The sequence below is a fragment of the Coturnix japonica genome, chromosome 2 (genome assembly GCF_001577835.2).
Source record: "Coturnix japonica isolate 7356 chromosome 2, Coturnix japonica 2.1, whole genome shotgun sequence".
NCBI lineage: Eukaryota > Metazoa > Chordata > Aves > Galliformes > Phasianidae > Coturnix > Coturnix japonica.
Window position 1 is genome coordinate 94,248,134 of NC_029517.1, and position 59,169 is coordinate 94,307,302.

Here is a 59,169-nt window from a genome sequence, read left to right on the forward strand (position 1 = left end):
GAAGTCTTTAGACCAAAGCATTTCTACTGACTTTTTCACTCTTTCAGTTTCAAACCCTGCTAATCAGTTTGGCCCTGAGTCATTCACATGGAGCCATTCAATGTCTTCACACAAGAGATGATACGCTGAAACTGCCTCATCACGCTGTAAAACCTCTCTTGCATCAAGATGCCAAGTGGCCCACACTAGTACAGGGGCAAGAACTATGGAAAAAAAATCTTACTTCATTGCAGTGTGCACACAGATTTCTTCAGAGGCTGAAGACTTCAAACAAATCTTTGAAGCCTTGTACTTGAGCCACTAAATGCAGCAGTCGCGTCACCATTACGTGAGCATACTACCGTCTCTTTGAAGTACTACGATGACAGGACAGATGTTGCCATATGTTGTTAAATGGTGGAAAGATCCAGCCCATTCAATTCAGCTCCTGGAGGTCACTGTGCGCAAAAGGAAGAATGTGCCCAGTTTTCTTGTCAAAACTTACAGCCTATTGCCACTCTCTGCCTGTTACCTGTCTTGCTAGTAGAAGATGTACTCTAGAAGGAAGTAGAGCAGAGTGGCATGGACAACGGGCTGGTTGAGCAGCATTAAGGGGCAGACCTCCAAACAGGAAGACCACCCCAGCCCTTCTCAGTATCACGAGAAACGTATTTGATTCAGATCACCCAAACCTAAAACCCACAGAGAGACATCATGACAACCTCTACTTCTGCTAGATCTTACTGAAAATTACCCATCTTAGAAAAGGGGTAATGAAAAGTAAAAGATAATAGTAAGCCAGATACCAATATATAAGAGATATCAAAAGTAAGTGTAACACTCTCAAGGATCTTTAGTGCATATCCTGATTTCTCAGCCTGCAAGCCTTTGCAATATATTATTCCATTAGCAGATCCCAAGCTTCGTGCGCTTTACTGGAGCTACTCGCAGCTAATCAAATATCAAATTCTCTGAAGTAGCTCAGAGCCTTAAATTTTTTTGATGATGCTAAATGATAGCCCTTATCCTGATCTGAACTTTCTACTGCACAAGCTGCCTGCAAAAAGCACAGAGCCAGAGGTAAGACCTGCGTGTTGAAGACCTCAGAGCACAAACACATTTAAATAGCGAGTACTAAAGATAGACACGCTAGCACCTAATGAAGATGAAATCGCTACTCCCAATACTAGGAATGTCTGAAAAACATAGTGTTCCTAACCTGAAATCTTAAGATGGCAGTATGAAGTAGTAGGTCTGTAGGTTGAAGCACCTTCAATCTTTTGCACTTTGGTACAAAACGAGATTTCTTTCACAGTCAGGAGCCAAAGCTTCTGCCCGACAAACCCAACATCAGATTTAGCGCAATAGAGAACTCGCTTCTTCTGCTGGCAAATCGAAGAACCAGTGTCAGACATTGCGAGAAACCAAAAACCTAGCAACAGATGGAGGTCGCATAGTGGACCGACGTGCCTCACAGGGGAGGTTCAGGTTGGATTTGAAAAATTTCTTCTCAGAAGTGTGGTAAGGTACTGAAGATGTTGCCTGGAAGATGGGTGTCAAGAACAGTGGATGTGGCACTAAGGACATGGTTAGTGGTATGGTGGGGATGGGTTGATGGTTGGACTAGATGATCTCAGCTGATCTTTTCGCAACCTTAATGTATTCTATTCGGTTCTATTGATTCTGTATTCCTTATGAAATGCTCCTGTCTCAGACAAGTTATGTCTTTTTCCATGCCTTTCACCTCTTTAGCCCAGTATTAGGTGTTTCCTCACTCCTTTTACAGCCCGTTGTTTTCTTAAATTTGGTCCAGAACAGATGAAAGGGCTTGTGGAGAGCAGATTCATATCAAAGACTATCTCTCCACGTCTGCATGCGCCATGTGTGTGTGTATACGTGGCAGGCAGAGCAGGAAAAGGCAGCGAGAGAGGGGGGCAAGGAGGGCCTATTAACACGTGGAGGGCCAGACCTTTCAGCGTTGCCCAGTGGTGCAGGTGCGTGAAGCCGGGGGGGTGTTGTGCATAGCAGAGACCCTCGGGTGCGGCACACGGGGACATGGGACCAGGGAGCAGGTTCCTGCCCCTGTACAAAATGAAAACACATGATGTCCGAGGGAATCTGTAGGGGAAAAAGAAGAAAAGAAAAAAGAATGAAAGACCTCTGTGGCGAAATGGAAAAGCGGGGGTACAGCCCATAGCGCGACTGCTCTAGGCGTAGAAAGGGGCATATTCTGGGGGGGGAGAAGATGACATAAGATATGAGAGGGAGCGTAGGAGTTAGTATGATAAAAAGGATAAAGCGGGAAGAGGAGCCACTGTCGTGAAGAGGTGTCAAACCACTGACACGTGGATAGTAGGCTCCCAGAAGTGGACAGCGGGTAGTGTAGAAAAGTGAGGCAAAGCTACAAGGTGTAATAGTGTACAATGAAGAAGGACAATGTGGCCCCCTTAATCTGGTGACAATGTGACCATGGTGGAAGACGGAATGGTGTGCATAACTCAGGGGGAGTGTGTAACTGCCAAGTGTCATGAGTTAAGGTCTGTGCCATCGTGGTGCACCATCTAGATAGAGTAAAAGTGCCGTGCGCATTACACAGAAGATGATCGTCATGGGGGGGGGTTGGAATGGTAGGGACAGAGAGGGAAAAAGGAACCGAGGAAGGGGCCTGGGAACAGCAAGATCGGATAACAGGTGCAAAACAAAGTGGTGGTCAGCAGCAGGGGAATTGGAGTGTGTGGAAAGAGACAGGGCAAAGAAGTACTCGTATGCCTGGCGTGGAGCCTGAAGGAAAAAGCAGAAGGAAAGGCAGGGTGAGGGGAAGAGAAGAGAATGTCATGGCCCGGAGCGTGCGGGTGGAGGGGCACGGGGAAAGGGAGAGGAGGGAAGAAAGGACACTGAACACCAGGTAGGTAAAGCAGGGACCGTTGAAGGACGACGGGGCCGGCTGCAACCCGGGGATCGGCCCCAAGAGTATGTCAGCAACGTCCCAAGAAAAGACGAAGGTGGAGTCAAAACCAGGGTAGCGCCGCCCACCCCAGGTAGACGAGGCATAATCCGAAATGTGACACCCAGTCAACACACACAATCGGTGCTGCGCTCTAGAGAGCCTGGCCGTCATTCCCAGGAATCCGGAAGTAAGGAAGGGACTACACGTAAAAGAGGAAATCGAGATGGAAAAAAGCCCTGGAAGAGAGGGCGACAGTAGTGACACACACAGAGTGTGCTATCCCATACAAAGTAACCAGACAAGCCTGACTAGGTTATTCACTAAGTTAAACGGGAACTTGATAGGGACATAGCCCTAAAAACATGCGGCAGTAAACTATGCGACGGCACTGTGTGAGAACAGAGATCATGTACTTCGCGGCTCGACTCTTCTCTTGCCATGGGAATGGTAAGGAGCAAGGAACATTCATACGTCAATATAAATTCTCAGGGTGCGGAGTGAGACATGGATGGATTGGCTGTGGAGGGACGAAAGGAAAGTGAGTGAAATTTTGAACTTATGTAGGGAGTGACGAAGCTACGCAAGTGGAGTGGGTGGAGGGGAGTAGAGGGAAACCTGAAGAGTTTGAGTGTGAAAACCTTAAGGAGCTAGTATACCAAGAGACAGCTGTAATGTTGGAGCGAAAAGCACAGTGACCGCTGGCATCCCGAAGACGAAGGCCGGGAAAGACGCAAAGCGACCACTGAGTCAATACCGGCTGCGGTGCCTCACAGCCGAGAAGCACCCTCGAATGTGTCCCATGCGGGCTAAGAAGGCACCTGGAACTACGATGCCCGACAAAAGAGTGTCCCCAACCGAGAACGGCCATATCGAGTGCCACCCGTCTGCATGATTCAATGATTGCCGTGCATTGATCTCGTAATGTTTGAATGAATCTCCTTCTGACCTATGATTCCGCAGTCTTGCGTAACCCGTGACCCCTACAGTCTGGATTATAAGTCTAGATCGAGCCGCCGATGCCGTGGAAGTAAATCGTCTTGACCAGGCTGACAACCCATTGGGACCCTGCTACGTCACTTACAACTTGTCGATTGTCAACTTGCGCCGGATGCGCACCCTATGCCAAGCAGTGCAATCAGGCGCGATATCCTGTGTGGTGATGTGATGGTGTTTGCGTGCCTCTACCCTGACCAAACTGGGGCGTTGCAGAGGGCCCAGGTTACGTATATGGAGCAAGTCAGGGACGCAGTGGATGGCGATACTACCTGCGGTTGCCCAGAGTGGCAAGGAAACTTGAAGTTTGGCTCAGAACGGTGGGGCCTATAAGAACTACTTATGTCAGAAGGTTAGACGAATAGGAGTGAGTGCGTACAATAGCTGTAAGTGAGAGCGGTCCCTCCTATGTCATTCGTATGAGTGAAAGAGATTTGGGTAATTGACCCAACCAAGCGTGTGTGTTGGTGCTGATACCAGAGGAAGAAAGCTCATAACAACGTTGTGGTGAATGTGCCATGATGTAGACCAAGAAATCATTCTGGGGGGGAATTCCAGTGTGGGCTAATAATGGATGTTGTGAGGTGTATGGCAACGCATGTAGAGTGTGACGTGCACTTGGCTGATCCGTGTGTGCATCTCCAACCAAACCCGCCCCCACCGGCAGAAAAAGGCGCCAGGAGATGAGGCACAACGAAGGTGCCAGCTGGGGAACAAGGTCATAAGGAATGGCCACAGACTGTGGGTGGTACGTGATTATAACGTGCTATAGACATAAGTGGAAACCAAGTTCAAGGGTTGTAACGATCAGAAAGACATAGCGGTGGGAGTAATAAGCCGCGAGCAATACAAACAGATAGGATATGCTGAAAAGGCTTGATAAGTACATGTGTGAATGTGCTCACAGTTGACGAGTGTTTGTTTCTGGAAAGCTGTTGACGAAAGTGTGGAAAAGTGAATATTATTTGTTAAGAGTGAACCAGTAAACTAGCCGGTGAAATGTTGCTTTTTGTTTATGATTAAATCGATCTTACTGACAGGCTTTGGTGAATTATATATGTAGAGTGCCGCGAGTGCAATTTAACATAGGTTAGCTTTTATTTTATTTATCATTATGATTTTGAGGTGCTGAAAGTTCCTAATGGAACAATACAATACTGAAAACTTTTGAAGTAAGAAAAAATAATAAAAAAAGGTGCTCAGTGTGCGTAGTTTTCTTTTTCTTTTTCTTTCTTTTTCCTTTCCTTTTCCTTTTCCTTTTTCTTTTTCTTTTCTTTTTCTTTCTTTCTTTTTCTTTTTCTTTTTCTTTTTCTTTTTCTTTTCTTTTTTCTTTTTTTTCTTTTTTCTTTTTCTTTTCCTTTTCCTTTTCCTTTTCCTTTTCCTTTTCCTTTTCCTTTTCCTTTTCCTTTTCCTTTTCCTTTTCCTTTTCCTTTTCCTTTTTCTTTTTCTTTTTCTTTTTCTTTTCCTTTTCCTTTTTCTTTTTCTTTTTCTTTTTCTTTTTCTTTTTTTGTTTTAAAATTAAGTGATTTAATCTATGATAGCAATTTCTACGTCCTTTAGAAATATGCAGTGTCCAGGAATTCAGATAACAAAGTCTCTTTGTTCTAGTCTGCAATATACCATTGTACTGGGTAGATTCTTTTATTGTAAAATATTAGTTCTTCAAAAATTGTAGAATAATTGTGCTAATACTGAACAGGAACATCTCACCACTGTTGAAGTTTCTAGAACACTTCTGAAGTTTCCTCTAAAGTAATGACATAAGGAATATGTTCCTTTTTAATCAGCTTTCCAAAGGCTTTGGAAGCTGCCAAAATAGACTACTGCTTCTTGTCATCAGGGTACCCAGTACAACTCAGAGTACTCCATTCTCTTATGCAACACTTTTGGTCTGTATCCCCATTTCCCTCAATTTCTTGTTTCAGTAACATCCTTCCTTCATGTTGCAGTCAAAAAAATAGGGTGCCAGGCCTGTTTGATTTCTGTTAAGTAAAATTGTCGTGATGCCACCTATATATTAGGAAGCTGTCATATCAAGATAGCAGCATTGCCCAGGGCCCATTTGTGTTTAAAAGGTAGACAGGATAAGCCAGTGAGGATAGAACACAAGAGTCCTGATAATTCTTAGCTTTCTAAACAATCCTCAGATCTATAGGTGCATAGACCCCTTTCAAAAATTCAAGCAGATATGATATGTCCTAAAAGGAGAGTGTTGGAAGGTAAAGACCTTTTCAATGTACCTTCCTTTGACAAAGGTTTCTTCATATTTCTAAGAGGCTGTGTCTTGCTACCCAGACATTTCACCATTATGGTTATAGATATCTATAGATTTGCTGTAGTCCTTATTGAGATGGTTCTGCCAAAACAGGGTTTCACTTTCTCTTAAAATTCAGTTCATATGGGAATTACTTATACCGCTGATTTCAACAGGATTGGAATTTTTTTCTTGGATCACAATTTGATCCACATAACAGAGAAGAATATTACAAAATAAGATAATTAGCCAAATTTCCTCAATTCGCAAAGGCCATAACTGAGGATCCAAAGAAATTAGTCCTAAGCTGTTATACACCAGCTATACTTTGGCTTACATTAAGTCAACCAACACTTTGGAGGTGAAGATACTTCTATCAGTCATTCATAGCATCATAATGGCAGTAATTTAACTCCTATGGGGCTTCTGTAAGAACTCTGCAAAAAGCAAGTGGAAGAAAATCAATGGCTGTTGCCTTAGGCCTTCTGTGGGTGTTAAATATGTGTAGGTAAATAGCTGACAAACCAAATATTCATCCTAGCCGAAAAATAGCAAATGCATATTCATCCATTTTACTCATGTTTACGTAGGACTGGTTTTAATTCAGTTTAAAAAAATGGTTCTCCCTTCTTCCCCTTGTTCACTGTCACTACTTATGCAAGCTCTACTTGGTGGACCTGGCCAAAAGAATGATGAGAAAGAGAGGGACAATACACATATCTACTCTTCATATGTGAATCATGTAGGATCAGTTCCCCACCATGCCTCTTCTGCAAGTGGTGCTTTTTAACACAGGAAAGAATTCGGTTGACATCAACTCCTCTACAGCATTTCTTTACTCCCACATTCATTCTTTTATTTAGTTCCAGAACAAGAGTCTGGAAAGGCAAAGGTCTCTCCTTTGTCCCCAGATGTCAGTAACAATGTCAAATGAACTTCAGAACTACTAGAGTGCATGTCTCAAGCTCACATGCTGAAGAGTCCTGTCACAATAGACATCACATGAAGGTGAAAGTTGATTTTGTCCTATTAGAGATATAAGAATGGAACTCTGGTTCTTACTCTTCCTTCACATGCTTCAGGAAGATTTTCTTTTTCTGGATGTTTTGGCACTCATGGTATCTTGTTTCTCTCCCTCCTTCTCAGCAGGGCGCCCTGCTCATGCTTGTACTAGCTGTGACCAGCTCTTTGATGAGCTATGCTACTTTGCTTCCTGCTGCAGTGGGAGACCAGCTCTGGCCTTTGCCAGATTTAACCCAGTCTGGGATTGGTTCTTACCTCTCTGCTGCTGCTGTTTGGCTGCTCCCTCCTTTTTAGTCCCATTGAGACTTCAGCAAGTACGTTTATTCTACCCCCTTCTACATTTCTCTGCTCTGAGCTGTTGTGGTTTAACCCAGCAAGCAGCTGAACACCATGCAGCCTTTCATTCTCCCTGCTCCTAATGAGATAAGGAATAGAACTGGAAGGAAAAAAAAAAGGAGAACTTGTAAATTGAGGTAAAACTATTTGCTAAAACAGAAACAAAAGTGAGAAGTAACAGCGATAACTTTGATGAGGAGGATGATAATAATAATGTAATAATAATAAATATATGTATGTATATAAACAAAATAAGTTATACAAAAAACAGTTTCTCACCACCCACTGACAGATGCTCAACCAGTCCCTGAGCAGCTGTGGATCCCCCTCTGAAAACTCTCCTCAGATTTATAGTTTTTTTCACATGATGTCATACAGTATGGAATATCCCCTTGGCCAGTTGAGGTGAGCTGTTCTGGTTCTGTTCTCTGTGCTGAGTACAGGGGGATGATTACCTCCCTGCTCCTGCTGGCCATACTATTTCTAATGCAGGCCAGGATGCCATTGGCCTTCTTGGCCATCTGGGCACACTGTCAGCTCATGTTCAGTCAATACCCCCAGGTCCCTTTCCTCTTCACAGTCATCCAGCCACTCAGCCCCAAGCCCATAGCGCTGCATGGGGTTATTGTGGCCAAAGTGCAGGACCCAGTGATGGTGACATACAGTGATGGTGAAGTCTGTACAAATTTCGGCCCCATGGATCATATGCACTTAATGCTATTTGGATCTTGGGATAATTGATCATTGTTCAGGTCAACAATATACACTGGCTCTAGCTCAATTACTTCCCTCAGATACTAGATACCATTTTATGTGGTGTTCCATAAGCCTGGCTGACATGTAATATTATCCCTGAAGGGCTATCCTCCCTTCACAGCCATTTTCTACGTCTAGAGCCATTCTTTCTTTTTCTTTTCTTTTCTTTTTCTTTTCTTTTCTTTTCTTTTCTTTTCTTTTCTTCTTTTTTTTTCTTTTCGTTTCTTTCTCCTATTACTTTTCTTTTCTTTCTTCTTTCCCTTTCTATTTATTTCTCTTCTTTTCTTCCTTCTTTTCTTTTTTCCTATTCTTCTTTCTTCTTTCCTCTTCCTTTCCTTTCACTTCCTTTCCTTTCCTTTCTCTTCCTTTTCCTTCCTTTCCTCTTCCTTCCTTTCTCTCTCCTTGCCCTGTTCGCTTTCCTTTCCTTTCCTTCCTTTCCTTTTCCTTTCGCTTCTTTCTCCTTTCCTTTTGCTTTCCTTTCCTTTCCTACCTTTCCTTTCTTTTCTATTCCCTTCCTTTCCCTTCCTTTATACTTACCTTTGCTTCCTTTCTTTCCTTTCCTATCCTTCCTTCCTTTCTCTCCTTTCCTTCTTTCCTTTCCTTTGCCTTTCCTTCCTTCCTTTCCTTTCCTGTTCTTCTCTTCTGTTGTCCAATTGCTGATCTTTACTTCCCCTCTATACCATCTTTAATTCTTAAATATAGCTACATAATCTACCAATTAAATCTCGTCAATTTGCGGTTCGGTCGTTCTTTGCGTCTCATGCTTGGCTTTGGTCCTTTTTGGTCTCTCTCTGTGTCCCCATGTGGTCTTCTCTCTCTGTCTTGTCTTCAATCTTCTCTTGGCTCTTGCCTCTCTCTGTCTACGCTTCATCTTATGCTCTATCTTGAACTGTACTCGCATAATCTCTTTCTCTTCTCTTCTCTTCTCTTCTCTTCTCTTCTCTTCTCTTCTCTTCTCTTCTCTTCTCCTCTTCTTTCATCTTCTTCTTTATTTTTTAATTGCTTTGTCAATGCCCACTTCCCTTAGAGAGAGTCCAACTGTCTGGTTTCTGTGCCCACTGAATCCAGGTTATCAGTCCCATTATCCCAACATCAGAGCAGCCAGGTGGCAATGTGTTTGCATGGACAATGGCTGAAATCTCTGCATATCTCACAGACCACCTAGGGATAGGCATTGGGTGGTTACTGATTCAGTTATAACCTCTGTCTCTTCCTCTTATTCTTGTGGTAGCACAGGTATGCAGTAGCCTGACTCATCCTCTTCTTCCTTTTGTATTAAGTGAGTTTTTCTGATAAATTTCCTGAAGTCTGAGAATGTTGGCACTGTTGAGTACAAGTACCAAGTTAAATCCATTAAAACATGAACATTTAACCTCTGTTTTTTCTTCTTGTGGATAGAGTTGATGGACGGTGGTGCAGGTTGGTTCTCTGGTTCAGCTGCAGGTCTTGTGACAGGGATTGGGTAAGCTACAGGGCCTGTCACAGGAGTTGGGTCAGATCCAGAGGCATTTTCTTCCTTTTGAGGGTGCTGAATACTGTTGGATAGTGTTTGGTAGTTGAAGGCCAGACCCCAGAGCAATGCAGCAAGCTGTAACTCTTTGACATTGCCAGGATCAGGACATGCTTCTTTTAGAGCATTCTGTTAGCATTTTAGGATTCCACACTCATTCAGGGGTGAGTTCCCATCGGAAGTGATAATCATGGCTGATACCTGCCCATATCCTCCCACACACCTTGCCACCCACAGCCATCCTGCCTCAGGGTAGATCTCTGGGTGGTATTTTTAAATAGTTTCTTAACCATAAATAAAACCAGAAACACATGCAGAAGACATAGCAATAAGATCATACTAGTTTGAGTAGCCCAGGCATATTCAAAGTTTTCAACAATTATTTTAGCTTGCCTGGAGTAGAGAGAGTATTTGAGAAGAGTTTTCGTGGTAAATATCCGGAAGTCTGAGAATGATGGCACTGTTGAGTACAAGTACCAAGTTAAATCCATTAAAACACGAGCATTTACTATATACAAGCTAGCAAAAAGAAGACTGGGACAGCCCTTAGAGGTGATAAACAAAACAGATGGGGTTAAGAAAATCAACCTTGAAAGCATTTTATTCACATTGTGAATGAAAAGATCAGCATTGTGACCAGCAGCTATTAAGCTACTATGCTGCTCATAACAATTTTATTCTAACATATTCTGGCCAGATTTGTCATTATTCCAACCCTTTGAGCCCCATGTTGTGTTCAACAAGGACTGTAGTGGCTTTACCTGGCAGGTAGCTCAGCACCACCATGCAGCCTTTTGCTCACTAACCCCTCCCAGTGGGATGTGGGAGACAATCAGAAGGAAAAGAAAAACAGTAGAATCTGTAGGTTGAGATAAAAACTATTTACTAGGACAGAAAAGGAAGAGAGAAATAACTTATGATATTTATTAAATATATATATATATATATGCATATTCAAATATAAACACACATATATATACATGAAATGTGATGCACAAAGCAACTGCTCACCACCAGCCACACCCTGAGCAGCCACAGCCACTCCTGGCCAACTCCCCTCAGTTTTATAGTTTTTTCACATGATGTCATATGGTATGGAATATCCCTTTGGCCAGTTTCAGTCAGCTGTCCTAATTCTGTTCCTTTCCAGATCCTTGTGCCCCCTCAGTCCCTCAATGCCAGGACAAGATGAAAAGCTGAAAACTGAAATGTCCTTGGCTCTGTACAGCGCTGCTTAGGAATAGCTAAAACATCAGTGTGTTATCAACATTGTTTTTCTCCTAAAGCCAAAACACAGCATCATATCAGACACGATAAAAAAAATCAGCTCTGTTCTAGCTGAAACCAGAACACGGGCCTTTCCTTTTCCCAGTCTCTCCTTCCTCTCCTGCACTTCAGCTCTTAAGTACAGTTAGCAATATGCATGCAGAAAGAGAGACAGTACTTCCTTTGATCTGTCTTTCAATTGATGAAATCTTTTGAAAGAATCCTAGAATCACAGACTATCCTGCATTGCAAAGGACCCACAAGACGGCTATTGAGTATCATGTATCATGCATGCTGTAACATCTGACCCACAGATCACATCTAACGTTAGGAGTCCTCAAAATAAGGTGAGGCCTATAGCTACTTGTTTAGTATAAACATACATCTAATAATCATTGAGTGTTTTTGACACTGAAATCATTTCATCAACGTTTTTCCCCATCTCTTTCATTTGTATAAATATGTACACATATACAGAGAGAGCGGCTAGGTGAATTCCAGGTGCAGAATCTTTGCTGATTAGAAAATCAACACTGTCACTGGTCAAAGCTTATTCTTGCCTTCTGTGGATGTTATTTCAAGTCATTGGGTTAATCATTGCCAACTTTCTAACACTTTCCAGTCCTGATTCCTTAATTGAATCTCTCCCCTGTCATTATACTCTGTGAAATTTGCAGTTGTTTTTCTCCAAGTGGTTGTGCTGTTGTATCCCTGCCCACTGCTCCAATCAGGACTGTTCAGCAGAGGTCCTCTCAGATCTGAAGAATGTGCACAGCGGTCAAGGTCTGCTGCATACAGACTGCCTTGTACTGGCACCCAACCAGAACCTGTGGTGCTCACAGCTGCTGCACCTTTTTTGCCTGCAGCGTATTCTGAATTAGCATGTACTGAAAATATTCATTTCACAGATGTTCAGCTTCAAATTCCACTGTTTGGAAGACAGACTCTATTAGAAAAAAAGCAGATTTTAAGAAAGGACTCTTCCCATAGACGAGTGTACCTTTTGACTGAAGGTCTCACTTCACATTCTCTATGGAGCAAAGTCTATGAGACACCAAAAAACAGTGTCTGGAGAAGTTTATCTCGTCCACATTAAATGTTGCTATGTCTGTCTCAGTTATATATACGCTTGTCCTCAGTAGGGCCTCAGCAGGGCCACCATCTATATTACAGGGTATACATTAGAATTTTGATTGCTTTGGTGGGATTCTTAGTGATACCTGTATACTGTATTGTCAGTTTCTGAATGTCCTGCTGGTATACAATCCTAAACTAAATGGATATAAGGGATTTTAGCAATGGATTCAGTGGAATCAGGATTTCACTTCTAGTTTTTCTTTTTGTGTTTATTTTTTGGTTTTTCTTTGCATTTGGTGTAAGGCTACAAAATCTCAAAGCAGTCTGAAGATGTCTTTTACTTTCTGTTGTACAGATAAATTTTACTCTTGCCTTCATCACCAGGACAGACATGACCAGGAGCTATGCTTTGGACAGAAGGAACATGAAAAGAACTGCAAAATTCTCGCTTGATGAATGATTGTGAGGAATGTTTTCAAATGTGTTTTTCCTCAAGGTTGCTGCTTCTGTGTGCAATTTAATTCAGACAGCACCTGTCTCTGATCATTATTTTTTAGAGTTCCAGTAATCTATAAACTTAATCTAGAAAAGAAAATGTCCTATTTCCAAAATACTCTGGTGGAATTGCACTCCTGTTTTGATTGCTCATTACTAAGGGGCAGACACTGGACCATTTTCTTCATCAGTCAGATATAGTCTCTTCTGTGCCTTGTTGTGATCTCCTTTCTTGCTTTTCCTAGTTTTGCAGATATATTTTTTTCTTTTACTACATCAGATTTTTTTTTCTGTTTTCCAGAGAAAAGTCCTCTAATATGAACAGCCAAGGGGAGCTGCTCAGGAGTCTAAGCAGGAATTTTACAGCTTCTTCTTGGTGTGGGCTACACAAAAAATCATGAAAACCATGGCTAACTTGGTACCCTTTTCAAAGAATCATTGATTCACCCAATACTAAGACTCATTTAGCTGTGACTTGTGATGGCCAAGGAATGGGCCTGCTCTGCGTTTTGCCACACCTCATATAAAGTGGTGTAATTTAATACAGAAAGTGTGGTGGGTTGCTTACGTAGGGTACTGCAGCTAACTAACAGAATCATAGAATAGCCTGGGTTGAAAAGGACCACAATGATCATTCAGTTTCAACCTCTCTGCTATGTGCAGTGTCACCATCCACCAGACCAGGCTCTCCAGAGCCACATCCAGCCTGGCCTTGAATGCCTTGAGGGATGGGGAATTCTATAAACTAAATTCAAGATCTAATAAATACATAAATAAATAAATAAATCTAAACCGTTCAAGATCAAACACTGACACCCTTTAAGTACTAAATTCCACAAACTTCTAAGAAAAGGAAAGCCTCATATAGCTTCTTAGGCACACAGACAAGCAGTACTTACTGAGCTCAATATAATTTTCCTTTCAATGCTCCTGCAATCTTGGCATTTCTAGTGTTCCTTCCGGTATTAAAGTTGTGGTTAAAGGACATCTGTGCATATTTAAAATATTAATCCCTGATTACTTTATAAAATCAGCACTTGGGTAATATTAGAGAAGAAAGAACTAATGAAGTAGTTTGGTTTTTGTGTTTCTAGTCAAGATGTAAGCATGTAAAATGCAAGTTTCTCCTCTTAAGGATGGTTATTCTTTCTCAATGTGCAGGTAAAAATAAATCAATAATTTAAGTATGTGATAACTTTATAGATCTTCTCTCTACTCTCTAATTTACATGTAGCTTAAATTCAGCATTTGCATTAGGTGAAATGATGGGTAATACACTATAATCAACAAAGTCCTTGAAAAGCAAAATGACCCACCATCTTCCTCATTTAATATTGTAACATTCTGACAAATCTTTCAAGTATTTTAAATGTCACTCCTCTAGCAGAATTGTAACAGAAGTTACCTCTATAGGAGACACATCACTGAATCCTGGAAAATGCTAATTGCACTTCATTTCGTTATACTGAAACTGATTCCTGACAGCTTTCAAACTCTGCAAATACAGAGCATTAACTTGCATCATGAAAGAGACTGAAACCTCTTCTCTTGCAGTCACCCAAGTATGTAATGACAATGTTGTGGTATTAGCATTTCTACATCAGACTCACTTTTGGCCTCTACATGAAGCTGTAGGCACCAGCACCTTCACAGAACATTTCCCATTATGGGGACTCCCCAATATGGGAAAAGTGGGAAAGACAGAATTTCCTGATATTAGTTTCTTTGATCTACCAAAAACACAATGAAGTTTCTTCTTCAGTCAGTACTGTGTAATAAATCATGACCTCCTGAGAATACTCTTTTCCCCCTTCCCATATCCATTACTTTCCATGTGATATCCCATTCTTTTCTCTCCGGAGGCCCAGAAACAAGCATGTAACAATACTTTTAATTTCCTTTGGCCTTGCTCCACTGCTTTGAGTCCTTTTGCAGATTTTATTGCCAAGCTCTCTCTTGGCTAATATTTCTCCATTATCATTTTTCCTGTATGAAATGTGTGCTTGTAGGAGCGGTTGGCAGGCACTGGGTGCCTAGATAGATATGGTTTGATATTAGAGGTAGTGGCTATTGAACATATTTAATCTCTCTTTCTCCATTAGCCTTTTTCATTTTCCCATCTGCTTGCACTGGTGTTGTATTTGTGTAACTCAGTTACAAAGCTCCTGCAATGTCTCTCTGTGATCTGGTGTCATGATGAGATGCTTTCAGTGAGGGCTATTTGGTCAACCAGGAGAACAGAGTGGGCAGCTCCTGTACCTGATCAGATAGTCTCCCTGCAGCTGTAATGATCATGGGTGTTGACAAAGGTAGAGCATTGTTACAGCAATTTTTGCCCTAATCAGGTTTCCCTAGCAACAGGAGTCTTAAGTCCAGAGTGACATCTTATTTCTACTAATGTTTTATTTTGTTTTCAATGGGTAATTGCAGGCAAATCCACCAACAGCTGTTGCGAAGCAGGATGAAGTGGTCAATACATTCCATTCCGATGCCTGCAAAGAAAAATATATTAGGGAACAGCGTCAACCAATTAAGACTTTTATCTCAGCTACTTAATCTGCATATTAGTTATTATTATCTGAATAGGTAGGTGCTCTTTCTTTGTAAAATTATGACATGCATTACCAATTAAGTATTATTCTTCTCAAATACATGATTAAATAGAAGTACAGATTACATTATTGAAACTGAGGTATATCATTTACACAGGAGACCTGAAAATCTGGTTCTTATCATGTGTCTCCATAGCATTGTGGACTTTGTCGTCACTCCGGTGGTTTCATCCCTGTAACTATCAGGAGAAAGAACAAAAGAAAACAGGCTCCTTTCTTCTCTTTCTTGCCAGCATAGCCAATCAGCAGCCTTAGCTTCTGAGTGCTGTACAAAATTTGGAAAAAGCAGCTAACATTTGATGAGAGTCTTAAAGAATACTTGCAATCATCTAGCAATAATTGCATGAACGAGTTGTTATAATGCAAAACACAGCGCTGCTCAGTTCACACTGGATCAGCTCTCTGTCATGCAGATGCTTTACAAAGGGAATACTGCAATACCTACACAGACTCCAAACGTTTTTTGGGGGGATGTGTCAGGTATAGAAAGAAAAAATGTCTTGCACTCTGAGTGACAGAAAGTAGGTATGATTAGCAGCTATACTAGGGATAAAAGTCATGACAGACACGTTAAAATTGGGTAGGACACTGCTTATGAGTTGTACTTTGCTTTGGAAGTCATGTTTCTTGCTCGGACCAACAAAGCCTGACTTTGTCTTTGGGTTTGACTTTTGTAAGGCACAGACAACTTGACGAGGAGATGACTTAAAAGACAAAGGATGATGTGGTGTACGTGACTGTTCCTTTTCAGAGCAGTGAATAAGTATGTCTTTTCTTATGAGAGATTTGATTTTGAAAGGTCCAGTGAATCTAACAGGTTTGATGTTCCATTTCTTATTATGAAATTTGGTGGATTTTATAAGGAATAGAAATTTTGGTGATTTAACACCTAAAGACAAGAGACAGAAAACTGGGTAAAAAGTTAGTATTCATTTTAATTCTAACTAATTTAGTCTGTAAGACAAAAGATCAGTTCCATGTAATCTGTTGCCAGTCTGAAATTGAAGATAAGTTTTGGGCTTCCTGAGAACTATTCAAGAGTTTGGAGATGGAACATGAGAAAGAGAATAAAGAGCAAGGAGGAAAGGACTCAAAGCTTGTATTTCTGATTTCTATGGTCTTCCAGGAACTAAAATAGCACATTTGAAGCTGCTTGCTGGTTGCCTTCTGTAGTGGGAGTCCCCTCTGGCATTTATGTCTCAAACACTCCCTTTGGCTTCTCAGCCTGAGACTTAATAAGCAAGGACACAAGCTACTAACAAAACAAGAAATGTTTCACTTATTATTCAATCTTAGAGCAACACTTAAAGCACTTTCTTTGTTTATTTAACTCAGGTAAGTGTAGTGCAGTCAAACCCAAGATAGCAAGATACATCCATCCCAACCACCGAATGTTTTTTCTTATAGCTTTCAGGCATACACACAGATCCTTAACCTAATCAGTGAGCACCTCCCTGCAGTATTCCCTGCTAAGAATACTGTCTGTTTAGTTTGTTTGAAGCTGCTCAGATTTCCACTACTTCTCTTTTTTTCTAAGCATTTGGATTCCCTCCACATATCTGCTTACTGACCAACATAAGTGTCTAGAAAAAAAAGGAAACCCAACCCAAGATTTAGTACCAGAGTATAGAACAGAGAAGCATCGTCCTGAGAAAGACCTCAAAAAGTCATCTACTCCTTTTGCCTTTCAAAGACAGGATCAACCACCAGATCTGATAAATCTTTCCCCACCTCGTTCCCCTCCAGGAATATGTATGTGGAAAACTCTCCAATGGAAAACCCTCCAAACAATACCTTCCCCACTTCATCACTTACAAATGTTCCCAGTATTTTATATGGATGTTCTTATAGCAATTTAAATCTACTATATTTCAGACCTTAAATTGCAGAGGGCATTGTTTATATGTGTCAAACTACCTCCTTCCAAGCTTTTCTTCTGTAGATGAAGAATTATTTAGGTTGATCAGGTTAGTCTTCCCAGCATCAAGTTTTCTAGACACCTGAGTATTCTTGTTGCTCTGCCTGTGGACTGTCTCCAGCTGGCCTATCTCCTTCTAAAAGTACAGTGCCCAAGTCTTAGAATATTCTGAGTAGAACAGAAAAGTACATCTCTACCTGAGCTTTATTGTTTGAGGCTATCATGAAGAACCTTGCTCCTGGTTGACCTCTTCTTAGGGGGTGCTCCAACTGCAGTCCAGTGGGAAGCAGCTCACAGGGTCATCTTACTCCCCCACTGTGGTCTGTGGGGGACCTCTGGAGAAACTAACAGACCCTGTAGGATTTAGACTGGCAAACATTTCCTGATGTAGGCAATGAAATTTGTAGTCTGTTACATACACCAGTGCTGATGCCAGGCTATACTTATTTTACAGTGACCTGCTTAATTGTGTTAGCTAGGGAGCTGTCATAGAGCAGAGCAACTGCCTGTGATGGGCACAGTGTGGAGGAAAAGGAGGGAGAAAATCAAGCTTATTCCTTGTTTCTGAGTGCTCCCAGGGGCAGAGCTGTGCGTAGGAAAGACTTTTCCTCAGGGCAGCTGGTCTTGCTTACAGCCATGTGAAATTCAGGGACAAAATAACTGGTCTGTCAAGAAATTTAGCCAGTGGAAGCACAGGGAAGCAGCTACCAAAGGATCTTTGTACTCTCCCAGGTCATCAGTAGAGTCAGACTTTTCTCACAAAATTGTTTGTACATCCATGTCTCATTTGGGAAGAAAAGGGAAACATTCCAGTCTGAAGGAACAAAGGCTTCATTTGATTTGCTGGTTGCTGTCTTGAAAGGCTCTTGTCAGGCTGACTTTTGCCTACGGGGAGAGAATTGCCATGGTGTAAGGCTTGCAGGCAGATGGCTGGGAGCGCGCGCCGGGCGCAGCGCCTCCATCAACCCAGCTGTAGCTCCCAGATTGGAAGGATCTCACGCTCTTTGCCTCTAGGTAGAAAACGTGAATGATAAGAGCCTGCCAGAAATGTCAGCTCCCAGCTGCGTGACAATTCCTCCCCAACACAAATTTAGAATAAGAGTCAGGTAAAATTGGAAATTTTCAAAGAAATATTATCTGATGGACAGTTATTAAAAGGGCATTTTCCGCAGCAAAGAATGACATCCTTTCCATTCTGACAGGAAACTGTCAACCATTTCTACTTGCCGGTGCCTCAGAACCTTTCAGATGCTCTTTTCTGATCAGTGACTGCTGGCTCTGATTTCATCCTGTGACCCCTCTCACATATTTTCCTATGAGCCTTATCCTGCTCATTCCATCTTCCCTGTTCCCCTTTTCACTCTCACTGCACATCTGCTTTTCAAGAAAGAAGAATAAAGCAAATGGAAGAAATTCGGCAATCAGAGATCCTCTGATACTAACACTGCCAGCTCAGTAATCCCGGTCTTAATATTTTTTCCCTAGTTCTTTTGCTCCAGTGTTAAAATATTAAATCACTTTTATATTTATACAATGTCTTGTGTTTTGATATTGCAACTTACATGGGAGCCACTAAAGGCAGAGGAAAATGGAATGGGAAGGAAACAAGAAGAGGGAACTGTAAGCTTCCCAGACCTCTATGGATCCTGAAAAACTGCCCCTCTGGAGACATCAGGGATCCTCAATGACTAGTGGGTACTTGCTTGATCACAAGCAAGTACATGCTTGGGTACTTATCTGAGTACTGGCTTGGCCACGGTTTATTCACCAAACCATGGACAGCCTGCTGCCTACTGACTGCATGTCACTGCTAACATCCACTGTCTGCCATTTGTCCTTCCAGTACTTGAAGGGACCTTAGGAGAAGGATTGGGACTGACTTTTTATATGATCTAATAGTGGTAGGAAAAAGGGAAATGCCTTTAAACTAAAAGAGAGAAAATTAAGGTTGGGTGTTAGGAAGAAACTCAGAGGGCAGTGAGGCACTGGCATGGACTGCCCAGGGAATCAAAATCACAGTGATTAAAAATAGCTCTAAGATCATCCAGTTCAACCATCCACCTACCACCAATATTTCCACACTAAATCATATATCTAAGTACCGCACTCACGTCATCCTTGAACTCCCCCAGGGACAGTGATTCCACCACCTTCCTGGGCAGCCTTTGCCAATTGCTCACCACTCCTTCTGAAAAGAATTTTATCTGAATATCCAACTTGAACCTGCTGTGACACAACTTGAGGCCATTCCCTCTCACCCTATCACCAGTTACATGGGAGAAGAAGCCAACCTCCATCTCACCACAACTTCCATTAGGGAGTTGTAGAGAGTAGTAAGGTCTCCCCTGAGCCTCTTCCTCTCCAGACTGAACAATCCCAGCTCCCTCAGCCACTTCCCACAAGCCTTGTACTCCAGACCCCTCACAGCTTTGTTGCCCTTCTTTGGATACACTCCAGGGCCTTGATGTCTTTCTTGTAGTGAGGAGCCCAAAACTGAACACAGTAATCCAGGTATGGCCTCACCAGAAGTGTAGGTACAAAGTACACAGGGATGATCACCTCTGCTCCAGAGAAGCTGTGGTGCCCCATCACTGGATGCTCTCAAGGCCAGGTTGGATGGGTCCCTGGGCATCTGAGCTGGGGGGTGGCAGCCCTGCCCATGGCACAGGGTGGTACTGGGAGGGATTCAGCATCTCTTCCAACCCAAGCCATTCTATGGTTTTGTGATTGGTCAGCACTCAGGGAAATGCTGAGCTCTGGTGGTGGTCAGGCAGCTCAGCAGAAACTCCGTGGGCAGCCAGAGACCCTGCAGCACTAATTGCTTGCCTAACTGTATCTACATGCTTTTTGCAGTGTTTCCCAGCACTAACAATCCTGGGCTGGAACCCCTCCTTAATAAGGTGAGAAATTAAAACTAAACTGCTGTAATTAGCCTTTTGTGATTCTAGGCAGAGCAGGCACTTCAACTCCAGATACCTCTTGTCCAGATTACCTCTAAGTCTAAATCAGCTTCTCTGCACCCCTACTGGCATCTTCAGTAGGAATTTTTAATGTGTACACTGCAGGCCTCACCTTCTGGATTCCTAAATCTGTGTGTGTGTTTATGTGAAGCCCAGTAATGTGGCACTCAGCTTGGGGGAAGTGCAAACACTGCATGCTGGCCGGCTCTCACCCAGGGTCGAGGGGTACATAAAGCTCATATACAAGCATTGCTTCATTTCCCCATGCATCCAGCATCTGCCAAACAATCGACTGCAGAAGTCACCACTTTCTGCCAGCTAGCAATACACTGTTAGCAGTAATTGCAAAAGCCATTAATAAAAGAGGGGAGGGGGTGAAGCAAGACACAAAAGGGAATAAATACTGTACATAGCCAGAAGGCCTTTCCCTCCCACACATATGATTCACTGTTGTTCCTTGCCTCACATGGGAAAATGTTGTCCTGCTGAATATGTACCTTAAAGGCAACTCTGCCTCAGAGACATCACATATGCATATTGATAACATGCACTTTGTAGTGCCTAGAGATGTTTTTAACGAGGCTTGCTGAAATGTACCAACAACTTTCTTCTCCTTCTGTGCGACACAGATGATTTTTAAATGTGTTTCCTGGTGGTCTTTATTCCCTGTGAGAAAGTGAAAGGATGACACATGGGACCCTGGCTCCCTTGAAATCTCCAAACAAGCTTTTGGAGTTGTCCACACAGAGACCAGAGCACAGCTTAATCTTGTTTTAGGAAGAAAGCCAGGAGTGGTGGCTCTGCACAGGTCACCCCATGGGGCTCACACTTCATTAACCTCATCCATGACTGGCAAAATCAGGTGAAGGTGCCTTGTGAGTTTGAGGTGCGGGAAGAGCAGTGACAAGTGTACTGAATCCTCCCAAGCCTAAGTTTCCAGGTTCTTGTGTAACACTTTTAAATTTGTATTATTTATTTTCAACATCAGCTTCATTGCTCCACTAGCAACTAAAATGGAGATTCAGAGCCATTAGAAGCATGACTGAAAACTAGCACACTATTCTGTCCTCCATGGAAAGATACAGGAGCAAGCTCTAAATAACAAGTGGGATGCTGTGGTGTCCCCATAGTCATTTATTTACCAAAGAAAATCTTTCTCACACATTCTCTTAGCCTATTTCAGCTTTTACTGCTGAGCCAATTGAATTAGGCTGCTCTAAACATCTTAGAAACAGCTTCTGTGATGGCTCGTACATCACAGTATCATTTCTGGTTGGTGGTAGATATAAGGATACGCTCTTATCTGTAATTTTCCCTACTTTAATTAATAAAGCCAATTCCTACAAGTTTCTCAGCTTTGCACTGCAGAGCATAATCAGATTTATCTGTCTGTCATAGCAGGGTATTTTCCTTTTTTTTTTTTTTTTTTTTTTTTTCCTGAGAAATCTTCATGTTCAATCAATTTAGAAACAGAAAATGTCAAAATACAGTTTAAAATTTTTCTGGAAGATCCCTCCCTTATTTCCTCCCTTCCTGCCTTCCTTCCTTCCCTTTCTCCTGCCCTCCCTCCATCCTTCCCTCTTCCCCTCCCTCCATTCTTCCTCCCTCCCTCCCATCCCTGCTTCCTTCCTTCCTTCCTTCCCTCCGTTCTTCCCTCTTCCTTCCCTCCTGCCTTCCTTTACTGAAATAATGAAACAATCCTTCGCATTTCCATTCTATTGACATGTGACTGCAGATGAAGTTACGATTTCTAGGTGTACCCAAATCCATAGACTTCATTACTAAAAGAGAGGAAACTTGTAGGTTGCCTTGGATAAATTATCTGTCAGCATTGTAAATATACACAAATTCACTATAGTAGAATTTTCACAGCAAAATGTCTTTGGGGGAGATAAGGTCCTTGCTTGAAACAAGCATGCACTAGTGGAACATACACACAGAGACATGCACCAGCCCTTGTTATTTGTTTTGAAAACACAGAGGCTACTTCCACCAAAAACAAAATAAAAGGAAGATAATGATTAATCTGCAAAATTTGGTGGTTTATGAGATGCCATTACATCTAAAAGGTTTGATTACGTGAGTAATCATCTCTGGGCCAGGACTCTTAATATCGGTATTTCAATAGAGAGAAGGATGCTCTGGGAATACTCACAAAAACAAGGCACACCCTGTGAACTTGTCAGTGTGTAAAGGCTGAAGAAATGGAGAAAAAGCAGTACTCCTGCACAACTGCAGTGTCCAAATATCCTCACAGAGTACTGCCTACCTGGGTATAATTTCAATATTCCTTAGTTTTCATACTTTAAATAACTTTAGTTTTCATACATTCAATAACTTTAGTTTTCTCCTACTTTATTCTGCTTAATTTGGGGATAATCACAGAATCATAGGGGTTGGCAGGGACCTTGAGATCATTAAGTTTAACCTCCTGCTAAAGCAGGTTCCCTACAGGAAAGCATTCAGGCATGTTTTGAATGTCTCCAGAGAAGGAGACTCCACAACCTGATCCATGCAGTTCACCTCTCCACCCAACTCTTCAACCTGTCCAGGTCTTGCTGAATGACAACACACAGATTTCTGGCATGTCAGCCAATCCTCCCAGCTTTATATAATCACCAAACCTGCTGAGAGTGCATTCTATCCCTTCATTCATGTCACTAAAGAAGATGTTCAACAAGACTAGACTTATTACCAACCCCTGGGGAGCACCACCAGCTGCAGGTTTCCAACCAGACTCTGTACCAGTGATCACAGCCCTCTGAACTTTGCCAATCAGCCCATCTCACTGTTCTTCTGTTCTTTTATCTGTCCCACACTTCCTAGGCTTATCTATAAGGTTGTTATGGGAGACAGTGTCAAAAACCTTGCTGAAGTCAAGGTACACAACATCCACTATTCTCTCCCCATCTACTCAGTCAGTCCATGACACCATAGAGTACTACCAGGTTGATCAAGCATGATTTTCCCTTGGAAAACTCATGTTGGCTATTCCTGATAACCTTCTCTTCTTCCTCTTGCTTGGAGCTTACATCTAGAATAAGCTGTTCCATCACATTCCCAGGCACAGAGATGAGGCTGTCTGGCCTGTAGTTTCCTGGGTCCTCCTTCTTACAGTTTTTGAAGACTGGAGTGATACTGGCTTCCCTTCAGTCTTCAGGCATCTCTCCCCATTCTCTGTGACCTTTCAAGGATGATACATGTTTTTTATCCATGTTATTGCTAAGAAGAGATTGGTGCTCATTTTCAATATTAGACATAGTCTTTTGGCAGAATGCATATGCATATTCTACAAAATATACTTCCATTTTCATAGAACATATGCACTTGAGTGCTATCCAGTATCAGCTCATTTCTGTCCCTGCAGATATATGGAAAGTTTCCCAGCCTTGAAAGCAAAAATCAAGAGACAAGTATTGGCACTCATTTTGGGAAGAGTTTTTCCTGTTTCTTGCACAGGTCTATATTGTTTTTCTCCTTTTAGGATTGAAAGAAGAACTCACAAATCCTTCTTTTATTTTCAGGACTGCTGGAGGGGAAGCTAAGGAAGAAAACCAGTAGCCTTAAGGTAGTGTCTGAATTAAGAGTGTGCACAACTTTGCTAGCTACATGTCTTGAAACTAAAAGGGAAGAATGAGGAGAGGCAGCCACAGCCCTGCTGGGGAAGCCAGTGAATGCTCACAAGAAACTGCTGGGGACAGAGGTGGGCAGAGAGGTCCAGCGTCCTGGTGAGACACAGGCCCTCCATGCTGCTGGGATCACACCAATGAACAGTAAGCACAAGCTAAATGTGTATAAATTTAGGCTGGAGACTGAGAAGTTTTTCAGCTTTCTGATCTGCAAGCTCTGGAGCAACCTTCTATTAGAGCAGTTTCAGACAAGCTGCTAATTCTAACAGTAGGAGAGGCTGATGCACTGGGTTACAAGTATTGCTTTATGGTTACAGGGGATGGTCAAAGACTGAGCCCTGCACCCCACAAGGTTCTTCCCTGTTCTGTGTTCCTAATTAAAGGAAGTATTTGCTCACTACCTATCATACTAGTGTATGGAAATAAACACCTCAGGTGCACAGAAACCTCTCTGTTTCTTCTAGAGCTTCCCACCAGTATTCTCTTCCACAGTACAATCCTTACTGTGAATAATAAAACAAATGCAAGGACTGTATAGTAAGTAAATGTGTGCCAGGGGGGTGGTGCTAAACAGTCACACTCTTGACTGCTCCCATGCAGGTCAATAGAAAAGGCCAGATTCTGACATCCTTGCTCTCTCTCAACTACAAAATGCAGTTCCTATGGTATAGAAAACTGCGACAAGGTGATATGAACTGACTTAATTACAATTTTTTTGTCCAGTTATCAAAGAAGAAGTACAAAAGGAACATCGAAGGTCATTGAGCTATGCTCCCAAAGACTGGGTGGAAGTGACGTAACTCTAGACAGCTTTACCTTGCTTTCTAAGGCAAGTAGTGGCAAGATAGCTGTGACATTTCAGATAGCTTTATCATAGGATTTTAGCTCCATTTCAATGGGCTTTGGTTCAACTGAAATCCAAAGTGAGCCTGCAGGTTGGTTTCTAGTTTCTAAAAAACCTTTGCCTTTTTGTAGTAAATATCATCTGTCTTATCAATAATCAGAGGTGTTGGAACTGCCTGATTATTGTACTTTTATAATGAAGTATGTATTTTAGGAAAATGAACTGCAGCAGAAGATATCTGATCTACAGGAAAAGTGTTTAGATTGCTTTCTTTTTTATTCTTTTGTTTGTTTGTTTGTTTTATGTTAAGGTGAATGGGCATGCTGAAGTAAATATAAAAGGCAATGAGCCAGAGGGAAACACAAACACACTGCAACCAGAAATACCAGGGTGTTCGTGCATGGCTGCTGGTCACCATTATGAACCTATACCCCAGGACAACAGGTCATCCTAGGAATAGTTCTTGCTTGGAGCATGTGGTGTCATCTGCCTACCATCCTGCGGCTCCAGGATTTATTCTGATGGAGAAACCAAGAGTTGAACAGTGAGATGTATTTGTTTTCCTGTGATACTAGGTCAGCTTAGGAACTGGAAACTCTAATTGGTCAGAATATACTGGGTCTCTGGTGTCCAAGAAACTGGTCATTTCTTTTAAATACTTAGCTAGCAGAAGGATAATATCAAATAGGCAAGACTGGTGTGACTGTCCTGATAAAATAGAAACGAAAGTAGAAGTTGAATCCCAGGGTGTTCCAGCTGTGATTCTGTGGGTTGGAAAATGTTGTGAGAGTAGGACCATCCTCAGCAGGCAGGGAGAGATTCAGGGGCATTGGGGGAAGGCTGTGCTGGAGCCATGGGGTGTTCCAAGGAGGTGTTTGGGGGCAGGCTTGAGAAATGACATGGGAAAACATCAGGTAAATCAATATACCAGATGCAAATGGAGAAGGAGGCACAGAAACACACTCCTCAGAACAGGACTGATGATTGAACACTGATAAAGCAATATTCCCAGGAAATGCTGCAACGATACAGGCAAATATGTTAAGACCAGAGTTTGTGATGGATCCAGTACAGAAACAGCCAACTAACTTGATGTTATCTGCTAGAGGTAATGCCTTTAATCAACAACCCTGTTGCAGTTTATACTCTTCTTGGCACGAAAGCTGTTACATGTCATCAGAAAATGTTAAACTTGATGACATTTAGCTTCTCTTTAAGTTTTGTTCACCATTTCATCTACTTTGGCACAGGGACTGCTGCTTGGTGTTTCTGACATGAAGTAGCAAGCCTGTTTTCTAAACATGTCACAGCACACAGGGTTAGTGCTTCCTTTCCACATCTCTTTCTCTATGGAAGAAAAGAAGAAAAATAAAAAAAAAAAATTAAAAAATTTAAAAAAAAAGAAAAAAAAAAAAAAAAAAAAAAAGAAAGAAGATGACAAAACAGAAGAAAAATGCTCGTGAAGAAGCCACCTCAACACCACAATGCAAAACTGATCTGGAAAGCAACTGGTGTGGCCATAAGAGGGCACACTGCTGCTGCAGCTCCAGCGCAGCCCAGCAATACCTCCTGGGATGAGTGGTGCCAGTTGCATCCCTGCCGAGAGAGTCTGTGCAGTGTCTGCCTTCTGCAGGACGTGCAGGAGGTTTGCTAGTACATTCCCCAAATGTTTGCTTATCTGCTGGCTTCCCATTCCCCACCCTGCCTCTCAATCTTACAGTCTTTTTCCAGGTTGACGTTAAGTGAGAGTTTCAAAGCTTGCAGTACTGATGTACTTAAAGACGATAGTTTTTCTGGTCACAGCTTTAATGAATCTGGAATTTCTTGGGGTTAGTGTATTTCAGCCTGTTTTTTGCAGCAGTAAGTGATTATATGAAAAGGTGTATATGCAAAGAGATTCTCTCTTGGAGTGATCCAATGTAGATCTCTCAGTGTTTATCATCACAGCAGAATTTTTGCAAGTCCTAGGGATTATTTTGCTAAAAGGATTCTAACAGTATCAGAAATGCAGACAGTGATTATTAAATGATCAATGGGCTGAAGGCATTGGATTGTAAATCTAGAGCACAAGTTGTTTGCTGGTTATAAAATAAACAAAAATCAATATTTGAAGTTGGTAAACATAGTAGACACAGAGAAACTATGTAGCTCAATAGAAACAAGATACATCAAAAGAGGGCAGATGAGACTACCTCAGATTTACTCCCAGCTATGAGAGCAAGAACAGCAAAGTACATTTGCAGGTAGGATGGCCCTACTTACTGCCTATGACGATTATCCATGTAAGTATCCAGGAGTTCTTCACATTAACAAAGAAATACTTTTACACCCAAATGGCACTTGGCATTATGACAGAGAATAACTTTTTTGAACCAGAAATTCCATACATACTATCTGTCACTACATTATCTATCTATCTATCTATCTATCTACCTATCTATCTATCTATCTATCTATCTATCTATCTATCTATCTATCTATCTATCTATCTATATCTATCTATCATCTATCTATCTATCTATCTATCTATCTATCTATCTATCTATCTATCTATCTATCTATCTATCTATCTATCTATCTATCTATCATCTATCTATCTATCATTTATTTAAATTTGAAGTCAGGAAGTGTATCAAATTCTAATGTCTGTTTGAAGCACGCATTAAAAATACTTTTATATGTCTAATACATACAGTTTATACTCACTTGTGTAAGTTCAATCTATTGGAAGATTTCCTGTATCACTGAGGAGTGTCAGAAACTTGAAGAGAAACTCCTGCAGCTTGCACCTGGTTTGATGTGATCCTCATTCCCTGTCTGCCTCTGAGCTGTTTCATGTTCCCTCTGCTCCCTAGGGCTGTTTGTTTTATCCCCTCTCCAGCCAACAGCTCTCTAGTTTGAGTGCCAGACTTCTGGGATGGAGGTAATTTGTTTGTTATACTTGCATTATTTCTAGTACAGTGAAGCACTGACCCCCAGGTTATCACACTACAGCTAGCTCCTAATAATGGAAATCTGACCTGCTGGTACAAAATACTGTGCAATAAAAAGTGATGAATGTCTGTGTCAAGGAACAAAATTCAAAGCTTTCCCAAATAATTTGACAAGACTATTTCCACACCTCTGATTGCTAGATGTGCCACAGCTCCTGTTGTCAGCCTGTTTGTTGTCAGGATGATGAAACTACTTTCAAACTCTATGGCCCTAGTATTTTGTATCAGGAGTCCCCTGAAAATTATCAGGCAACACTGCTTGCAGGAGTCACATATTCTTAGTACTCATACGTGTTGGTTTTCTGTCCAGCTGAATATAGGAATGATCAGAATTCCTCTTGCAGAAGAGTCTAAGAGTTATGGACATCACTTTCATGTTATCTCTTGGCTGCCTCCTGAGCCAATCCCCTATGATCTTCAAAGGTATTGGAGCAAACTCTGTCAGTTTGGTTTAAATAATTCTCATATTCTGTTTAACCAAGGTTGCTTTCCAGTGAGGAAAGCAACTTTTTCTGTTGTTCTGTTTCAGGTTCTCCAACAAATGGGTGATCTGGATCAAAATATAGGAATAACCCACTCCCACTAGATCTGTGCAAATCCAATTAGATAATGACATTCCTTAGTGGAAGCTGCCACTAAGTACATTGCTACTCTTTTAGTCTTACAGCAAGCATTGTCAACGGTAGCCTTGACAAGGCGAAATGGTTTTAAACCAGTAGCTAGAAACCCATGCAGGTCAGCACAGACTGTGTAGAAGCTTGTGGGAAAGTGAGAATTTGAAAACACACATGCTGACAGTTTCTTCTCAGGGTCTCATTGCTTGGCCTGCACTGATGATGGAGGGGAAGGACATGCAGACTTCTGGAAGTCCGGCACAAGTTTGCATCTTCCAAGGAGGCTGACTTCTTTATGGAATATACTTCAACTGGCTCACCTTAATTCTGGTGAGGAGGACTCTAGAACATACAAATTTGTCATTCGAATAATTTGTTTTTGATTTCACTGGACAGGGTACTGACTCACCCTCACTGTAGCATTTGTTTCTATACATCAATTTAACTGAGTAGGTGACATCCAGCATAAAAAAAAAAAAACCCAACAAGATCTCATTTCTTAACAGAGATTAAAGCAACTTACTACTGCCTCTGGGACTGTGAGCTCATCTTTTAGTTGGCCTTACTAATTAGCAGCATAAACTTCTGCCTCCCTTATGAGATTGGCTTGCAAGTGGATTTTGACAGAAGCTCTGAGAGTCATGTAAGAAATGTTCTAAGGGACTACTCAGGCTGATAATATGAATAATGAAATGAAAAATACTAAAATACAGTGCAATTCCTAATATGAAACAATCTGAGATAACGGCTTCCTGGGAAATACCTTCTGAAGTTCCTGCTTTCATGATTCCTATTTTACCGTCTATTTTGAAAACAAATTTTATTCTTATTTTAAACATTTTATTCCAATATTTTCTTTGAATTCACACACACTGTGTGGGGAGCAGCAAAACCCAGTTTGAACTTCCCTTCCCTTCCCTTCCCTTCCCTTCCCTTCCCTTCCCTTCCTATCCTTCCCTTCCTTCCCTTCCCTTCCCTTCCCTTCCCTTCCTTCCCTTCCTTCCCCTTCCCTTCCCTTCCCTTTCCCTTCCCTTCCCTTCCCTTCCCTTCCCTTCCCTTCCCTTTTTCCCACTTCTAGACTGCTTAAACATTTGTAATACATGCATGTATACTATATAGTAATCCACAATAATAGTATACACATATACACACATTAATATAATACATAGATGGAAATATTAAAATTAAAAATGCGCGTCTATGATTGCAATTCTAAAAAGGTGTTAGACATTTCCTAGGACTGTAAGACTTTTTGTTTGAAAAGAATTTTAGCTATGAAGTTCTACAGGATTTCCTTCTGGGCACTGGAAAGCTGATTGTTATTTAGGTCCTTCTACCACATCCTTTCCTGGAGGTGGAGGCGAAAGCCTTACTTGACTGGCTCTACAGCAGCTGTTATGGGAGCAGCCCAGAGGAACACAAATCATTACCTTACTTGCCAAGTGCTTGTCCCCTTCTCTGCCTGTCCCCAGCTTGCATCTCAATGACCCTATCCCTGCACAGCCCCATGTCTATCTTTCTGCTGCCGTGTTAAATTCACAGATGAGTTCAGATACATGAAGTCCTAGCCCCTCTGAAACTTCTGCCCATGGAGACACTCTGCTCTTAATGATAGCAAAGGAACCTTCTAATTATCAGGTATGTTCTGAGCTGACTCAGATCCATTTTGTACAAGACGATTTTTAAGACATGGCAAATCACTTGGGAACCCTTCCTAGGCTGAGGGGTGTGGTTTGGCTATTTCATCCTCTGACTGCATAACTGGAACTCAGTTCCCAGGCTTTCACCATGTGGTTGGATTATACACTTTCCAGTCATCCACGAAACTTCTAAATGGTGTTTGACTGTCAAGTGAAGTTTCTATTTGCTGGGATGTAAAATGATAGCTTTTCAGGTTTCTTCCAGTATTGAGGATTCTGGTTTTGCAATCTTTAACTGCCAGAATGTGAGTTTTCTTCTAAATAATTAGCAAAATATTGAGAAAAAAAGGGTAAGAAAGGACAACACATCGGGAAAAGCGTAGTTTTAGCATGAAGTTTATGGAAATTCTGAGTATTTTATTATGGAAAACACTATGTGAACAACAACAGCAGAGATGAAGAATATGAACAGGGAATGCATATGCTTCAGGCTCCACTGTTCTACTTACAACTCCAGAAAAGATAAAATAAAGCGTGGAAAGGAACTCCCACACCAATACAAAAAAATGAGTGATTTGTTCTGACTGGGGAGAGAACAAAATCATTTCAGTTAGATCTTCTGCTATACATAAACTTTTGATGTTCTTCAGCCACACTCAGTGAAAGGATTTCTATTCTAACTCAGAAAGGCCAGTGGTGAACGGAGTTGGGGTATGTTTATTTACACAGCGGTAAATTAACATAAGGATAACCACTCTAAGTATAGAATGATGAGGACACTGAGGGATCCAGACGAACTTTTTGACCTCTGTGGTATTTGTTGGGTTTTTTCAAGCTAAGGGGTTGGAGAACACAAAGCTTTATTCTCACATTTTAGTCTTCAGGCCACAGAGTCTTCTGCATTTATGCCCTAGCGATGTTTGCCTCCAGTAAATCGGAACTGCACTGGGCAGCTGTGGAAGAAAGGCACAAAACAAAAAAGCCTGTGTCTGAAACATTTGTGTTTGTGTGCATCCTCGCCTGTACAGCTGGTCTGACTCAGCTCTGAAGATGCCATGCAGCTGTTCCTCTGGAGCTATACCTGTAGGCAAGCAGCAGCAGAGTCCAGCATCTATGTACATCTTCCTGATCTCCAGAGTTCATTTTGTCCCTACCCTGTCATGTTTAATTATGAAACATTAAGCTTTTTCTTACTGGATATTCATGTGCATATGTTCAGAACTTACAGGGCTGATCTACAATTGTTCCAGTTTTCCTATTGATGTTTTTTCTTTCTAATCAGAGCCCAGGGACTTGCTACAAGCTCCAGTCTTTCAAAATGTATTACCTCCTTTCTGGGTCCCTATTTACTCTACTGCGATTCTCTAAGGCTTAGTTCAACTGGTGCAAGCTGACTTTGTCTTTTCTGTGAAGGGAAGACGGGATTTATCCTGAGTACTGTGCAGCTCTGGCAAGTCAAGGAAAATGAGTAGTACCCTTTAGGACATCTCTTCTACTGCCTGGAGAGAGTGGCCATAAGGGCAAAGTGGCAAGGAGTGGCAGCATCCTCTTGAAGAAGTTCGTGGAAGTATGCTTGGGAAACTAAAATGTCTCACTACATCTCCAATGAGCCCATCTTGCTGGGAAGGCAGGGAACCAAACCAAGCCAAGCCAAGCTAAATCAAGCCATTATCAAAGGAAATTCTGAGAAAAACAAACTCATCTCCAATGCTGTTGGATCTGCAGTACCAAAGTGAAGCAACAATCTCCACAGAAGAAATGAAGCTAACCTAAGGTACAAGTGGATAGTGACAAAATATTTCTAATGCTTGAAGGTTCCAAAATGTGTAAGGCAAGCAACATTTGAATGGTTCATGTGTGGAAAGAAAAAACCTCATGGCAGATGATCCTTGTGAGGAAGAGCAGCAGAACCCATCTGAGTTTCATGTCAGTAGGGGATGGTCCTAACACCACTCCAGGCTGAAATCCAAATGGCTCAGACATAAGTGGAAATAAATGAAATATGAGGATCCCGGTGGGGCATGCAGCAATCTGAAGTGGCAGCCAATCTCCCAGTTTCCCAAAGATTTACCTACCAATCTTGTCCCTCTCGAGGAGTAAATCCAATGCTCATTTTTTGTGCAGCTCACTTTCAAATACACATGCATTCAGCACAGAGTACACTAATACGGACATTTATACATACCATGAATTTTGTTTTATGAAGATTCCTATCCAAAAGGAAGTAGAGATCAGAGGAAAACCATTGCTGTGGTGAGTGGCTGGGAACTCTTTGCTAGGCTTGACAAACAGCATAAGTTCCCTTTGCCTTTCAAAAGAACCTTGAGATATCTCTTTTAGATAGATTATTCCACAGTCTTTGTATTTGTGAGGATTGCTTTTCTAATGAGGTAAGAAAGGTCAAAGGAAATTAATAGCCAAGATAAGAGCTATCAATCTGATATAAATAAAGTTATAAAGCTTATAATATACCACAATCTGCGACAGATAAAGGAGTGAAAACCCAAGGGAGGGTTCAAAAGGAAGCTGATATTGGGAGTATCTACATCCTCAGTTATCTTTTTAAGAAGACAATCGAGCCACAGTTTGCAGTTGCTGCAGCTGAAGTGTGTGCCACTACTGGAGCTTAGGGTGAGGACATCACTTGCTTGATGCAGTGCAGTTCCTCCTGTTCTGTGTCTCTGCTGTGTTTCCACAAGCCTACGTGCATGTCCTTGTATGACCATGTCCTTATCACGTAAGTGACACCACAGTGCCAGTAAGAACTAACTATAGAGCTCTCCCTTGCCACACTGCTGCTTTCCTGCTCCTCCCAGCACCCTCCTGTGTATTAACCCTGGACACAGCTACATCCCCACTTGTCTGATTGCCGTGCATGTTTTAGGAGCTAAGCTTTGAATTCCAAGTAAGGAGTCAGGCACCAAAAAATATTACTGCTACCAGACCCAATCTTGTTGCTGAAGTTTTCCATGGAATCTGGGTTTCACAACTCAGCATTAGCAAAAGAACTCTGAAATGCCTGCATTGATTCTATCACTTTAGATAAAAAAGATATCATAAAACTTTAGCTCCCCACTATTATATATGCATTTTAAACCCATTCAGCAAAGTCCGGGTTGAGTGCACCAGCATAACTTTTGCTCTACTTGTTTTAGCTTGTGTCCATAAAGATATTTCGTCTTTTGCAATCACACCTCTTTACTAACATACAACTTCTGTAATACATCTAAGTAAGCACACTTCCAAACTCCTCAGATGTGCTATTTTTCAGATTGTTTATTTTCTATATATTTTGGGCATGAGCCTTGGGACAGTTGAATGTGTTCAGTGAATAAATGATGCCTTTTCTTTTTTGGAACAGACAATTTATTTGCAACAGAAGTGTGAGATACAGTAGAATACATGTGGGAATCAGAAAATGATATATTATTTTATAGTGCATTCCTCAGTAGATTATTCCAAATGTAACACATGGAAAGTTTAAGTCCTATAACATTAGTTCTGATATGATGGTGACTAAACATTTCCACAATAAGTAAAATTGTGGAAAAATCCTCATACATAGTTTGCTCTACCTCATTTGTCCTAAATTACAAAGACTGCATCAGTATGATTTAAATCATATAAGTAAACACGTAACAAATAATTCAGTCTGTGCTTGCATCATGTCTATTTGTAAGTCCTTGAGAAACTCAGATACACAAAGGCTGATTTGAGAGTCAGAATGTGCAGCGTTCTCATCTCTCACCTTGGACAGAAAGGCTCACAATGTAAATTCTCACATATTTTATTTAGATTTCAAATAGTGGATGGTGCATAACATCCTGCATGTGTTACACAGACTTAATCTAAAATGTTGTAGGTTTCAGACATAATTGCTGTTAACAAGCATTAGAAAGGTGAAAGTCCTATCTGAAGGCTATTTATCTTTTTAGACATCTACCATGACCAATAATTAATAATTAAAAATAAAACACATTTTGAAAAACTCATGTGTAAAAACATGTGAGAAGCCTAAATGCTGTGTGTGAGATGAGTCTTGCTCCTGCTTTCACTGAATGAAAAATCTCCCATATACTTCAACATAAGAAGAGTTATGACATCTCAAATGCTGCAGGAATCTTTTTTCTTTCTTTCTTTCTTTCTTTCTTTCTTTCTTTCTTTCTTTCTTTCTTTCTTTCTTTCTTTCTTTCTTTCTTTCTTTCTTTCTTTCTTTCATTTTCCCCATGAGAATAGTTAAGATTTAGCTGATAAACTCCCCAGGAGCTATTAGGCAACCTGAAAGGTGTGCCTCAATGTAACCACCTTCAGCTTTCATCCTTTCTCTTCTGAAGGCCTAGGATTAAATATTCTGAATATGCTCATTAATGATGCAGTGCTGGAAACATCTGGGCCATCATGGACTGGTTTGAGACTTATTCACAGTTGTTTTTAGGACTCCAGTATAATGATGAAATGCCTGTCAAGCTTACTGTGATATATATACACAAACATTAACAAAAGCAACAGTTCTCACTTTCCTAATAATGGCCAATGCATGACAGCATCCTTTATTGGCTAGTGGTCTCTTTACTTTAGCTTCACTTATTTCTCTTCATCTTTTCAGGAGACTCAGCATTTTATCTCCAATATTCCTGTCGAGTAAGGAGTTCTCCTAGGACTGGTTCTAGGTGTTTGTCATAACTCATTAGTAAACTGTGTTTAGAGGGAAAAAACAATCTAATTGAGTTGGCCAGTGCCATGCTCATGCTATGCTCACCTCTGCAGCAGAATCAGTCTGTGTGAAGAAAACAAATATTACACAATTTGTGTAAAGGACCCTTAAGCATAAAGCAAATCACAGCTTCTTATTTAAATAATACAGCACCATGCAAAATCTGCATATTATAAGGAGTGCCTTTAAACACAAAAATGCAAAAATTTTAACAGTCCACCAGTGCTATGAATATAACACTCTTCACTTTACCTGCATGAGCCATGAAAAAGGTTTAATAAAAATGTCCCTTTAACAAACACAGTGTTTGAAGAAAAAAAATAAAGCCAGAATAAATGCCTAGAGGAGAAAAAAAAAACAACTAACAAAACAGAACAAACAAAGAAACAAACAAAAACACCCACTACTTCTACTCTTTCTTATTGAATCTATTTAGTGCGATACTCACCCATCTGAAAAAAGGCATACAGGAATTTTAAACGTCACACCTATGTTGCCCATCCCCAGGACACTCAGTTCCTGCTGTGGCTTAACTCTTATCTGTGATCCTTGACTCTTGCTTAGCTCTTATCTCTGATTTGATACAGCACGTCAAATACCAGCAGGCCTCTTGCCATGCTCCTGCCCTTGAACCACAATGCTGTCCTGAGGAGTACAGCTAGGGACAACCATCAGCTGTTTTACCACACTCCATAGGTAAGTAATAGGAGTGCATCTGGCCAGGAGCAGGGCTGTCACTGGGTCACCTGAGGAATCCATGACTTGTGTCCACTTGTGCCATGTGCTGTGCCTGTACAGCAGAGGCAGAAGCAGGGACCAGCCACAAATAGTAGAGGAATCACAGCTCTAGCGCTCGATGCAGGGAGCTTGTGCCACTCTCTAACAAGGTTTTTAAGGCAAGAAAAGTGTGAAACTAGGAAAATGAGTACAGCAGGACATGCTGGAGCTATACAGTACTGTGAGTTGGAATAGCAGAATTGCCCTTGGATCACAGTGCACAGATTTGAGTTTAGCAGTGGTTTATTATCTCACCAGAAGCATCTAATTCCCTGCAATAAAGATTGCATGTAGAGCACGACAAAGAGGAGACAAGTCTATTACAGCCCACAGCCAGGACTAATGCTTTTTGCCCTCTTATTCTTAAGTAGGCAGGAATAGTTTTTCAATTTCAAAATAAAAACTATACAATTACAGTAATAGCATAGTGCTCCTGACTGCTCCGGCAGCTGCATGTTGTAAAACTCAAAGCCACCGATCAGAAGCAAAAGCAGTAAGTAACAGCTTTATAGAAATGTTCCAGTGAGATGATTATGTCTATCAAAATACTTCTATGGGGGAAAGCCTGATTACTGATTTCATGTCCCCTTCCCCCAGAAAACCCTGCAAGTGCTTGCATCTTTTTCTAACAACAAATAAAGCAGCCTTTACTGGAGATGTAATTAAGACTAGATGAGCTGTGGAATAAGAGCGGATCCTGTTCAACTAGTTAGGCATCAGTTACAACAAAAAGGCAGAAGCAGTCATGTTTTTATCCTCTGTTATAAAAATACTTCTCAATCAATATTTCAATACAGTTAAAATTTTAAAACTTTCTATATTACTAATAAATTAAAAACCCCATACCTCCAACCATCTTGTAAGAAAGTAGTTAAGTAATTTAAACTTTTAGTTTACATAAATTCTCACAGAAATTTGTATCTGAACAAGTGCACTGAAAACAGATATGCCTTCTTTTCTTTTGATAGGTCTTATTTGAGTTATTAAGTAACAGGAAAGCCTTTATATTCTTCTTGTGACCTTGAGAGTCTGCTAACATGAAATGGTCAATAGTCAAACCCCAGGAGAATGTTTCACCAGATAGACAATGTCGGAAGTGAGCATGAAGTACTGTTAAATGCTATGCAGCCTTATTATCATAGACTTCAATATTCAATTTCAGCGTATTTACTCCTGGGAAGAGATGAAGGCAATACATTTATATAGAAAATCATATGAGTGAAATTTGATGGGTTGATCAATTTTTTTTCTGGAGCCTATTAAAATAATTTATTGCAGAGGTAGTTTGCAAAGTAGTAGTGACATACATGAGTGGAAACAATACTCTTTCGCTTGACTTTGGATAAAACTCTTGAAAACTGTTGGTGCTGTCCCTGAACCTCACAGAGAATGCTTAATGGGTAAGATGTTCTAATCAAAGCTGACAACAGTCAATTAAGTGTCAGAAGAACAATCTGATAAGTAGGTCTTGATGTCTATAGGCATTTCCTGATATGTCTTATCTGTCAATCTGAATGTTAAACATCTCTATCTTCATCTCATTATTGACTGATTTATTAAAGAAGAATACTTTCATCTCTTTTTGACTTTGGGGTTGTTCCAGAAAGAAAGGAAAATAGTAGGAACAACTCCTAATTTGGAACAATTCATGGGGAATCCTAATAAGAACAAAATCCTAATGTTCCAGCTGAGCAGATGTATGGTTTCGTCATGCTACTACCACACAGCTGCCTCCACCACACCTTTTAAGAAATGGTAGGTGCTCAGTTTAGAGGAGATCTGTTTCTTTTATAGGAAGGATATCTGTAGACTCATTGGCAGGCTGCTCTCTGCTTTCAGTGCTCCTTGCTAGTCATACAGAAGACAGAACCTCGCTTGATGGATCTCTTCCCTTCTTGTCCTCACTCCTGTCAATATCAATCACATGAACAATGCCAGGTTTCAGGATCAGGTCGTCGGTCTCTACATGGCTTCTGGTGTCATCCACTTCTATGTATTTCCCTTTGGACGGCTGGGATGTTTTACTGAAGACATCTTTAAAACGGCGCTTGAGCTCCACATCCGGGCAATAGACATACTCATAAAGAGCACCAGCAAGGACTGCTCCTATTATTGGTCCCACCCAATAAACCTGCAAAAAGAGATGGAAGAAAAACATAGGCATTAGGTTCCAGAGCAATAAAGAAGCCAGAATCTCAGAGAAAAGTGTGTCACTGCAGACTTCATTCAGAAAACTTTCTGCAAAATGTCCTGGCCCCATCATTTACACCAACTTTGTTTTCCAGAAAACCTTGGTCACACAGTTTACTGGATTTCATGAACTGGGATAAAATCTGACAGTTTACAAGGCAGAGAAATCTAACTACCCAGCATTTCACAGAAGGTGATGTGGAGCTCAGCAGTGAAGTGAATTCTTTAAATTGAGGAATGAAATTGGTCAAAAGGCAGTCTCTTAGGCAGTTAATGGCATTAGTTCCATGCACTTTTCTTACCTCTCTGCTTCCTCTCAGTCTCTCATCTTTCACATGCATTTTGTCTGCTTCAGAAATACTCTCTCTATTCATCTTGAATGTAGTCATCTAAACCATTTCACACCTTGTGGGTGCAGATTTTCCCTAAATATTCCTCTCATGCCAGCACTGAAAGAATCACCATAGAGTGTACCATATGAAGCAGAGGAAAAGAGGGAACTATGATAATGAATCAGTAAGCAGGGATGCTGTTTCCTTGATGCCTGAGAAAGATTTCATTCTACATATCTGGTTAGCAACCTCCTGGGGTGGACAGATTGAACATTCTTCAACATCTTTAGTTGGATCAATCATAAAAACAGCATTTCTTGAAAAAAAAAAAAAAAAAAAAGGCCACAGATCTTTGTGGAACTGGCTATGACATGAAATAGTACTCTGTAGTCATGTACAACACACAATTGCTCTGGAACAGTTTTTTTCTAGACTACCAAAAGTAAGGTGGTAGAGAAGCAGCCCCCTATCCTTGAAGCAAAATGGGTTTGCCAACTTCTAATCTCTTTCCAAGAAGCCTTCTCTAAATTTTCATTGTTTATTTGCCATCTGTAGATAACATACTTGTGCTGTTTGCAAGATGCCACACAAAATGAACACCAATGTAGGCAACTGATCTTTCTGCATTTTTACTCCAGAAAGATTACAAAATTGTAAGGAAACAAAGCCTATCCTAGTGCATACATACAAGCAGTTCTACTTCAGTATTTCAGACTCACATTTCCAGAGTCCAAATTTGACTTCTGATCCAGCAGATTGCAACAGGCAGGCAGCTATCTTATTATCTAATTTGATAAACAAATACGACTGACACACACAACTTTGGAGGGTACCTATCTATTTTAGTCTGACATGCAGCAGTTCTGTAATCTTAGTAGGTGCAAAGGCCCACTGACTTCTCATGCTAATGTCACTGCTTTGAAGGAGGAGAAAAAGGCCCTGTTTCTAAGTGACCAGCAACTTTCTACATAGTAAATTTGTTTATTGTTTACAGCTTTAGTAACAAATTACAGACTCCCCCAGAGTATGGATAATTAATCTTGTGGAAAACTACAGCAGATTTTTCATAGGAACAAGCCATTCACTGATAACTGGGTAAATCTGCCTCAATAGGATAACTCTTGGGAACGAAGTTACACATGGTATCATGTTTGCAGAATTGAAGCCTCAGGGCCTGAAAACAAGGCTATTTCTGTTATTAGCTTCAGTGGGAGCAGTGTGGGCTCCATACTTTAAAAATCAAGAAAATCCTTATATGCTCTGAAATACTCAGCTTCCACAGTCAGTACTGAAATCATCCCTGGAAGTGCTTTCCTTATGTTTAATTAGGTGAGGCTGAGCTGTGATCCATCTCTCCTTATAAAATGTTGATAAGTTTAGTAGTGGGATGCTAAAGAAACTGCAACATGCACAGTCTGTTTATTAAACCGTTGCCTGCGCGAACGCTCCTAGTCAAGCCAATGCTTTCTAATCAAAGCAGATAACATCTGGTCCAGCTCATAAAGACCAGGTTGCAACCCTCTCATCTCTTTCTGTGGGCATTTGCCATGACAGGTTCTCCCTCTGGAACCAGATCACAGGGAGTCCCTGCTCTCATTTTATGTCTGCCTCAATTTGCCATAGAACCAGGTGAAATGCGAAGCCAACAGAATTACTTCCATAACTTCTCACCAGCATGACGTGAGGGATTGCAGTCTGCCTTGGAGGACTTTTTCTGTCTTACAGTTCATTTCTTCCCATCACTGGGTTGTTTTGTTTTTGGTGGTTTTTGTTTGTTTGTTTGTTTGTTTGTTTTGCTCTTTTGGTATGATTTTCTTCTACCCAAGTTACTCCCTCCATAAAATAAACCCTAGGTAGCTACGTGCTATCTTAGAATGTTGTCTACCACATTGCAGTTTTAGAAATGGTCCAGGATTGTACTACTGTGTGTGGCAGGTCAGCACCTGTCCTCCCAGTAATGGTCTTGATGGGATGCGTAAAAAATCGAGTGCTTTATGAAGAAATGTGATGGATGTTTGCTGCTATGAAGAAGGAAGAACGAAAAAAGAGTTACCCATTGGTTTTCCCATTTTCCCATGATGACAGCAGGTCCAAATGAGCGAGCAGGGTTCATACTGGCACCAGTGTAGTTGATCTAAAGTAAAGAAAAAATATTCCATGTTTCTAGAACCTCAGAGACAGCCATTCAGTGTCTTTCCTTTTACCCATAGTAGAAGGACTGGTATTGCATGGTGTCCAATCCTGACAATGAGTACTGTTTGAGTCTTATTACAAAATTAACAAAACTGTCAAACAAACAGGAAGACAATCTCAGACCCAGAACCCAAACCAAGAAGATTCTGCTGCTTTCAAACTGTTTTTGACATGGATCTGTACCATGATCCATTATCCATGAATAACATATTTTGGGCCCCTCGCTGCAAGAAAGACATTGAAGTTCTGGAGTGTGCTTGGAGAAAGGCAACAAATCTGTGAGGAGTCTGGAACACAAATCTTATGGGGAACAGCTGAGGGAACTGGGATTGTTCAGTCTGGAGAACTGGAGGCTCAAGGGAGACCTTACTGCTCCCTACAACAGTATGAAAGGAAGATGCAGTGCAGATGGAGTTGAGCTCTTCTCACAGGTAACAGTGATGGGATAAGGGGAAATAGCCTCAAGGTGCATCAGGGAAGGTTCAAGTTGAATATTAGGAAACATTCCTTCTCTGAAAGAGTGGTGAGGGATTGGAACAGACTGCCCAGGCAGGTGGTAGAACCACTGTCCACTGAGGTGTTCAAGAAGAGTTTAGATGATGTTGTACTAAGGAACATGGTTTAGTGAGAAATACTAGTGATAGTGGATAGTTAAACTGGATGATCTTGGAGGTCTTTTTCAACCTTGGTGATTCTAGGATTTTATGATTCTATAATACAGCAGCTATATAGCTATAGCAGCTATAAAGTCTACAGAAGTTTCCATTTGCTTCTGAAGTAAGCATAAAGGGACAAAAGCTCTATTTTTCAAAATGAAGGCATTAACTTACAGCAAATAAATGTCCAATCGCAACAGAAAATCCAATTGCTAATGCTACTGAACCAGTGACATCACTTCGTTTTGAATCACAGCTGGCAAAAATAGTAAAAACCAGCTGGAATGTAATTATCAGCTCCACCAGGAGTCCATGGCCAGCGGAAAGATCCCCGTGTACCTGGAAGAAGGGAAAGAAACACAGGAGATGAAGCAAAGGTGATTCTGTAAATTGGAAAGACACCACCTACATTAATTACACTTCAGAGAATGATGTTTTTAAGTGGTATGCAGTGAAAGACAACAGTGAACATTTAGACGCACACATTCCCAACCCTCTCTTCCCCTTCCATTTCTTTCCTTGCTGGTCTAGTTTGGGAGCCATGGAAAATTACTGCTGGACTGACAACAGACGGCTTGCCAGTAACACCCAATGGGAACTTCAAAGTTAGATTGCAGAAGTATCCTTTATTTTTACATGGGGATTTGCAAAGGCTGCACTTCCCCTTCACCATTTTTTGTTTTTTTTTTCTTCTTGGGAGTGCTGTAATTTACTATTCAATTATAAATTCATTAATTAGCCCTGACTTAATTAATTTAAATTTCAATTAAAATTTAAGCAGTGTGCAGCTCAAGTGCATTTTTAATAAGTCCTGCAACAGGGCTAACTGATGGCATTTCTTATTAGTTTAGAACAAAGCTGAAATCTAAGCCACAATCTATTTCGAAAGTATGTCATTTTAAATTGATGTTTTTTCAATCCCCATCATAACGGCAGAGAATTAATTTCCCCTCCCCAGTCCATAAGAAAATGGCATTTCATGCATATATTATTTAAATTCTGCATGTAAATTAACATTACCTGCTGTCATCAGATTTAGGGAAGTTCTAGAAAAGCCTACTTCTATAAAAAGAACAGCTACAGATATAGCGTTGCATAAAGCCATCCTGGGGAGAGCTTTAAACCCTTTCTGGGTGTTGTAAATAAACCAGCAAGCTCTTAAAATCTCTACTCAAGCTCTCTTTATTCTGTGTGATGCTGATTCTGTGTTCTTAGGCTCTGAGTTACTCTACTGCATGCGCCAGAGCAGAAGTGATTACCGCAGTGACTCCCAGGCCTCCCACCACACTCGGTGGTGTGATGAGGTAGAGGATGCCAGCTCCCACAATGGCTCCCAGGCACTGGGCTAGAATGTAGAAGACCGACTTGGCGAGGCTGATCTTTCTTGTGCAGACCATGGCCACAGTCACAGCAGGGTTGATGTGGCCACCACTGATGTGTCCAAAGCACTGCACCATGGTTGCAATGCTGAGTCCAAAGCAGAGAGAGATAAGGACCATGTCTACAGGCAGTGGCTTCTCTGATCCACCCCAGTTGATTGTAGAGCCGAGGCTGAGGAGGACAAAAATCAACATGGCCAAAAATTCTGCTGAAACAGCCTTCCAGAAGGGCTGAGTCCAGACTCCTTTGAATGCTACCATGATGTTTTCACACTTGCACAGTCGTCCACACTTACTGGAAAGGAAAACAAATCTTCATCAGAAGTCACCAAATAAACCTAATTCTCTCCTGTAAGAGGTTTGTTATTTGGAAAGCTTGGAGGGAAGGCTCAAGGCAGAGTACTCTTGGAAGGGGATAGTCTTGGACAGATGTGCTGTCAGAGCTGACTGCCGTTAAAACATTGCTGAAGTTCAAAGCTGGTCTTCAGGACATGGGGTAATTAATCATTCCCTAAGATAAGTCTGTCCCTATAGCTGTGGTTCATGCAAAACACACCCTTTATTTTTTCTTAAGGAAGTATGAAAATAAATGCATTCCCCTATCCTAGCTGGCCTCTGTCTAACTAGGAGCCTGCAGAGCTCTATCACTTTCAATGGCCTGTTAACCATCAAGCTCAATGGGTATACTCTTTCTCTAATCAAATCCTTACTTTTCACAAGGAAGGTGCAATAGTTCAGTAAAAAGCAATATTACAGAATCACAGAATGTCTTGGGTTGGAAGAGAACGTGAAACACACTCAGTCCCACCCTGTGCCATGGGCAGGGCTGCACCCCAGCAGCTCAGCTGCCCAGGGTCCCATCCAACCTGGCCTTGAGCACCTCCAGGGATGGGGCACCACAGCTTCTATGGGCAGCTGTGCCAGCGCCTCACCACCCTCTGAGTAACGAGATTTTTCCTGATATCTAACCTAAATCTTCTGTCATTGAGTTTAAAGCAATTCCCGTTTCCTATCACTAGACTGCAAGGAAGTCTCCACAGAGCCTTTTCTTCTCCAAGCTAAACAAGCCCAAGTAATAGTCAAACAAGCCTAAGCCCATACCACAGTCAAATCCTAATCATTGTTGCAATAGTGTAGTGATGGGACGTTGCCTTGGGATCTCTTAGAGAGAGTTTACTTTTCTGAACACTCACACAAACAAATAAAAAAATATAAATTTGTATTTATACAAAGTGCAGTTTCTCCTTTCAGGACATAGGGTTAAAAACGAATCCAATCAGGAAAATGAATGCAGTTCTAAACTCTGACCTTTACATCAACCATGCAGTTAATAAAGACTTTTCTCTTAGGCTAAGTGTGCAGAACAAGTAGTAGAAGAGAACAACATTTTCTTCACATTTGGTGTGTACAGCTGTGTGTGACAAAGAAAGAAACGGCTTGGATTTTCCACTGTCTGGAAGTGCTATTTATTAGTCTGCACAACCTTCCTGATGAGTTCCAGCCTTGCTAGATGCTCAGATACCTATGAAAGTGGGTCACCAAATAAAAGTTATTTGTGGTATTAATAAATTAGGAGAATGAGCCAAAAGGGAAGCATTTTAATGAGTTTCTAAGGAATGCTAACAAGATTCTCCTTTAAAAACAAAAGCAAATAAAACCTCCAATCCTTCCAAAAAAAACCCCACCAAAAACAGCAACAACAACAACAAAACACAAGCAAACAAAGAAAACCACAACAGAAAGCAAAAGAAAGAACACTCCTCTTCTGCTTTGGGAACAGAATTTCAAGTGGAAGATGGATGAATTTATTTTCAGTTATCTAAGGTAACTGAACCACGATGCATATTTAATACAACTTACATCAGAAAGAAGCACAAAATGCATGTCTAGTCATTTCAAGTTACTGCAAGAGGAATGGGCCATGAATTTCTTAACAGTTGTGGAGAGTTAGGGAATAGCAATTTAACTCTGTGTCTGGAGCAAGTAATATATGTTTCCCTGTCTCATTTCTTACGCTAATTTACTGTGTATTTCGGATAGGCCATTTGCACTCTATCTCAGTTCTCTGGAGTCTCAGATGAGAACAAGAATTATATTACCTCTTGCAAATGGTTATTGTAAAACATTTGTGATCTGGCAGACTCAAAAATTTGAGCAGGACTTGTTTCACTAAGGGAGAATAGAAACCAGAACCTCAAAAGTGAAAAAAGTCAATCCCCAAATCTGATTTTGTGTTAAACTCAAGACAAACTGAAATAGTTTTTGTAAGATCTTGTATTAACTGTCAGTTAATGACCAGCTACCAAGATCCAACTGTTTGTCCAAAATGACTCCAAATTTACCACCTCCCTTGGCAATAAAGCCACAGCTATCCTTATCCTCCTTGCTACCTCCTCTCCAACAATTCAGGTTCAGTGACCCGAGTAGGACACAGGAGCAATATCTGTACTGAGAAGAGCTCAGTGTCCCAGAACATGTCCCAAGTGAACAGTTCATGTAGGGATGAGTCATATCCTGAATCCCATGAAAATAAACCTGGATGCTCACACAACAGAAGCAGCACTCGTACAAGTGGGAGGTACAAAACACAGGCCCTGATGTTATATTCCAGACTTGGTGTATGGATTAGATGATCTCAGTGGTCTTTTCCAACTTAAGTGATTCTATAATTCTATATAATTCTATATTCTATTAAATTTTGCAAAATTTACTACTGCTGAGGACACAAGGAGGGCACCAGATGTATTTGCAGCATGGGAGGGAGGGATATGGGGATTCGTGACTTTACCCCAGTGTGCCTGACCACCACTTTCTGTACATAGAGGAGTGCAGGTGTGCCCGGCCAGGCACACATCATGAAGAGCAGACCTCATACTGCTACACCAGCTGAGATCACCTGCTGTCCAGTCAACCAATGTCATTTACAACCTTCAAAATGCAAAAACACTACATGCAAGCCAAAAGTGTAACTCAAGCACAAAAGCTTGTTCATCAACATATATGAAGTTTCTATTTATGCTGAATAGCATACTGCATGGGAAAAAAAAAACACCCAAAACCCAACTGGTTGAACTCTTTGTACTTTGATAGTTAATGACCTAAACACCCATTTTAATGCTGTGGGTTTTTTCCTCTTTGAAGCAGCCTACTTTTCTCTGATATTAACACCCAATGAAACACCCAGCTGTCATAGCAAAAGGTTTCTTTCAAGCTGCACACAACTTTATTCCCCACAGCAAAAATGAAAGAAAATTTAGCTCCCTCCCAACCACTCACATAAGAAAGGTTAATACAAGCTTAATATCACTTCTTTCTTTTTCTTTCTTTCTTTTTATCTTGGAGTTCAGGTTCTCACTTAAATCCAAAGGCTCTCGGCAACTTAGACATCAATATTGTCTCCATCACCCACTATCCCATCTGCACACAGTTAACTTCAAGGCTTTAGATGGGACAGAGAGATGACTGCCAGGTCTGAAGCTGATAAGAGACTTCCCAGCATCTAAGATTTGCCACCGAAGTTGCAATGCAATGTTTGGATTAGTTGCCACTTGCAGCCACCTTCCACAGATACAAAATACAACAGAAAAACAGAACTCATGTTACAGTCACACATTCATTTCACGTGGCCACGCTTGGAGCTCTCTGCTCTAGGATCACACAGCAGACGGTGTGTGATGGGACACGGGGTGGGTGCCACAGCTCAAGTTGCCGTCACGGTCTAAAGACTCTGGGGTATGGGACAGCCTTATTCTGGGCTCACGCGTTGGGGCTGCAGTGACAGCGGCTCTGAAGCCGTAACAATGTAAATAATAACAAAGGCTTCCCAACGAATCCCAAACGGCACTTTTAGCGTTCTTTCTTCCCGGCTGATGCCTTTCTGCGGAACCGGCGCTCCGCACACGCACCTCTCTCCACGCTCAGACCGCAAGCTGAGAATCAAACTTTTCGGACGTGGAACGGAGACGCTCCGCATCCCTCCGTCCCCACTTAGCACACCTACTGGCGACCGAAATGTATCTCCCTCGGGCTGCCGAGGTAGCCCTGCGAGCCACCGCACCCCGAACCTCCCGCTCCCAGGGGGTCACCCTCTCCCCTAAGCTCTGCCACCCCTCCCTCCTTCTCTCCCACCCTCCTCGGAGCGCACTCACCCGCGGCGCGGTGCGGCCGCCCGGTCGCTCATGCCTGCCCGGCAGCGCGGAGCCGCGGCAGAGCGGGTGCGGAGCAGCCGGTGCTCCCCGGGTGGGAGCGGGGTGGGCGCGGGGCTCGGGGTGGGGGGCGCGGCTCCCGAGCGGGCGGCTGCCGAGCGGCGGGCCCCTACCTGCTGCTGCGGGCGGGCGGAGGGAGCTTGAGACGCTGCAGCCGGAGCCGCGGGTCATTTGCGATCATGTGAATATGCAGATTGGTGAGGGGGGTTCGCGGCTGCTGGAGAAAAGAGGGAGTCGGGGCAGAAGGGTGCAGCCCGTCGATATCCCGCGGTGGGGGCTGAGCGGCATGGGGAAAAGCTCAAAGTGTTCGCTGCTTCTTCCAGCTGCACGCTGGGCTCATGGAAATGAAGTGTAAGGCACTCGGCTGGCGGGGAGCTTTCACAGAATCACAGAATCACAGAATTATCAAGGTTGGAAAAGACCTAGAAGATCATCTAGTCCAACATTGCCAGTACTTCCCGGCTAAGTCCGTCTCTCTCGTACCTACGGGTGCCTCACCAGGTAACCCCACCAGCAAGACTATATGTTACATAACGAAGTGTTCAGCTTTCTTCCCTTTTCAACATTCAGCAAAGTTACTAACAGAGGCCACTGTAAAGAACAGCTAAAATTATGCTGTGATGCTGCCCAGCTGGGTTCTGTGGATTTATTATTTTTCCTATAGAATCATTTGAATTGGAAGGGACCATTAAAGGTCATCTTGTCCAACTCCCCTGCAATGAACAGGGACACCTACAGCTACATCAGGTTGTTCAGAGCCCCATCCAGCCTGACCTTGATTGTCTCCAAGGACAGGGCTTCCACCATCTCTGGGCAACCTGTTCCAGTGCCTCACCACCCTCACTATAAAAAACTTCTTCTTTATATCCAATCTAAATCTCCCTTCTTCTAGTTTGAAACCGTTTCCCATGGTCCTACCACAACAGACCCTGTTAAAGCTTGTCCTCTTCCCTCCTATATAGCCTCCCTTTAGATACTGAAAGGCCACTCCAGGTCTCCCTGGAGCCTTCTCTTGTCCAGGCTGAACAGCCCCAGCTCTCTCAGCCTGTCCTCACAGGAGAGGTGTTCCAACCCTTGCATCATTTTTGTGGCCCTCCTCTGGGCTCACTCCAACAGGTTTGTGTTTCTCTTTTACTGAGGACGCCACATCTGGATGCAGTCTCACCAGCACAGAGCAGAGGGATAGGATCACCTCCCTCACCCTGTTATCCATGCTTCTTTTGAGGCAGCCCAGGATAGTGTTGCCTTTCTGGGATGCGAGAGCACGCTGCTGGTTCATGTCCAGCTTACCCATGCATCAGTTTCCCCAAGCCCTTATCGGCAGGGCTGTGCTCCATCCTTACATCCCCTAGCTTGCAATGACAGTAGGAGTTGTCAGGACCTATGTGCAAGACCTTGTACTTCTCATCATGAGAGAAACCCAGTGAATTCACAGCACAAAAATCTGACCAAAAAAAAAAAAAAAAAAGAGCTATTTAGGCAATAAGATCAAAACAAAGTCACCAAAGTTCCCAGGCAGGGCAGGACTATAAGTAAAAAGCAACCATAATGTATAATAATATCAATTCAGGATGCTGTAAACAAATTTGCACACAAGGCAATAGAGAAGTAATGCCTGTGAGTTAATTGCTTACTAATTGGAGTTTATGGTATGTACAAGGTGATCATAAAGTACAGATGTAGGTGTTCCTCTCACGTTTGCTTGCTTTTCTCTTTAAATCATAGTCATATGGATACCAAAAGACATCCCAACATTACAATAGAAGACAAACAGCTGGCTGGATGCTCAGCATTCTTGTTTTCAGTCTTTGCTTCATTTGCTTATGTCTTGATCTCAGTCAGGAAGAGAGGGAATCACTGGCACACAACCCCACTCCTTCACTGGCTGCATTTGGTCTCTCAGCCTTTGCCCTTCACAACTCATTACTGTGATTCCAGAAACACTGGCTCCTAACACTGCCCTATGGGCACATAAGCCCATCATATACTTCATATACTCACAGACTAAGTTTTGACACAAGGGCTGTGGGAGGAGCTCCCCACAGTAAAAGGACATCAGTTGGGAAATTCCTCTGTGTGTTCTCTTTTCCACTCCCGTTCTCTTATCCTCTTCTTCCAGGCATTACTGTACAAGAACAGTGCTGTTTCACATACCTGCAGGTTCCCTTGCTTGAATGAGCCATGTCTTTTCCCACCCACATTTGATAAAGGCAGCCTGATCTGATGGGTGGCAGCTCTGCCCATGACAGGAGCTTGCAACTGGGTGGGTATTGAGGTCTCCACTAACCCAAGCCATTCTGTGATTATTTCAGCCTTTTGCACCACAGCTGCTTCTGCCCAATACATCATTTTCTCTGTTACTTCAAAAAGTGCACACAGAGATCTCTATTTTCCCCCCAGTTTTGGAGCTGGCTGCCTCATGTCAGGACGGAGGCTGCTTTCACAGCTTTGCCCTGGCAACAAGTGTTCATTGGCACCTTGCAGTCTCGGCTCCCATTTGGTTAGTTGCAAACAACACTCTCTTAGTAAAACAAATAATTGCTTTTCCTTTCCTTGCAGATAGCACATATCTGCTCTTTGTGGTCTGCAAAGCAAATCAGTGCCACATGGTAAAGCAGGAACATGAACACCTTATGTCACTCCCGCAGTTCTCATTGCAACAGGGCTTCTGGGGGATCAGGAAAGGTTGCGGTCACAGAAACAGGCAAAGGCAATGCTTTGGGAGCAAAACTGGAGCAAATCGTGCTGTCCCAGCCCTGGTTAAACAGCAGACTTTTCCACTGAGAACACAGGAGGCAATAAAGGCATCCTTTGAGGTGGCACTGAAGCACAGAGGAAGTAAAAACCAGTTTGAGGGTGAACTGGTTGTTTTTGGGATTTGGGAGCACATAGATTCTTTGCTATAAAACCCAACTTAACTCATTTTGGATCTCTGCTCGAGGATGAAATGTTCCTCCTGCTGCTGTGCTTCACACAGTTAAGGAAATACCTTAGAAAAGAACATACATGAAAAATTTAAAGGTGATGTTAATGCTCCATGCCTGTCTGAGAGGGTAAAATGTAGCACAATCTCACCATGCCTTTACTCCTCTTACACTTAACAGTGCAGCCAACTTTCTACAGTCGTTTTTAGGGCATCATGAATTAAAGATCTCCATAGCACAGCAAGCCATGGCGAGAAGATGCTGCAACACGTAAGGCACATCCACCTTCTGCACAAGGACTTCCAGACAACTGAAGCATGTTGGGTCTGGGGTTTTGGTTTGATCTGTTATGGAGGAGAGGGCACTCTGCCAAAGTTGAATAGGAATGTACTAACAGCTAAATCCAGCTAACATAATGAGAGGGAGCGAGGCAGAAAATCTCCCAGGACTGGATTCTGTCACCTTGCTGAATCGCAGTGGGAATAACTGCACCACTTTGCAGTGGTGCAGATGGCATAGAGAGTCATCAGGGCAGTGCTGTCAGATCTGCCTTGTGGTCTAGTCAGCTTGGGCTGGGATGGAGAAAAGAAATACCAAAAAAAGAACAGATGATATAATTTAGAAGCATTGTGTGTTTTCTCAGTGGCCATAGTCTTTTTTCACTTGGACCCAGAAGATGAGGGCTGCTGTGTCTCCACACTGCTGCTATTAAGCTCCTCAGCTTGCCCTCTATTCTGTCAGTACCTCTTCAGGCTTTTAGTTTCCAAAACGAATGAGGTTTACTGACCGTACTCTCTCTTCCTCCACCTTCTTTGAGTGTCCCTGCTCTTTCCAATGGGTTGCATAGCCCAGGCCTCCTTTGGCTACAGCTGGTAGAAGACCAGAGACTACTCAGGTTCATATCAGCCCTGCAACCACAGTGGGCAGCAGGTAACTGCAGCAAAAGGTAACCAACCACGGCCAGTCTTAGGAGAGCCTCCAGAAGAATTTTCATAAGCACCCAAAAGTGATGGAGGCATTTGGCTTCTGTTTTTGTGGTGGCATGGACTCCTGGGAGACCGAATTCCTTTGACCTTCTTTGGCTGCTGTCAACAAAAGACCATGAAAATAGGCTGCAAGCCTTTCAGAAACAATTGGCGCTGGCAGAAAAGGTCTGACTTTCTGTACTGCCTGGCAGAGTGTTTCATTCTGTTGCCAATAATGAACCATCCAGCCCTCACCAGTGTATAGTTCATAATTTTTTACTAATCTTCGCCTACTAAAAGGATCTTAGATAAAACACCACTTACTGAAATGTGATCTTTGCACACTTCTGAAGTTTCAGTTTTCCTTCAGTGTAATCTTGTTACTTAGGTCATTCATTTTGTCACGCCCTGATATAAGTCTGGTCCAGATCTGGCTGTGGGGGCTGTGTTCTCCTGACATTTAGAGCAAGAATTCCCTGGGAAATCAGTCAAGAGATTTGACATTGCTTCTGGCCTGGCTCCAGAGGGTTTAGTTTTACTCTCCCTCTCTATTTATCGTGGAATCTGTGTGTCTACAGGCTGCACATTGAGTCCTGTCCTGGAGAAGGAGAACTGCAAGGGACAAAATGGCCATTCACTTGAGGGATCCATTCAGGCTGCTCATAATGGTTTTACAAGAATTCATGCACTTGGATGACTGCTGAGCTTCCTTAGTCCTGCTCCATTGCCTTCCTTATGAGACAATTTGGACCAACTACTTTTTCTTTGCTCTCCCCCCCCAGCTCAAAAAACAGCAGTTATGTCTGGAAAAGCACAACTGTGATCCATGTAGTATGGGAACTACCTGGAGGCTTCTCATCTTTAGAAATAGTTTAATTTCAGCATGGCATGGACAAGCCCCTTGCTGGGAATATGTGAAAATTAAAGCCTTTTTTTCTCCTCTCCTAACACAAACTGTTGCAAAAAGATGCATTGATGGCATATGTGGCCAGAGACTGACTGGAGAGGAGGGTCAGGAAGGAGCCCCAGGCACTGTATGAAGTCAGCAGTGGGGAAAGCATCCCAACAAGGAGAACTAAAGTGGGGGAGAAGGATTTGTCTAACTGCTAACTGTGTAACTGATCAGAGCTGCTCTTCTTAGCAGCTCCTCACCTCCAAATGCTCAACTTCTTCCCTCAGCACCACTGAAAGTCCTTTGGTCCCCTTCAGAAATGAAGCCCATGTGACTGATCTGTCTGTCTTTCTCTGTGCACCTACTATCTTCAATAATTTCTGATACTGCCATTAGTTGACTCATGACAGTGGTGATGTGCTTCATGTATTCAGCTCTTTTTCCACCTATAGTGTTAAGAATGAAGAACATTACTTTAAAAACAAAAAGTTACACCTAACCAGAAGAACTATATGAAAAAGATTATCATGAAGACCTGTATCACAAAGACATTTTATGACACTTAATTCCAATGTTTGTGCTGCAAGAAATGCTCTCAAGCATGAACTTGGTTTCCAGGAGAGAAGTTTGCTCACCAACAGCAGAGGATGGCTTATCTGAAGGTCCATTTTATCATGGTTCTTATATTATTTCCACCTTTACCTAATGATGCTGCAACTGAAAGGCGGTATTTGCGATGCTCAAAGAATCACAGAGTATAAAACCAGATTACAACATAAAATTTTCTAGTTAACTTACAGACTTTCCATGTCATTAGACACTTCATTGTTTCAATAATTTACGCTTGGTTAAGTATGATTTACAAAAAGCATCTTTGCTTAATTTGAAAACTCACAGGACAGAAAATCCACCCATTCTCTTGGTAGTTTATTTACCAGACTAATCATTTTCATCACCAAAAATGGTCTTTCTCTCTAAAATGAGTCTGTATGAAGCTTGTTATGCTGTTCTCCCCCAGACTGAAAAGCCTCTTGTACTTCTACATTGTTCTCATGAGAATACTTACATAATGCAAGTAACTCATCTCTTCATCATCCTTTTGATAAGCTAAATATGCCGAGCTTTCAAAGTCTCTCACCCTAAAGAAATTCTTTTCAGCTCTTGTTTTTTCCTCTACCACTTTTCCAACAGGCTTTTAAAAGTACCTTTTCAATATTGAACTCCAGAAGGGATATCCTGAAGTGTGTCTTGCAGCACACCTAGGAATTATTCTAGTCAGTCTTACCACAGCACAGCATTCCTCCTTACCCCTCCTCAAGACCCCTAAGTCCTTCTCAGGACATAGCCTCCATTCTGCAGATAAGGCTTGTTTCACTCGGAGAAATGAAATTTTGCATTTTCTGCTATCAGAAAATATCTTCTTGTGACAGGGATCACACCAGAGACAATCCACCCTGCCTGCCCATTTTTTTTTCAGCCTACTAATTATGGCATGTTCAAACTATATTGGCAATTATTCTATATTTACCTTCAGATTTACTTCCTGAGGAACCCCCAGAAGCACAAAAGGCCCTACAGCAAACCCTCAGATCCCCACCAACAGCTACCATTAATGGCCCATTAAGTACTTTCAGAGATCTGTTGCCCATGTGTTCACTCATTTAATGCTCCATGGCTAATGTTCCACAGTAATGTTTTAAACAAATGTCACTTAGTATTCTGGTAAAGCCTCTAGAAACACACAAACACACTGTTCAGAGCAGCAACCACTATCAACTGCTGTGTAATTTTAAAACCAAAGTCTGTCCTGTGTTGGCTTTTTTGGGAGGCAAGGCTGAGTCTCAGTGGCATTAGATAGTTGGCATGTGTCCCAGTGCTAGGAATTTGTTCTTTGTCCAAGCTACCTGCCATATGGAATGCAATGATAATATATAAAATATAAATTGAGCTTTGTAGTCCAGTACTTACATATATGTACTACACATACATACTACACATATATACATCTTCATACTCCAGTACTTGAAGGGAGAGTATAAGCAGGAGGGGGAACAGCTGTTTACAAGGTTGGATAGTGACAGGACAAGCAGGAATGGTCTTAAACTGAGACAGAGTAAGTTTAGGCTAGATATTAGCAGGATGTTTTTCACACAGAGGGTGGTGATGCACTGGAACAGGTTGCCCAAGGAGGCTGTGGATGCCCCATCCCTGGAGGCATTCAAGGCCAGGCTGGATGTGGCTCTGGGCAGCCTGGTCTGGTGGCTGGCGACCAGATGATCGTTGTGGCCCTTTTAACTTAGGTCATTCTATGATTCCATGATATTCATGGGTTCTATACACACACTGGAATTACATGCCATGAATGGGTTTATGTAGCATATCCAGAAAAAGACAATTTTGCTTTAGATTATTCAGGCTGTCTTTGTAGATTACAGTGGTAACTGTCTTCTTAATTCTAAGTATTTTATATATTTTTTTCCTTCCCTCTCAACATTAATATCTTCTAAGAGCTACCCTTTGGGCCAAGTGAAGATGTTGATCTTTCCTCCATCCAAAGATCCCTTTTTCACTAAACAAAGTGAGAAGCAGAGTCAGACCATGAATATTTACAAGTTCAAGCTCTTCTGTCCATAAGCTTCTGAAGAAAATCTGACAGCATGTTCTTCTTGAAATCCTTTGTAGAACACATTTACATCTCGAAAAAAAGGAGGTGAATCCTAATAACTTATGACACAGATGCTGCATTTTGATCAGAGTAATAGAAAGGTTTTAAAACTCAGAAATAGCAACAGGAGTTATTCAGTCTCTTTTATGACTTAGCAGAGTGTTGTTAGAGTTAGGGTACAATGGTTAGGCTGCAGTTGGACTTGATGATCTTGGGGTCTTTTCCAACCTGAGTAATTCTATGATTCCATGATTCTATGAAGGAAGCAGTACTGCTTTTGAAGATCATTGTGTCTGGTTTGATTACCAACAAAGATATAGCTCAGCAAAATAAAAAAAAGAAACAACACAAATACTTCTTCCTGCTCCCTTAAGATTTACTGATATCAGTTTAGAGACTCTGACTGGATGGATAGTTGGATGGATGGATGGATAGATGGATGGCCAACATATGAAAATTGATGACTTAACAATATTCTGCCTTGAACTGCTGAATTGTAGTGAATGTGCTCTGGAAACACGTGCAGCCATAGGAAACTGTCTTTTAAGACCCACACCTCTACTCCCAGGGGGGTTGTGGGAGGAGAGTGGTGGATGCAGTCTACAAAAACTGGATTAAATCAAGCACAAGGAGGTGTTCCTTGTGTTTCTTGGAAATAAATTCGTGTTTCTTTCTAAGCAACATTTTCCTGTGAAACCTTCACTACCACCTTCTGTGGGCACCTATAGAAGGACAAGTTTTGCAAAGCCAGCTGAGGAATAAAAGCAGTGAATAGAAGAAGAAGAAGAGAATAGTTAAAAAAAATATCAAAATACTTTTTTTTTTTCCAGTAGACATTGTGGATAATAAATATTTTATTGACTTGTTTGGAGACATTGATACAGAGCAACTGGTCTGACACAGGTCCGCAAGGCTTACTTCTCTAGAATCATCAGCCTCCTCTTTTCTTGCATCCATACTTTAAGTAACTTTTATAGCCCTGCTACAAAGTGTTTACAGTGGACTTGGGTGAGTTTTGAGAAGACAATTGTTTTGGTGAAAGCATCTATTGTATTAAATCAGTGTTAAAAAAGGAGGCAGATAATGACTAACACACTTTTATAAGATTGAGTTCAGAGAAAGGGAAATTTCCCATTTATTATTTCATTTTGTTTAAGCTTAACATCTTCAATACCCGTCGGATTTTCAGTTCCACCGTGCTTAACTGACCCAAGCAGATTGTTCTTCCAGCATCACAGTAGAATCAACACATCAGAGAAAGGGATTCTTTTCAGCTACACGCCTCATCAGCACTGGCATTGGTGAGACTCCTGTGCTGTACTTTCTAGGGGTGAAAAGGGGACAGACAGCTACTCATCCCATTCCTCAGTTCTGCAGGCTGGAGTTTGCAGAATGGCCTCTTGAATCATGGATTTAGACTTGTACACTGAACATAAAGACACAAAAGGCACTTCCAAGCACTCTCACCATGCAATTTTTGCTGTCCAGTTTCTGAAACTTGTAATTTATCCTTAAAAGGTTTGGCTCATCCTGATCCCAACTGCATTGTCTCAAAGTACTGATAGTGTCACTGTGAAATTGTAGATGACTCAGTTTCCAACATCATGAAGAGTTAGAAAATGCACATAGCCCGCAGCCAAGAAAGCTCTTTTATCTCTTATTCAAGTAAGGATGCTGAAATGGAAAATTACCAGGTCTTAGAAGGGAGAATAATCACTTGAGTTACACGTGAGTGTTATTAGTTGGAAAACACAAAGAACTTATACTGAAAACATACTGAAAGTAAGGCAATAGGGATCATAGTGTAACCCAAATATCAAGCAGGTAGATAGAAAATTCCATTAGAAAATATGTCAGAGATTTCTTCAGTGATAGAGAGCAAGGAATTTGTAGTCAGGAGACCATTCTAAATAGATAATAAATAAAATACAGATATGCTCCCACTTTTCCTTTGTGTGTGGCAGATACAGAAAGTCCTCAGCCATATCAGAAGTTTGGGCACATCACTGGTTTCCTTGGGTTTTGTGATGAGGCCAGAAAGGAGGAGGAAAAAAAAGAAAAAAAGAAGAAAAAAAAAAAGAAAAAAGAGCCTGGGAAACCCTCTAATTGTGCAGTCTCAGTGGTTTTGTTACTGCTCCAAAATAAGGGGTCAGGGCATAATAGCGCTAGAAAAGCCTGGTTACTGTAGATTTTACATAACAAGTTCCCAGCTTTTCTCACTTCTCCCATTCAGTGTGTGCCCAGTTTTGCAACCAAGGCAGAACATAGAACAGATTTCAGCCATAAAGATGTCAGTGGGAGAGCTTGTTTTCCTTTGGTAAATTGCAATAAATTAAAGAAATGCCTTAGAACTTGCAGGAGGAGAAAAAAATAGGTGGAAAAAAAAAAAAAAAAAAAGGAAAGAAAAACTGAAAATGCTAAAAAGGATCTTTCAGAATGTCCTGAATTTTTCCCCTTCCTTTTCCAAGACTTACTTTGAAAGGTATGGCATTGGCAAACTGCCTCTACTGCTTCCTGGTAGCAACACCTTCATTAGAAGCCTCTGTGAGCACAGGTGGTGCAGGACCCTGGACTCACCATGGACACTTACCTGAAGGCAGTCACAAAGATTCAGGAAGAAACAGAAAAGCACCTGCTGGCAGCATAGCTGAGGCACAACAGTTTTGTCCAGCCTCAGTTCTGTGCTTGTGTTTCATGGCGGAAATGCCATCCTCCCTTGGAGCTGAGCTTTTGCTGAGCTGCAGTCTTAAAGTACTTTCATCAGAGATGCAGCAGTATGGCAGCAATTCCTTATTGCGCACTGACACCTCCAGCCACAATTAACATCTCCCCTTATCATTAGAGGTTTTCCTTCTGTCCCTTTACCTTGTTTCTCTTTTTTTAAAACAATAGCAAAAGTCACAGAAAAGGTGACAGCTGCTGTCTGTTGCTTGGAGTGCATTATAGGTGGTAACTCCGTAATGCTCCTGAAAGCAGAGATGCAGATACTACTGCCTAATTCCCCTCCTCCCAAGTCCCCTACCAAAGGTCCTCCCCCCAAAATCTGACCCATGATAAGAATCAGCTGCAGTTGCATTCACTATACCTACATAGCATCCAATACTGTTGCATATGCAGTGATACCGTGTTCCTTTTCTGCTATAGTCTGAGATGAGAATAGACTTAAGTTCTTAGGGACAGGGGCTAGTGGGCATGGTGGTGATGGGCTGACAATTGAACTGGATGTTCCTAGAGATTTTTTCCAACCTTAACGATTTCATGATTCTATAATTCTGACAGCACGTCTTGAGCCAATAGATGAGAACTCTTTCATTAGAGAGCCTATCTCTTAGCACAGGTCAAATGCAGGACTTAAACTAAGTAGCTCCCGCTACCATCAGTGAGCAGCATTTGACTAAATGTTCATGTACATATTTGAGCATTTATAAAAAGCACATATGCATTAATACATGTATGCATGCAAATTTGAAGGGAGGGCAGTTTTTAGTTACAGAACTCAGCTCTCTGAACACAGTGTTTCTCACATGAATGATAACTCATTCCCAAAGTTAAACAACTGTCTATGCACATGTCTGCTTTCACCAAGAAAGATCTAATTCAATTGGCAGATGCCGGTCTGTACACTCAGTTTTGCACCCAAGTAACTACTTGGGAAAATTAGACCTTCAACATTAATATACTACTGACATACATTTGGTTCTTCACTTAGAGGATGTTGGCACACTGAAACAGGTTGCCCAAGAAGGTTGTAAATGCCCCAACCCTGGAGGCATTCAAGGCCAGGCTGGATGTAGCTCTGGACAGCCTGGTCTAATGGTTGGTGACCCCACACATAGAAGGGGGTTGAAACTAGATGACCATTGTGGTTCCTTTCAACCCAGACCGTTCCACGACTCCACGATTCTATGATTTACAGTCCACTGAGTGCTCTACGAGATGCATGGAAAAAAAAGTGCTCTGCTCCTTGAATGCAAATTATATGAGACACTTCAAATTTGGAAATCTTGGGAAATGAGTAGTATCAAGAGGTTCTGTAGAAACTTTGCTTTCTGGAAGGAATTTGAGAAAGTAGAAGGAATTTCTACATGAAAAGGCCAAGACAACTATGTGCGCACAGATGGTGACTGACAGTACCATACTCTCAGGCAGGCTGATTAGTGCAGCCTCGGTGCCATGATAACATAGATGTGCTGGGTTGGAGCTTGCTGACACTTGACAGCTGAGAGAGAATCAGCAATTGGTTGCTCAATTGCTCAATGACAAAAATGTCACCCATTTGTGCTGACATACTTAAGAAGGCAGGAAATTGTGGGAAGGCAGATTAAAGGAAACGACAATGATATATACAAACATATATGTATGCATATATATATATATAAGTAAGTGATGATAGTTATTTTTTTGTTTCTTTAGTAAGGAAAGAAGGCTGTTTCTTCTCCATCAGGTTTTTTAATCGCATCTCTATTTAAAGACAAATATACATACTCTGTACCATCTTACCAGTAGCCCCCATACAGCCATCAAGAAACAGTTAGTGGGAGCTACATCCTGAGAGCTGGGAAAGTGGAGATTATCTCAAGGCTTGCCAGGACCTCAGGAGGAGCTGGAGGAATGTGGACCTGGGCACCAGGTAATGCAGCTCTGCTGTCTCAGAGAAGGCAGAAGTTTGCCTTCATGAGTGGAATCCATTAATGTCACTTAGATCTCTTTCCTGATTCTGCAGAGTGTCCAAGTTGAGCATCACTTCATTTAGAGCTGTGGCACCAAAACTGGGCCTGGAATACAATGCAAAGGCAAGATTCTCAGCCTGTCTCTGTCTGCTCTCATCTGTACAAAGGAACCGGAGGGGCACTTTCCTCTGGTTAGACAACCTGGCACTGGTTTTATGCTGAGGCAATGCCTGGGCAGGCTTGACAGATGCACAGTGTTTTGAAACAGAGCTTGCATTCTTAAGGCTGCCAACTGCACAGAACAGAACTGAATGGAGCAGTTCTTGGCTGGAACAAAACTGGGAAGTCCCTGGCTTCTTCCATTCAATTGGAAAAAATATATGAAGAAAAGGCATGAACATCCTATGAGATAAGTTCCATACTAAGACCTTACTTCAAAACACAGCTATTTATGTGCAGAGTACAAAGCCTTTAGCAGAAAGCATGTGGTATAATTATCATCCATTTACAGTCCAATTTTGCCATTGGGGAAACTGAGGCAGAGAGCAGGGCATGTTGCTCAACAAGCATGTGAAGTTACCAAGCATAGAGGAGAATCCAGCTGTCTGAAGTCCACATCTGCTACTGCAGATATAAGCAGAGCTACACCTCAGCTATCTATGGAACTCCCTGCAATTAGCTATAGAGCAAAGAGCTTAGCCATTCTCTCCTCAATCAGATACGCTTATGAATGCCTAATTTCACTGAAAGCATTCTCAATA

At 41.8% G+C, this 59,169-nt stretch overlaps 1 protein-coding gene and 1 long non-coding RNA gene across 3 annotated transcripts; both read right to left on the reverse strand.

Moving 5' to 3' along the window:
* Positions 1-15,014: 15,014 nt before the first annotated feature.
* LOC116652953 lies at positions 15,015-27,421 on the reverse strand. The gene is made up of 2 exons (XR_004306206.1): positions 27,306-27,421; positions 15,015-15,128 (listed from the first exon to the last, which is right to left on the reverse strand). It is a non-coding gene; the product is annotated as an uncharacterized LOC116652953 (long non-coding RNA).
* A 6,196-nt stretch (positions 27,422-33,617) lies between these two features.
* Positions 33,618-46,664, reverse strand: AQP4 (aquaporin 4). 2 transcript variants are annotated; one of them, XM_015855491.2, is made up of 5 exons: positions 46,406-46,664; positions 41,968-42,382; positions 40,883-41,047; positions 39,913-39,993; positions 33,618-37,468 (listed from the first exon to the last, which is right to left on the reverse strand). In XM_015855491.2, exons 1-5 carry the CDS (start codon positions 46,471-46,473, stop codon positions 37,190-37,192), a joined length of 1,008 nt encoding a protein of 335 aa, XP_015710977.1. In that variant the 5' UTR covers positions 46,474-46,664; the 3' UTR covers positions 33,618-37,189. The 2 variants fall into 2 exon arrangements, with proteins under 2 accessions (XP_015710977.1, XP_015710978.1); XM_015855492.2 differs by lacking the exon at positions 46,406-46,664 and adding an exon at positions 46,236-46,343.
* Positions 46,665-59,169: the final 12,505 nt, after the last annotated feature.

What these genes read in the sequence shown, in the direction of transcription:
- AQP4 (XM_015855491.2), bottom strand. Translation starts at nt 46,473, where the DNA reads ATGATCGCAAATGACCCGCGGCTCCGGCTGCAGCGTCTCAAGCTCCCT. An exon ending in CGATTGGACATTTATTTGCT is followed by an intron (nt 39,994 to 40,882) that starts GTAAGTTAATGC and finishes TCTTTACTTTAG; the next exon opens with ATCAACTACACTGGTGCCAG. An exon ending in GAAAATGGGAAAACCAATGG is followed by an intron (nt 37,469 to 39,912) that starts GTAACTCTTTTT and finishes CTCTTTTTGCAG; the next exon opens with GTTTATTGGGTGGGACCAAT.